Source organism: Pelecanus crispus, chromosome 2 (assembly GCF_030463565.1).
Source record: "Pelecanus crispus isolate bPelCri1 chromosome 2, bPelCri1.pri, whole genome shotgun sequence".
Classification (NCBI taxonomy): domain Eukaryota; kingdom Metazoa; phylum Chordata; class Aves; order Pelecaniformes; family Pelecanidae; genus Pelecanus; species Pelecanus crispus.
In genome coordinates, this window is record NC_134644.1 from 6,280,526 (window position 1) to 6,351,582 (window position 71,057).

The 71,057-nt window shown below is 47.8% G+C and overlaps 1 protein-coding gene across 2 annotated transcripts; it reads right to left on the reverse strand.

Moving 5' to 3' along the window:
- Positions 1 to 694: 694 nt before the first annotated feature.
- On the reverse strand, positions 695 to 34,740 carry XIRP1 (xin actin binding repeat containing 1). Of its 2 annotated transcripts, XM_075706159.1 has the most exons (8): positions 34,689 to 34,740; positions 33,783 to 33,915; positions 32,460 to 32,514; positions 30,614 to 31,024; positions 29,180 to 29,261; positions 11,366 to 11,526; positions 9,992 to 10,045; positions 695 to 8,338 (listed from the first exon to the last, which is right to left on the reverse strand). In XM_075706159.1, exons 1-8 carry the CDS (start codon positions 34,729 to 34,731, stop codon positions 695 to 697), a joined length of 8,583 nt encoding a protein of 2,860 aa, XP_075562274.1. In that variant the 5' UTR covers positions 34,732 to 34,740. The 2 variants fall into 2 exon arrangements, with proteins under 2 accessions (XP_075562274.1, XP_075562273.1); XM_075706158.1 differs by lacking the exon at positions 34,689 to 34,740 and having other exon boundaries at positions 33,783 to 33,910.
- Between the last annotated feature and the right edge of the window lie 36,317 nt (positions 34,741 to 71,057).

Here is a 71,057-nt window from a genome sequence, read left to right on the forward strand (position 1 = left end):
GATAATAGCTGTAGATCTTGGCTTGACAATTTTCAGTAGCATTGAGTACTTTCCAGGAACTGAAAAATAAACTGACAAACACCTCCCCCAACCCCAATAGTGACAGCAAGTTGAGATTTTTTTTTTTCCTTTTCTTTTGTTAATGGCTAAGAGAAAACCTATCCAACCCACCCATCAATATGAGCATGTGTATATATGTGTGTTTAGGATGCCCTTCTTGGAAAGTCTGTATTGAAATTAGAAAAAGAAGATAGTGTAAAGGTGTTTGTTTGCCAATGACCAGATTGGTTCATTCTTTCACTGATCCTACCTACCCTTTCTTCTGCATTAGTTCAGAGAAGGCTGATACAAATGCCTGCCCCCCCACCCCCCAGCACTCTAGGGGGAAGAAGCTACTCTAAGGTGCCCATGGATGGATTTTTCCCTTGTGCTTCTAACAGTGTCAGGGCTCTGGGTTGTGGTGCAGCACCAAGTCTGTTGAGTTGGCCAGGTGAGGGCTGTTCTCCTCCAGTGTCAAGGCAGACTGCATTTGTCCTGTCTGTATGCAAACACCAAGACGATGACCCTGAGAAGTCCTTAGTTGTAGATGAATCCCTGTGTGTAACGTGGATAAACCAGGAGGGTTTTTTTTTTTTTTTTAATTGTGGACTTTCTTTTTTGTCTTACACAGTTCTCTCTTGCTCTCCAGAATGTCCTATTTCTTTGGCTTGGAGTTGCCAAAGGTGACAAAGACCACTCCTGGCTCCTGAAAACTGCCGTTGGTGTGGAAGTCTTCGCCTGGGCTCTTCGAGTACCTCCGAAACACGGGTGAGGCAGATACCTCATACTGGGGATGAGAGACCACATCACATGTGGAAGAGGTTTGTGTCTCAGATTGCTTGGTGACTGTGGTGGACGAAGTGATGATTTTGTTTCCAAACTGGTCCATTTCCTCGTACTGTTCCATGACAGTCCGGGTGGCTCCATAGAGCTTGGACCCATCAGGCCCTGTCTGCAGCTCCAAGATGCTTTTCTGCCTCCGTGGATTTTGTGGGCTGGGGACATTCAGGGAACCATAGTCCAAAAAGCCTCCTTTCATCCTACAGTGGCAGCTGCCTTTGGAGGTGTCCAGAGGGCACCTCTCTTTCTCACTGACTGGATGGTTGGCATTGCCAAGGGTGTGCTGTTTCATCGAGCTCAGCTCAACTTTTGTTTGGACGGGCTCTGGTCTCTTCTCAAAGGGGGTCACGTCATGCCCAGCAGACCCTGCTGATGGATGGTTAAAGGAGCTAAAGCTGTTCTGAGCAAAAGCATCCCTCTTTCCTTGAGTGTCAAGACAGTCTGGTGAAGGGACGTCCCAGGGGGAATGTGCTGTCCTGGGTGATTCTGCTGGTTTCCTGGCAGCAGACTCGATGGAGATGTAGGAAGGTGAGGAGGGAGAGCTGACACGAGACTGAACAAGGCGGGGGACCTCTAGCTCTGCCTTGGTTACCTCGGTCTTTTCTGCCACCTTTACACCTTCCACAGATGCGGCTTCCCCTGTCTCCAGTGTGATTCCCTCCTGCTTGGCTTTGCTTGAGACGATACTGATTTTACGGATATTGCTGCTGCTTACAGAGCTTTGGGTGTTCCCCAGAGACTCCTTGAACAGCCCTGAGAGTCCAGCAATGTCTGACTCAGACTTGAGACTAGAGACGGAATAAAGAGCTTTCTTGATGGCCTCCTCGATGTCCAGGAGCCGGGCAAGTGTCTGCTCCTTCAGGTGGATAATCTCGGCACTTGCTCGTTCCAGGTCCCCGAAAACCAGCTCCACTGAGACACTGTCAGTGTCATCCTTTGCCAGTGTCTCAGCCCTGTCCTGTTGCTTGGCCTGCTGGGCCTTCTGATGAACAACCCAGTCAGGGACCTTCTCAAAGAAGCTCTTCAGAGCTTTCACATCCACTTTGTTTGTCTCCTCCTCAAACTCCCTCACCCGAGTCAAGATCTCTTGCAGCTCCTCCTGTCTCCTGAGGTTCTCAAAGATCTCCATAGCCTCCTTGACATTGCCTTTCATGATCTCCTCTTTGTGTACTGACAGCCTCTTCCGACGCTCATCTTCTGTTTCTTTCTTGTTTTTTTCTCTCATAACAACTGCTGGCTTCTCCTGGGCAGGTGTCTCTGCCTCCCCATCAGCACATTTAAATTGCCCACTATTCCCCTGCTGTTGCTCCCCAAAGGAGCTCATTGGCTCCTGATGGAAGGACATTGAATGACACATTTGCCTACTCTCATTCACTTGCTGCACGACTCTCTGACTATCCCATGTTCCATAAGAATTAGACACATTTTCCCTTTCCACCTTGGATGAGGCATTTTGTGCAGTGTCATCTCCTCTCTTTAGAGGAGTGGTGTGGCCCACAGGGGAGGTGTTTGGCTCAGTCTGTCCTTGCACGTTAAGCGTCTGTGGTCTACCAGGACAGGTCTGGTATAGGACCTCACCTGGGCATCTCCTTGGTGCTGTTGCTTCCCTGCTCATCATTCCCTGCTCGACTTCAGAACTAACCACTCCATTTTTTATTGGCTTTGAAGTCTTAGCACTGTCTGATTCCACCTTTCCTTGTCCTCCTTTGCTGGCCTTGTACCTTTCCTCTGCCATCTGAAGAGGGGTTTTGGCAACGTTTTTTGGCAGCTTTCTCTCAGGGCTCATGCCCTGAACTGTGACAGGCTTGTTCACAGATGTCTCCAAAGTGCAGCACTTCTTTGCCTGAACCTCCCCATGGCCTGACTGTTCACGTACTTCCATGCAGCTTAATCCCAGCTCTGTGGGGAGAGGCTTTGGACTGCTGATCTCCCTCAAACCTGGAGGTTTTGGAGGCAGGGGTGGAGGGGTGGGTTTTGTTGATCTGCTTGTGCTGTTATTTGCAGAGGCAGAATGTGCCTCGTGTAAGAGGTGCTCAGGTTTTGGAGGGGGAACAGGTTTCTTCCTGGGTGGGGCAGTGATTTCTGCTTTTGGAGGAGTCCTGGGCTTCTCTGCAGGACTCTGATCACTGGGTTTGTAGGACAGAGAAGGGAGAGCAAAAAGAGGGTTCTGGAGTGGTGCAGAACATCCTGGGGCTTCATCTTTCCTGGCTGGTAGTGGAAGGGCACCTTCTCTTGTTGCTTTAGTTGAGGGTGGGCAATGCTCTGCTTTCGTCACAGCAACTGAGGGAGGAGGAGGAAAGTCATTATCAGCCTGCGACCCTGAAGCCACTACAGCAGTCTGGTTACTAATGACTTGAGTCTCATTTTTCTTTTTACACACAGAATAGGACTGCCCTGCATTTCTGTATATCATAGCGGCTTTAAAATCCCCTTTGGAGACATTAACGTTAGACTTTTCCAGCGACTGAAGTGTGGCTTCTAAATTACCTCGGACAACATCCTCCTTTTCTACCAGGCGCTGTTCTGTGGCGGCACTTTGCAGTGCTCTGATAGCTGTCTGTACATCCCCTCTGATAATAACATCTCTTTCTTCTTGCACTGATTGCTCTTTGTAATCAGACTCAACAAAAGGGTTTATATAGGTTTTCACGGGTGTGGCAGTATAAAGGCCATCCTTAATGCTAAAATCTCTACTAGGCACAACTTGGCATTCCTGGCTCAATAGTTGTCGTCCCTGTACTTCCTCTGAAGCACTGACCTTTTTGTGTGATGCTATGCTCTTCTGAGACATGCTTGTGTGGGTCTTGGATGCCTCCTGGACTCTAGTGGTGGTGGTCCTGGTGGCAGTGCTGGTGTTCTCCTGCGTGGTGGATGCAGAGTCTTGTTGGCGTACGGTTGATTGAAGGGTCACTGTCCCCTGTGTGCTGGCTGCCTGCTGCCTGCAGGCCATGTGGACCTCCTCCCTGTTCCTCTGTAGCTTGCTCTGGACATGGTGTTGAATGTTTTTTGCTTCTGCTGTTGCTAGCCTCAGGCTTTGCATTGCAGCCTGAAGATCACTCCCAAGGGCCTTCTCTTCTGGCTGCATCTGGATGGCTACTCCAGTCACCAAACTCTGCTGTTTCCCAGCCATTTCTCCGCTCTGAGCCATCACTTGGGTTGGAAATTTGCCTTGCGTCATAGCTTTGGGTTCCTTCAAACTAGCAGTGGTGGCTTCTTCTTTCTCTGCCTTCTTGCTGACATCTGCAACCCTTTGGATTGACTTTGTAGTCACTTTAAGCCCTCCTGACAGAATTTCTTCCTTTCCCATCCCTGTGGGAAGGGGCTTCCCAAGACATTGCACAGTGGTGCCTGTCACACCTGCTGCATGCATGACCTCTTTCTCTAATGTACCCTCTTTGCCCATGCTTTCACATGCGAACACCTTTTTTGCTCCCTCCATAGCCCTTGGCTCACTGTCTGCAATTACTTTCTCTAATTGTTCTTTATTTGGTAAGATATGTATTTTAGCCCTTGGCACAACCCATGGGGCACTCTCATCTGCCCCCTGCTCTGCTTGGGAAGAGATGAGGGATTGTATCTCCGACTCCTGCTGGAGGTTCTTCAGATAGTCTAGATCTCCCTTCTCAATGCAGCTGGCAAAAAGCTGGACATTTCCCTTCTCATTGTCTTCACGCTTAACGGTTGCTGTTGCTTTCTGCTCCTGAGAAAAAGCCAGCAGATTCCCTATTGTTGACTTGACATCCCCCTTGACAACTTTCTGCTGGACAGAGTGGAATAGGAGGGAGTAGAGAGTCATCTTCACTGATCCTGACCTTGTCTCTTGTAAGACCATCCCCTTTTTCACAGAAGCATCTTGACTGAGGAGACCCTGTAAAGCCTTAGCTACATTTCCACTCAAGTCCTCTTTGCCTTTAACAGCTTCACTCTGGTCCAGTAGCTGCAATGGGCTTACTTTGATCTTGCCCTCTCTGTCCTCCTCCACCAGCACACTCTGTGCTTCCACATTGGTTCTGTGCAGGAGCTGCAACATAATCCTTTGCAAATGGCCTCCCACAATCTCCTCTTTCACGATCTCTGGATCACCTGGGCTGCTGAGCTGGTACTTCACCATCTTCACACTCTCCGTATCATTGGCTTCAATGAGGATCCCATCATGCTGAATAGCCTGGCAAGTGCAGAGCGTCTCTAAAGTCTCCTTCATAGTCCTTTCTTTCAGTTCTGTTTCTATACTACCTTCAGAAGCACTAAATTTATCCAAGGGTGTGCTCTCGAAGAGCCACGTTGTACTTTTCACATCTGCACGAGGGATCGTTTCTTGGGCTCCAACACTGGTCGTCACCTCGGGGTCCTTAAGGGTGTCCATTGGCTGGGTTTCAAACAACCAAGTGCAGCGTTTTACATCGCCTTTCTGGCTGTCCTCTCTCTGCACTGTACTGATAGATGAGCCTCTCTCCGCATCCCCGTACAGGGAGTCCACAGGCTGGTTTTCAAAAAGCCAAGTGGATGTCCTCACATCACCCCGCTGAACATCACTGACACTGACCATCCTCACGTACTTCTTCTGGCCCACTTGCTGGGACTCAAAGAGCTGCTTGTTGGACTGAACATCTCCCTTCTGCACATCATCTACTGTTCTGGGCACAGACATCTTTCCCCCTGAGAAGGAGTCAAGAGGCTCTGTCTCAAACCTCCACCGGGCAGTCTGGACATCTCCTTTCTTGATGTCCTCTTGGGTGACAGCCCTAATCACAAACACCTCTTCTTCCTTCTTGATCTGATCCAGTGGCTTAGTTTCAAACAACCACCGGGCGCCTTTCACATCACCTTTCATGATTTCTTCTTTCTGCACTGAGGTGACCTCATGGTATCCCCCCTCTTTGTCCTGGATAGCATATAAGGGTTGACTTTCAAAAAGCATTGTGCAGGACTTGATATTAGCTTTGCTCATGGTGTCTTTCTGGATCTTCTGGAGCTCTGTCTCGTCCACTTTGTCATGGATTTGGTCAAGGGAATAGGTCTCAAAAATGAACCTTTTGCCTCCAACATCTCCCCCCTTGATACCCTTCTCTGGAGGGATTTCCTGGATGCCCTCAGAGCTGTCCTTCAGGGAGTCCATGGGGTAGTTCTCAAAGAGCCAGGTGAACTTGTGCACAGATCCGGCTTCAATTGTCCCATCATCCTTCTGGGATGTTGCTTTGGGGACTGTATCCAAGGGCTTAGCTTCAAAGAACTCCTTCACTCTGGACACTTCCCCAGACTGTATCTCCACACGACTGGAGTACCGCATGGTTTTCTTTCGGTCAGCTTCACCAACAGCACTGCTGCCCAAGGGTTCAGTCTCAAATAGGTGCCGGACAGTTTTGACATCAACTCCCTGTAATTCCTCCTGGCTGTATGCCTTACTGACTTGTAAATACTGCTCCTCCTGACCTTTCAGGGAGTCCAGGGGCTGAGTCTCAAACATCCATGTGTATGACTTCACATCAGCTTGGGGCACACTGTCATCCTCCTCCTGCTTCTTTTCAGCCTTCTCGTACAGGGTGTGGATGGGCTGGGTCTCAAAAAGCCACCTGCAGGTCTTCACATCCCCCCGCTGGGAGATCTCCCGCTTCACTGAGGGACGCTCCTCACCTTGCATAGCTTGGTGCTGAATGACATCCATGGGCTGAGTTTCAAAGAGCCACTTGGCTGTTCTGACATCACCAGCCACCACCTCTTGTTTTGTGATCCCCCGTATTATATCCACTTTCTTGGTGCTTTCATCAAACTGGTCCAGAGGCCTTGTTTCAAACATCCATTTGTAGTTCTTGACATCACCACTGATGATTTGCTCTCTGCTTACAGAGGTGACTTCATGGAAGTTACCAAAGCTATCCTTGATGGCATACAGAGGTGTTGTCTCAAACAGGATTTGGTTGGCTTTGACATTGCCAGCTGGAATCTTCTCCTCTTCTTTGGTGACAGGCTCAGCATCAGCCTGCTTAATGCTATCTAAGGGGAGAGTCTCAAACAGGGTCTTGAAAGACTTCACATCCCCTTTCACTACCTCTTCCATGCTGGTGGCTGGAATTTCTTCCTCAAATGCCTTGGAGATGCTTCCAAGGGGGCAGGTCTCAAAGACATGTTTTCTTTGTTTCACATCTCCCTTCTCCTCTGCTGAAAGCTCTACTTTCTTTAAACGTCCCACCTCAAAATTGTCTTTCAGGGTTTCCATTGGCTGGGTTTCGAATAGCCAGAGTGTAGATTTCACATCACCTCCAATGACTTGTTCTTTGGCTACAACGCTTTCTGAAGCTTCTCCTTTCAGAGAATCAAGAGTCTGGGTTTCAAAGAGCATTCGCTGCTTACTGACATCTGCCCCTGTGACAAAATCCGTTGAAGCCTTGAAGTCCTGTTCTTCAACTGTGATTTCTCTGATGGCATCCAGAGGCTGAGTTTCAAATATCCACCTTGCTCCACTGACATCTGGTCTTCCAATTTCTTCCAATGAAATCCCACGGATTATTTTCACTTTGGAAGTGTCCTTGTTGATAGTATCCAGGGGCTGAGTCTCAAACAGCCAGCGAGCTGTTCTGACTGCATTGCTCTGAATTTCTTCTCGGCAGACGGACTTGATTTCATGGATGTTCCCAGTTTTGTCTCTGATGGCACAGAGGGGCTCTGTTTGGAAGAGCCTGACAGTCTTCTTAACATCGCCTTTTAGCTCCTGGATTTCTGACTTGAGTTGGAGGATGCTCTTCTCCTCCACTGAGCAGCAGCGACCTATAGCATCCAAGGACTGTGCTTCAAAGAGCTGTCTGGCACCTTTCACATCACCTCCCTGGACAGGCTCCTTGAGAACCGCCTCCTGCACTTCAGTTTCATCTGAATACAGTTTGTTTAGTGAGTCTAGTGGTTGGGTTTCAAACAGCCACCGGGCAGTATGCACATCCCCTCTAGCAAGCTCTGTTTCTGATACCTTTGCTGATGTTGCCATACTGTCCCCATTGATTGACTGGCTTTCAAACTTCAGAGAAGTATTTTTCACATCTCCACTGGGAATGACCTCTTCTTCTGCCAGCTTCTTGGTGGCTTGATGGTCCCCAATGGAGTCAAGTGCCCAGTTCTCAAAAATCCAACGCATGGACTGAACCTCTCCTGGAAGAACTTTGTCCAGGTTCACAGATGCCTGTGCATTGGGATCTTCAGTATTAAGCATTTCTGCTAGGTCCTCAGTCACAGCTTCTTCCAAGTTCTTCCTGAGCTCAGGATGCATGTGTCTGTAGAGCCTCTTTAGCTCGTTCACTTGACGCTGCTGATAGAACTTGGAGAAGGCTTGCTTTGGAGGAGGCACAGGGAGTGGGTTAAGGTCCTGGCTCCCTGGAGCGATGACCTGGACTGAGCCAAGGGCCGGAGGGGGAGGTAAGTCATCTTCCATTTTCTTGATGGCAACTTTAGATGATTTCTGAGCTTCTGACATCTTTAGGGAAACAGTTTTAAATGTCAGCATCATCTCTTACCCCCCCAACCCCATGGCCGTTAATAGTGAGAATGGCAAAGGAAAAAGCCAGCCAACAAGGGAAATCCATGCACCTACTAAGCTCCATACCTTTGGTTCAGTAGCACACAGCACTCCAAAGCATCACACCACTGCACACGCTCCAGGCTTGGTGTTAGCTCTGGTTCCACAGCAACATGCTCTAAAGCAAGGTCTCTAATCCAGTCACGTGCAGTGGTTAGTCTACAGGTGCCAGGATTCAGTCCAGCTACAGCATAACAGAGATTCCCAGTTTGGACTGTGTCAGCAAGAGAGAGTGACCACAAGAATAACATGAAGAAGGTTGCCTTAAAGTAGCGAGCTAAACGTTAACTTCTCCTTCCTGCTCCCAAGTGTCCAGGACAGTGTAAGGACCTAGACAGAGTCTGGAAATATATAGGATATGGGTGCAGGAGAAAGCCAAGGAGCTATTTATGAAGAGGTCTCAAGAAGAAAAATGGGGAGAGGGAACCAAACAAAAGTGTTAGTCTGAGCTGATGAGGACAGCCTATTTTTGGGTAGTGAGCTAGCATGATGGTAGCACCATGGGCTGCCCTCTGCACAGGAATGAGAGCTTGGGGAAGGATGTTTGTATGATTTATGATTTCTTCTGTGGGACTCACGAGTGTACCCCACGTCATCATTTGCATAAGAATAGATGCACAGTTGTACAGTTGGAGACTTAACTAAAGCTGTCTTGACTTGCAGACCTGTACAGCATGAGGCTAACTAAGGTTTACAAACCACTGGAATTAGCAGGCCAAATTCTGTGCTCTATTAGGAGGAAAAAGCAAGGCTGAGGGACCAGAGGCTGGGGTAACAGATAACACCCACAGCTGGGGGCCAGCAAAAGTTAAACCTGTTTAGGCTCAGTCAGCTGAGCCCAGGCTCAGCTCGAATTCACAGCAGCGTCGGTACAGAAGTGAACAGAGGGTGCAGTCGTGACGGGGTGGACTATGGTTGTTCAGCCTACCTTTGAGCCTCACTTTCTGCATTTTTTTTCTCCTTAGCTTGGGAAGCCTGGGTGCCAAACGCTGAACTGAGTACCTGCAACCTGCACTAGTTTGGCATTTATCCAGAGGGAAGGTAGCCAAGGCCTATAATCATTATCTAAAAGGGACAGTAATCCTGGTGGCTTTCCTTTCAGTAAACAGATCTGCTGACCCTTGGCATGCCTGTGGAGTTACGTCTGTAGAGTTATGCCTGGAATATTATTAGTTGTTGCTCAAAGCAATGGCGCGCAGTGTTATTTCACTCTGTTACACGCAGATTGTTCCAGCTAAAAATAAGTATTGAACATTAGTAAAAAAAAAAAACAAACACAAACCCAGAATACCAAAATCAGCATATTTTGTAGCAAATGTAAAATGCAAATCTTTCACATGAGCCAACATACTTTAAAAGCATTTTTTAAAATAAGGTTTTTTTGGGGATCCGTGAAGAACTTCTGAACGTGGGGAAGGGCGACCAAGCAGCTGATAGCTATATTCAGTATGAAAGTGCTCCTCGCTGCCTTGTGTGGGTATTTAAATCACACTCCACCACAGTCCACAAGTATTTGGTTAGATAACGGTGCTTATCTTTAACATTTCTTACCTTGCTTTTTTTCTGTCTGTGGGGAGAGTGAATGGAGTTGTCCTTCACAGTACTCTGGAAAAGATATGAGAAGAAATGACATCAAACTGTATAGGAAGACACATTATCTGTGTATGTGTGTGTGTGTGTGTGTGTGTGTGTATATCAACTACAGAGACCTGAAAACCATTAGAGGTGAAGGGTCTTTTTGCTTCATTGGCAGTTCTGTACAGCTGGGAAAAACAATCTTATTCCAGGTTGATCAGAAATATTTTTTTCCAAAAGTCTCAGTCAACACACAAAACCCCAGATATATTTGTTTAGAGTTGGGGGAAAAAACAAAACAAGCACTGATTTCTCCAAAGTTTGATTTAGCCTATATTTTTGTTTATACTTCAATATTTTAAAAACAAAACTGATCTACATTTGTAATTGCATTATGAATTGTGCAATTCCTTGTTTTGAAATTGCTATTCTTTTTCTTTTTCTTAGACTTCTAACCAGTTGTAATTTTCTAATTACAGTCTCCACTCATTTATTTTCAACTGGGACTGCTTCCGTCCGGACTCCTCCAGTACAGAGCCCTGATACATGCTCGAGAGATTGCATCTCTGGATGGGGACCCTGCAAAAGATTGAGAGTGGGAGGGAGCATGAACGCGTCTGGAAAGGTCCAGATGTGAAATCACATCCCACGCTACTCCTGGATCACCACTGGAGCTGGGGAAACGGGAAAAACGTAGCTCAGTGGCTCCTAACCCTTATAACCTGAATTATCCTATGACCCAATGATCAGCCTGGAGTGGGTGATTAAATCCTTGGATCCCAGACCAAGCACTATAAGCAGAGGAACACAGGGAGGCTGCACTGTAAAGTTATGCCTGAGTGTGACATATATGGACATACATATGTGCGTGTGTTGGAATGCGTATAGCACGAAGATGTATGTGTTGCTGCATGCTGAATATTTCCTCCATGGATGTGAGAGTGTAAATATATACATGCAAGTAAAATGGAAAACTTATGTATGAATAAACTGTTTGTATGGGCTAGTGGATGGAGATTCTATGATTCTATGATTCTATGTGTGTGTGTTTGGTATACATGTGCATGTGTGAATATAATATGTATATGTGTGTGTGTGTATGTATACACAACTTATACATCTTATACATGCATATCAGCACCTCTGATAACTTTGATACAATATTTGCAAATGCCAAGGGAAAGCTGGTCATTTCTGGAAAACCAAATGCTGTGTTTCTCCAGATTTATGAAACCAGACATGTTCTCTCTCACCCTCTTACAACCACTTGCTGGGTCGGGACATTGTTGGGATGCCGCTGGTGATTTGTGAGGGGGAGGAGGGGGGAGGACGGCGGCGCGCTGTGCTTACCGGCTGTGGGGGGCTGCCAGCGTGAGCAGCAGCAGCAGCTGTCTGGGAGAGATAGAGAGCCAACAGCTCCTTCACGGAGGCTGCAGAGGACCTCCCTCGTCCTTGGTGAAGTATGTGGCTAGTGTTGTCTGATATGTCTAAAAATGACCGCGTCCTCTCATCTGAAACAGGGACAGACGTGCACGGTGAGCTATGTGCCAAAGACTCGAGGGCACGGCCAGCCTGGAGCGTGAGCATCGCTTAGGGCTCTGCCGGGCACCTCCGCTGTCTGCACACTGATTCCCCCCACAGCCCACACCCTGGTCCCCCAAAACTTAACATCATGCCTTGATGGTTTAGGGACAAAATGTGGACATTTCCACCTCTTTCATGGCTGAAAGGGACTTTGAGCCTGGATGAGAGTAACACATCGGGCAGTGACCTGATGCCACCATCCTGCCGGTGGGGCACAGAGCCCGCACCCATTCCTGCATCCCTGGACAAGGCCATCACCAAACATGAGCGAGATAGAGGATGTGAAGGAACTACGCATGTTCAACTTGAACCAATTCCCACTTTTTTTCTTTGTGGCCGCACCGCTCTCCTATCAGCATGCTTCACAAGCAGTTATGTCCATTTATCTTTACCTCTCCCCTGGAGCCCATTTCCAGGAACGGAGAGATGAAGAGGCTACGAGACTTGCCCAAGGATGTAGCAAGGAGTCTTTGGCAGAGCCAGAGGACCAAACCCTGCTCTTAGTTTAGACATCAGATATTTTGAGCCTCACCAACTCCCATGGGGCCCCCACTGGGGCCCAGCATGGCATTGCTGAGATATTCAAGATATTCAGCGTTCCTCCTACCTTTGTTCAGATGCCTTTCATGGAGATGACTACAGTTGAGTATGTCCCTATCTGGTTCATGGAGAAACGGCTGCTCTGGGAGGAGGTGATCTATTAGCCAGACCTCCTGAGGTGTACACAGAGGGACTGGAAGGTTGGAGAGGTCACACACTTTTGGATGACGCTCAGACCATGCTCCCTCATTCCTATCTGTTGTACTCTGCCCACCTTGGTCCTCAACCCCCTAAACAGCAGGGGCTTCCCCTCCCTCTGAGGATGAAAGTTGTGTTCATCCCCAGAGAGAGGTTTGTGTTGACATTAATGGCTCTAATGCAGATGGGTTCACTTTTCAAAGAAAGAGGCAATGCCAAATTCTAGCTAAGAAATTACTTTTTGCATTACTCTGCTAGGTGTGAGCAGGATGGCCATGTCCACCTCCCACCACAGATGTATATAGAGCTTTACAGCTATATGATGCATCTTAGTCCTCCAGGTTAGTCAGGGTTGTAATTTCTCTGTTACCGCCATAAAAACATGAGAAGGTTCTCCTTTCATCTGCAGGCTTACACTGCTGCGTTTGGATTTAGTGCGGTATTTGCAATGTTTTCTGTTTGAACAATGGGCTCTCTCTCCACAAATCCAACTATTGCACAGCCAGGAAAGGGCTGATGTACTTTCTAATATGTGCACATTAGAAGCACTGCAGCAATTCTAGCATTCGTTGCCCTCAAATCTCAGTCCCCAAATCATGACATTTTGTAAATAACAAACTTAACTCTTTTTCTTTGTTTTCTGCATTTTGAGTTCAGATTTTCAAGTTTTTCTCTAAAATACTGAAGGAGGTTTACTCTGTTTTTATTTTAAAGTGACAACAGCTAGCATTATACACTAACAGGATTCCAGGAGCTGGTGCTTCAAATGAAATACCAGTTCCTACGGGGACAAACTTGAACCAAAAAGCCATGAAAATAAGAGTAGAAGGACCCCAGTGAGCCTGTCAGACACAGGCCAGTGTGCTGCTGAAAGGTGCCAAACCCCAAAGTTTCTTTTGTCCTTGGTTCCAGCTGCTCCTGCAGATGCACAAGCATTTGGATGCAGAACCAAGGCTGGTTACATGAGGAAGCAGTGGGATGCACTACAGGTTTAGCTGCCCAGTTCTGCCGGAGGTCACTAGGACACCAGGGGAGGAAACAGAAGAAGATATTTCCTTAATGCTTTTTTTGCTAAGTCACCATGTAAATATGGAACCTCTCTCCCTGATTTCTGCTCTCCACAGCTTAAACGCTGAGTCAAAAGGAATTATCCATCTACAGCCAGTGGAGACAGTGACACTGGTGGGGCAGATTTGGTGCATCTTAAGATAGGCTGTGAAGTTGCAACCACCCTCTGATTGCATCAGTTTTTCCCCCACTCTGCTCAAGAGGCCCCAAACTTTGACTAGGTCCCTGTTTTTTTGAGATGAACAGCACCCTGGAAATGGGGAGGAGAGGGTCAAGGCATCACTAAGACACTGCTTTTACAGGAGCTGGTGCCAATGTCTGCTAACACAAGCCCTTTTGTCTGCTGCAGTGGGCTTCTCCCTTCATTTGGAGGCTTGAGGCACGCATTTGATGTGGTCTACTCTGTAAAAATGGGAAATGAAGTAATTGCCAGTGAAGGTACCTTGGATTTCACGGTCTTTCCTTATTATGGCTGTACCCTGTGAGAAGAGCATTGAAGCATGTGCTGAATTAGCTGCAGAAAGCTTTGAAGAGGGCTTTGAAAAATCTTTTCTGGGAATCTCTTTCTTTTCTCCTACATTGCTGAATTACCCATTGGAAAGGCAAACGGAGTTCAATCAGTCTGGAAAACAGAAGCCTTCTTCCTTGCAAGGTAATGAGGTTTGGCTAAGCCTCCCAGTAAGAGCAATGGGGAGAGCTGGGGAGAGTCAGCCTTGCTAGTTTTAAAGCAGAAAGAAAACCAAGCACAGATTTGCAGCCTTTGGGAAAATGAACACAAGTCCTTGGCAAGACCATGGCCACGCTGGAAAACACTCTCTTAAAAACTACCTCTGGGAGATGAGAGCACTTCACGGCAAGGTAGGGACCCTGCCTAGGCTGACATGAGCATTACTGTGCTTAATCATTTTGGTGCTAAGTGCTTAGCAAAAGCATCCCCATGTCCTAGAGCTGGGCTGGTAACGTTTAATGGTCTCCTCCCCCGCCAGGCTATGGGTATTACCGCTGAGCTGATATAATTTGTATAGGCCCACGGGCCCGTGGGTCAAGATGCTGCACAAAGAAAAGCAATGTGCCCCTCCAGCCAAGAATGAATAATGCAGCTGAAGGAAGATTTCCAGTCTATGCAGTGGAAAGCAGCACAGCCTCAGTGTTGCCTGGTCCTTCATCCATTAGCTTGGATGGATGAAAGGCCACAGGGCTTCTGTTTTAATGATGGATATAATTAGATACAAAGCTTTTGTTGAAGCCTTCCCCTTATCGTTGCCTTTGTTTTCTTTTCTTCTCCTTTTTGACATTTTTGCAGTGCACAGGCTGTGCGCAGCCCTCTGTTTGCTTATCACTTCTCACAAAACTGCCTGCCTTAGATAGGGGCTGCTCAAACCCGCCGGGCAGGCGGCTGGCTCTGCACTTGTGGAAAGTCTGTTTTCTCCATGCAGCTCTGCCTGACGAAACAGGCTGCTGCCACCCTCTAAATTGCTAATTATAGATAAGAGCGAAAGAACAACAGTTCATTCCACTAACGAGAAAGCAGAGCTGTCACGTGTGTGCAGCTAACGGAGTCTAAGAGGTACCTAGGACAACTCAAGAGCTGTGAGCACAGTGCCGCTGCAAAGCATCCCTTGGGAAGGAGGGGGGAACTTCCCAGCTGGGGATGCTAAAGCAAAGCCAAAGGACGTTATGCAGACTGGGCTTAGGGAGTTATTTGTTGTATATGAGATGGAGAGCATGGAAGCCCATTTTAAGACCTGTGCCGGGCTCCACGTTTCTGCCTTGCTGAGCAAAACGGCTCCACTGGCACGTTCGGCATCCATTCTAGTGCCGAGTGATGCATCCCGCGTGGCGCTGATTGATTACCACTGACAGTGGCCCCAGGGATTTTAAACCTGATACTTCAAGCATTAAAGCATCCCCTGTGAGCTAAAATAGAGGAAAAGAGCTCCTGAGGACCCCCTCCTCCTGTCCCACCCAGGGGCTGGCACTGCGACCGACAGCGCTGCTGTCTAAGTGAAGAATACGGGGAATGCTCCTCCCCGCTGGGGTTTGTCGGCAAAATGTCCTTCGTGCCAGTGTCTGGCGCCGGATGAATCTGCGCATTTCATGTAAGGGGCTGCCATGTTAGCACTGTCCATAGGGAGCAGCTGTCGGGGTTTCTTTAGCTCTTCCCTTGCCCCACGTATGTGCCACTGGGTCTCAGTTTACAGCCTCGCTGCCCCATCAGCCGTGCCCCTGGCAAGCAGGGAGGGCTGTGGGACCTGGAAACTTGCAAGGGGGGAAAATTATTCCTCATATTCATTTGTACTCACTGATCTTCCTAGACACAGGGGGGGAAGAAGGGGAAAGGCAAGGCAACAGGGGAAAAAAGACTCTTAAATATTAATCTAAAAATTCACTCACTTCCTCTTCAGTTACTGCCCATAAATCACTCAATGCTCTGTCTCCTGCTGAAGATAATATTACAGGTCTCTTGAACCATAATTGTGTTACATCTGACAGCCAACTCCCAACAAGTGGAAAACAAATCCCTAACAAAAACATTATCCCCCTCCTTCCCCTAAGAAACCCCATCTCGCCAGTAATACGGCAGCTCTGGCTTGCTCTGCCCTCTATTTAAACCACTTTATCCTACAGAGAAACAACGCTACCCACCTGTTGGTGTCCACCACCTCTGCCGCTGGCACTCCTTCGCAGCCCGGCTCCCACCACCAACCCCAGTGAGCTACCGAGAGCCTGAGTCACCTATTAAAAAAGGAAGCTGCAAGCTCAGCACCAGTCTCCCGGGTGGCCTGGCCAACCACATGTCATCGGCTTTGCTCCCAAAATCAGCCACCCTGAGCAAACACAGCTGCTAAACAAAGCCCTTTGTGTCGCCATGTGTGCCCCACGGCAGTCCGTGAAGCGGGGGTTGTGTAACGGGGCCTGAGATCAGCCGGGGGCTTGCACGGGACTTGCACGAGCCGGAGGGAAAGAGATAGCCCGGTGGTGCAAGTCTTGCCAGGGTCCTGTCCCCCTCCATCGCTCACTGAAGGCAGCAGTGATCCGGAGAGCATGCCACCCCGGCCAGCCGAATCCGGCATCCTCGGCCACCTGCTCAGCATCTGCCCAGCGTCGCTCCTCTGCAGACCAACAGTGGGTTAGCCATGATGGCTGCTGGATCTGGCATGTCCTACCACGGAGCACAGACATGGTACAGTCTCACCCCTTGGCTGTGCCATGGCTCGGGTGCCAAGAGACATTCGGCACATCCCCCAGTGCAGGACCCAAACCCCAACACTCAAAGGCTGGTGGGAGCAAAGGGATCCATGTCCTGGAGCTTTTTAGCACTGGGGAAATCAGGGCAAAAAACCAGTGATTTCTTCACACTGTGAAAGGGACTCTGTTTTCCAAAGGGATGGAGGTGAACCAACATGGAAATGCTCCTGGATTTGTGGTGCTCTGGGGTGTCTGTTTCCTGGGAATTTGGGGCCATTTCTGCTATTGCTCCCTGCCTGGGATGGGTCGTGGGTTACTCCCAATTGGACAGTCATTACCAGCTGGGACCCCTGACTCAGGATGTGTGGCTGGATGAGTGCCCCCATTCCCACCTGCTTGTCCCCGGCGTGCATGTCAGTGAAACCTCAGCAACTCACTGTGCCGCTCCTGAAGCTGGAAGCCCGTCACTGCAGGTGGGGACCCCATTTCTCAGTGCCTCAATCCCTAGATGTGGGAGCTCCATGTACCGAATCACACCTACCCCATCCTCCTCCCAGCTTTGCCCCCTGGAAAATCAGTCCCCTGACAAAAGGAGCTCCTAAATACCGGCACTGCTCCACGGCTTGGGCTGGGGGAATTTGTGCGGATGGATAAGCACCCATAAAAGCTGGCTGGGAAACCAGTGCTGCCGCTTAATCCGGGAGCCTGGCAGCCCATTGGCAGTGCTTGGTCAGCGGGGAAAGGTTTAAATCTCTGGCCCCAGCCCCTGCGCCAACGGCCCTGGTCCATGGGGAAGCTCTACCGGAGGAGACGCACGCTGAAGGTGGCGTGGGAAGAGGCGTAGGCTGCCTTGCTGCCCCAGTTCGGAGGCTGCCAAAAGGGTGAGTGTTCCTGGGATGCTGCAGCAAAGGGTGTGCAGGGAAGGGTGGTCCTGGGAGGGTGAGGGTTTGGGGAGGGGAGAGCATCTCTAGCTATTTCTCATTGGCCTCATGACCTGCTCTTGAGGCTTTAGCACAGGTTAAAATGTTATGTGCTTCTTTTTCCAAAGGAAGGGTGAAAAAAGATGGGGCAAGGGTGCAGCAGGGAGCATTGAAGGGATTTTAGGCAGTCCGCAGTAAAGAGTGAGGACCAGTGGTGCTCTGAAGTATCCTGTTTATCCTCATGGGTACTCCCTCCTGACTCTCGGATCACACTTTGCTCTGTTTGCAAACTGCAGTGTTTCCTCTCATTTTCAGTTCTACAAAGGACAGTGAGGATTTGAAACTCAAGCTTTTTCTTTTTGCCATGAATTGGCCAATTATGTGAGAAAGTGACAATTGTAAACATGTTTTTTTTTTTTTTAAAGAAGTCATCTGTTTTTTGACTGTTTTGGTCCAAGTTACCTTTTTGTTATAACTACATGGGCTAGGAATTGACCTTTAAAAGTGAGAACTGAGATTTTCATACGCTCACCTAACCAACTCAGCTGTAAGAACACCACTGATTACAGTTAGGTAACTAACAAAAATCAGACAAATTCACAACACTTTTTGTCTGATTCCATACTTTCATGAGTAGACTTTCTCCTTTCAAGTAAGTTTGTATAGCATCGAGTACAATAGATCCCTGATTTGGAGGTGGGGGGCATCTCTGGCATAGATCGTAAATGTAATGACTAACACACATCAAAAAATATAAATCATTCTCTTTTGCAAGGGTTTAAGAAAGATTTTGCGCTGTCTGCAAGCTGTATGTTGCAATCACTTGAGGAGCTCTGGTGCATAGAGCTAATACATGAATTCTGCGGGGGGAAATGGGCTGAAAAGTGCCAGAATGAGAGGAAGGTGCTAAACAAATAAGTAAAATAAAATATTGTAACTAAAGAGCAGCTGTGTTGAAGAGGAAATAAGATTTAAACTATCATTTCCTGCTTTAGGAATTGATTACTAAATTATAGTAAAACAATTAACATTTTTCACATGTATAAAGTTTTATTTGCAAATCTGAGGAGGTGGGAGGGGGTGAAGAAAAAAAACAGCTACTGAAAAGTGCCTTGTTTCCAGCACTTGAATTTCAAAGTCAGATCTCTTTACAATTTCCAGCACCTCTAAACTGAAGATTCATGAGCTTTAGTCATTTCTGCAAGTGTTTTTGGCTCCTCAGTGTCAGCTGGACTATGCAGGAGCAACATCACAACCACCAGGTAATTTAAACAGCTCCCGAGAGAAGTCAGGAAAATTTAGCCTGAGGCGGAGCTGAGTATCTGCCCCAAGGCAGCTCGGGGCTATTTCTGGGCTTTGCAAAAATCCAGGAATGTGGAGGACACTATTCCTGGTACCAAAAAAATGCCAAGAAGCTCTGCTGAGAGACAGCTGCCAGTGGCATTGCTGGTTGGGGATGTGGCCTTCCCAAGAGGGCCAACTGCTGTGGGGTTGTCTTTCCTTAGAGAGGGACTGAAACATCACCCAGGTCGGCTCCCCTGCTTTTGGGATACGAGGTGCCTAGCCAAGGCGGATGCAGCCCCGACTATCCGCTCAGCACTGCCTTGTTCTCCATGTTCCTCTATTATTTGCAAGGGGTTAATAAAAGCCGAGCGGACGATTAATATATTGCTCCCCGGGGCTGTGTATCGCTGGGATCTCGGTATCCAGCCCTGCCCTCTGACATTCCGAGGATCGCGTATCGCACACCGTTCTTGTACCCTCCAGTAACTCTTTACCTGTTGTTTATAGCGGGGGCGGGGGGGTTCACTGAAACGATGATAAACACCCCTGCTGCCAATACAACAAGAGCTGTTTTTATTTTCCTCTTTCTCTATTTCACCTACCCCTGAATGCTGGCCAGCAGCAGGACTATTTTTATCCCTGCCCACCCTGCCAGGCTCCGTGCCCTCTGTGTGCGCTACCTGCTCCCGTAGAGCAGCGTCTCAGCCCCTGCAGGTTACAATGCAGGGTGGCCATTCCTGATAGCGGCTTCCCTCCCCCTAAAATCCCCTTCCCCAGGGAAAGCAACACCGAGCTGTCCACTGGAATAACCTCTGCCTGGGGAGAGGTCTTCTCGGCATGCCGCAAATACCAGACCTTTTAAGGGAAGCCCTCTCTAACCGCTGCAAAGAGATACCTTGGGAATGTCTGCGCAGGCATGAGCCCTGCGAGCATCACCGGCTGCACATCCCTCCTGGGATGCAGACCACAGCCGGGATCAGGGCTGCAGCGTGCATCTTAAAGCATTTCTTTGCCATGCCATGGTGTTTATGTGGGGGCATTGCATGAATACCACGTAGCTCTGACGAGCTGCTGAGACCCTGTCTTTGCTTTCTATTCTTATCATGGTGTTTCCATGCTGCTGGCAGCTTTTTATCACTGACAGCCAAGAAAACTTAATACTGTTTTGGAAGAAACAGCCATAGCCAAAAAAAAAAAATTAGCAGTATCCTTTAAAGAGAAAACCCAACCCACTTGTAGCTATTGAGTTTCCCTGGCATTTCCATTTATTTCTGAATGAGGCAAGTTGCCAGTGAGAATATGGGGAAGGAGAGAAATGGGTGGCTTTAAAAGAGTAAAATACCAGGTTGTACAGTACTTAATGCAAAGATTCCTGCTACCAGGTTCAGACCCAGACTTGGGGTTTTTGCTGGTGCCGAAGAAGGATTTCCATCCTCTCAGCATCCTCGCCTGGTTTCCCCCCAGAAAGGAGGCTTTTGTATCCTGCAAAATACTGCATCTATTCAAGGGCTGAAAACTGCCTTTGTAGGACATTCCTATGAATTTCCACCCATGCTGGATCCCTTAATTGCCACTAGTGGATTATCTATCACTTTGCCTGGACAAGAACACAAGTTTTCATATTTTGCCTCTTCTCGACAAGTGATATTTGTACCTGAGGCACCAACTCCACTTCTCTTTTCCCAAATCCCTGTTTTCTAATAAAAACATAAGGCTACTTCAGATATTTTCCGGCAAAGATTTGGGTGAAAACTGCAGACCTGGAAGGATCTGGGGGAAGTTAAAGAATTTCTGTTATTCTCACAGCAATCAGCAGGATGTCTATCCCAGAAGGAAACGTTAATCACTGCCAAATGCATGAGCAGAAAAATACTACTTTCAGCTCAGGCTGTTGGGGTCATGCCCTCAGTGACTGAAGGGCAGCACTGAGACCTGGATCTGAGGTCCTGGCTCTCTCCTGTTGGCCATGACACAGACCTTAGAGCTAAAAGGCTTCAGCAGATGGATAATCAGGTATGAGACACACACACGCATGCACAGGGGTGGGTTTCTGCTCCGTCTTACAGAGTTGCCCAGGTTTTTGGAGTTACTTTCTATACATGAGCACAAATAGGGAGTGGTATGGCCATATTAATGCTGCTAACACAACAGGCTCCTGAAGCCCTTTATTTGGCTCAGGGTCACAAACACATTTCTCAGCCCTCTCTGGAGACTGAGAGAAAAAGGGAGGGAAAGAAATTCCCTCCTTAACTAATCCTACACTGCCTCCTGTTCTCTAGGGATGCAAGACGAAGCAAAGCTCATTTCCCTCTGAACAGTTCACATTTTGCTGCCTGCTGCCTACTGCCTACCAGTCCTGAACACAGTTTTGATCTGGAAGATGTCCTCTCTACCCCCAGCATCCATCCAGCTCACCCAAATCCCATACAGATTCTTTCCCCTGCTGCTGGTCACGGTGACCAGAGTCATGGTAAATAACAGTGGTTTTGGGGAGAGAGTAGACATTGAGGTCTGGCCCCATGAATTTAAGCCTCAAAGCTAGGAACTTCAATATTTCAGGACAGGGGAAAAGCAAACATGTCCAATGCTCTGTTTCTGCCTTGAACATGCCCAAGCACCCTAGACAACAGTGCTGAACGAGTCCGAAGCCACCATCCATGGAACACAGAGAAAGCACCTTCTGCAGCAGAAGGTGGGATTTATCAAGCTCTGGGCCAAGAAAACAAAAAACATGGCTTTCCATGAGCTGCAACCACCTCTTTCACAGTACGAGGCGCTGAGCATCCTCATTTGCCCTGTTTTTTAGCATTGGTCTGAGGTTCATATTCAGGCAACATTTCACCCCTCTCTACCCCCAAATTACTTACAGGGAGGTCTCAGTAGTCCCAATAGCTGTGTCACGCCGTAGACAGCCCCAGTAGAAAATCTGCGTGAAACTCACGGCTGGGCAGCCCTTAGTGTATCCTACTAGGAGCCCTGCTCCGCTCCCCACACCCTCGGTCCTGTTCACTGCCTCCCAGTGGTCTCTGGCAGCTGGTTTTATCACCGAGCACTGGGCTATGTTGAGAGGATGAACCACTTGGTCTATTTTTAGGGAAGAGAGAAATTGCTCTTCCACCAGGCTGAGTCAATCATGAGTTTTAGCAGTCCTACATGGAGGCTGGGAAAGTCTGGGGGCCTGGCGTATTTTCAGAACTTATTCATTCAAAATACCCCTGGTGTAACCTGGTACGGGACAGGGGATGCTTCCAGGCAGTGGTGCAAGGGGAAGAGGCATTTCCCTGACTCACTGTCGTGTCCTCGGGCTGTGATCTGCATGGCCTGGCCCCCTTTGCCTCTGGCCACAGCCAAAGCTTTAAGGGAGAAGCTGGGAAGGTGACTATTTTCTCATATTAGGTATATTTTCCGGTTCCCTATTTCCTCATCAGTTCCAATATTTTAGAACCAAGAAAGAAAAAAAGAAAAAAAAAAAATTAGGAAAGTGAGAGGAAGCGTGTATGCCAAGAAGGATGATCAAGCTATCTGCTTTATGGTCAGCTGGGAATCATCCCCATCCTTGCAGTCCATCCGTTAGCAACGCGGTGCTGCAGGGAGGTGCTCTGGGCAGTGTTTGGAGAGGGATAACAATAAAGCACTCAGCCCCAGGGGGCTCTTGATGCCCTCAAAGCTCAGCAGGGTAATGGGTACTATTTTCAGCATATTGATGGTGGGCACAACTGCGTGCCAGAGCTGGGCGCCCCGACCTGGCCATGCTGATTTACAAATACAAACATAACCAATGGCTCTGGGGCTTATTTTAACAGTCCACCTTTACCAGGCTGGGATAGTGATAGCACTGAGGAACCCAGTAATGTTTGAATCATGTCCAGCTGCTCTCTCTTTGGTTTACTTTCCTGACATCTTTAGAGAGCATAGGCTTGAGTAAATCACCACGTGGCGATGAAAGGAGATGTGGGTTGGCTATGCCAGTACCAGGAGTCACCATCACCTGATATAAAACACTCACTCAAAGGTGCTTAGGATCACAAAACACAGGGTGAGAGCCACAAGAGACCCATGATCGGTCCCACCCTGCTTGTACCCACCCAGGCCATGCCCGTGGCCCACAGCACCCAATGCCAGACAACATGGGACTGCAGCAATGGGGGAGGGAGATCCATGGATGTGAGCTGTGCTGGACTAGATGGTCTTGGGGCAAAAATCATATCTGTTTTATCTGCCAGCACAGAGCTGTCTTAGCCTTTCTCTGTGGTGTGTTTTTGGACTTGATGATCCTAAAGGTCTTTTCCAACCTAAACGATTCTACAGCATGTAGCACAGGAAAACCTCAATTTCTGCCGGACTTGTTGGTCACATAAAGATCTCAGCAGCATTGTGCTGAGTAGGTGACCCTCGTCCTTAAAGGGGATCCGTGTTTTTTTTTAGAACTGTAGAGTAGAATCATAGAATCATTTAGGTTGCAAAAGGCCTTTAAGATCATCCAGTCCAACCAGTAACCTAACACTACCAAGTCCACCACTAAACCAATTAAGGGTAGAGTAATAATTGCATGTTTCCTGGCTTGGTGCCTGGATTATTTTTTAATGAAAGTAAAAACTAGGAATCATTAAGGTTGGAAAGGATCTCTAAGATCATCATTCCAACCATCAACCCAACACCACCATGCCCACTAAACCATGTCCCAGAGTGGGTCTACCTGTTTTTTGAACACTTCCAAGGATGGTGACTCCACCTCTCTGGGCAGCCTGTTCCAATGCTTGACCACTCCTTCTGTGAAGAAATTTTTCCTAATTTCCAACCTAAACCTCCCCTGGCGCAGCTTGAGCCCATTTCCTCTCGTCCTATCGCTAACTACTTGGGAAAAGAGACCAACACCCACCTCACTACAGCCTCCTTTCAGGTAGTTGTAGAGAGCAATAAGGTCTCCCCTCAGCCTCCTCTTCTCCAGGCTAAACAACCCCAGTTCCCTCAGCCACTCCTCATAAGGCCTGTGCTCCAGACCCTTCACCAGCCTTGTTGCCCTTCTCTGGACACGCTCCAGCACCTCAATGTCCTTCTTGTACTGAGGGGCCCAAAACTGGACACAGTATTCCAGGTGCAGCCTCACCAGCGCCGAGTACAGGGGCACAATCACCTCCCTGCTCCTGCTGGCCACACTATTCCTGACACAAGCCAGGATGCTGTTGGCCTTCTTGGCCACCTGGGCACACTGCTGGCTCATGTTCAGCAGCTGCTGACCAACACCCCCAGGTCCTTTTCCGCCGGGCAGCTTTCCAGCCACTCTTCCCCAAGCCTGTAGCGTCGTATGGGGTTGTTGTGACCTTTTGCTTCAAAGGGCCAAACAGCTCACCACTGATGATTTTCTGGTTTGAGTTGCTGAATTTTTTTGGTTTCCTCTTTCTGAATACCTTTGCTGGAGTTTTACAGGGGTGTTTGGAGGGGCTGCTGCCCTTCTCTTTCCCCTATAGGTCTGCAGGTATCAGTCCCTGGAGAGGATGCTACACATCAACCAGGCTGCAGTTCAGCGTGTGAGGACGTTTCCCCACCAACATTGCATCGCATCGCATCGCATCACATCACATCCAGCTCCAGATGACCATCTGTTTTCAGATGGTGCTGGGAGGGCCTGGCTCCTCCTGACCATAGCCCAGTTTCTTTAAACACCCTGCAAGGCTACAAATTACCAGTCCCCTGCTGTCTGTGTTAAGCCTGGTGCCTAGGAAGACCATTACCTTTCCATCTGAAGTGGTGTCCATTTTCTTTGTTGCTTCCTTCACTAAATGAGCATCACGGAAAAGAGCTCTGTTAGAATGGGCTGAAATTTAACCATCTTGGGGATGGGGGGGAAAATACAGCCACCCTTTTTACTGCTGTCTGCTGAGGAGGAGACCGTACATTGTGAATGATGGCTGTGAGCGAGGTGCAGAATGAAGTGGCCCCTGCTGAGTGTACCCTGTGATGTGGAGCAGGAAAGCGAGGGATGTCATTAGGAGGGTGGTAGGCAGGTCTTTGGTCACCAGCCAGACTGTGAGTCAAAGGGCTGGGGATGGCAGGGGCGGCCAGCAAACACGTACCCACTCAGGTAGCATGAACTGGGTGGCAGGGGTGTCATCAAACACAGCAGCAGGCTGAGGACAGAGGTATCTTATTTATTCCATATGGGTGGAGGGACAAAGGCAGGAGGTGAAGGGCAGAGCATATCGGCTCAGTCAGCAGCTCAGGACGGGTGTGCCTGTGTGTCCTTGTGGTGTGCATGTGCCCAGCAGGAACACACAGGGTACATGTATATTTGCGTGGAGCTCTGTCTCCATCTGCAACACACATTTGCCTGTCTGTCTAGCTGCAACATACAACATACGTATGCAGGGGTGGTTGCCTGTGTGCATGCATGGCTGGCTGGTCATTCTCCTGCTGTCTCTCTGACCGTCCCTAGGTGGAGGAAGTGGTCTGCTATGGATTGTGACTTCCATGCCTGTTCTCCCATCAGTGCCCCTGCAAACTACCCCTGCGAGCACTCTCCTGCAAGATCTGAGCTACCTGACAGCTCTCTGCGCACAGCTCCTGGGGAAGGGTTTTTCTCCTCCTGTCCGGAAGATAGCAACTAATTAGAAAGCAGGAAATGAAAAAAAAACCATAATCGATGTGGCACTGGGCCTTTCTGAGAGACACTGAGAGTGTGACAGGGGGAGATCAGCAGCCCGGGGGCACAGGGGTCTGGAGTAGAGGGCAGCCCTGAGCCCTCGACTGGGGCAGGCTGGCTCCTGCTGGGAGCTGAGAGAAGAGGGCAGCAGGGGCTCAGCAGGGGAAAAGCTCTTTTGGTTACCTCAGGTGAGAGTATGGACTAGGGCTTGCAGGAAAAAACAACTAGATGGGACCAGCCTGTCTGTTTTGATGGCTGCTGCCAGCCCAGCTCGGCCAGGCGTGAGCGGAGGCTGCTCGCTCCCCTGCCCTCCGCGACTGCCTGGGCACTGCCGCGTGCTCCCACAGCAGCCCCCAAAAGGTGTCTGTGATCCCAGCATCCCTGTCCGGCTATCACAGGGGATGGGGGCGGTGAAAGGGGATGGATTGGCACCTGCTTCTGCCCCTTTTTTCTGCAGTGCTCTAGTCAGGGCGGGCAGGTGGATCCTATGCTTTAACACCCCAAGTTTTCCTCCTGGCTGAGTGGCTGAGGCACAAAGTGCTTCGGGCTGGACAGATTGGCCACTTACAGGAGTCCTGACATTCAACTCCTGCTTCTCATGCTCATGAAAAGCAACTGCTGAACAGGAAATGAGCTTTTGAAGGTTGTTTTGACTGCAGGAGCCTCTATCATTTCAAGTGCCAGAGCAACCTTGAATTCAGAGTCGTCTGTAGCACAAGCACAACCTTTTATCCTAAATCAGCATTTTTCCCCCACCTTTCTGATCCTTCCAGTTCACTAGTGATGTTCTCCCAAACCTGTCTGCTGAACACTGTGCTGCAAAAAGGGGGACGCTGCCTGCAAGTCCCCAGGCCATGGAAAGATGGAGGGCAACAGCCTTCTTCCACCGCCGGGGCTGAGACATGGGGTCCAGCAGCTGCTGTGCAGCAGCATCTTTGTGGAGACCAATTTTGGGACTGAAGTGGGACAGTTTCATTGTCGCTAGATGGCACCGCACCCCTTTGCAGGAGAAAGTGTGGGTGCTACAGCGAGGAGGGGAAAAGCCATCCCCTGCCAAGCAAGTGTTGCAACCAGATCTCGGTCTCCCTGCAAGCAGGATGGGGGAGCCCACCACTTTCTGCCCTCTCCTTCACCTCCTCTCCTTGCTCTGAAAATTCCCCTTGGATAGAGGTCAAAATGAATACAGAATAGAAAGGGGAAGGGGGAGGAGGGAATTAAATGCATTTTGGAAGCTGTCTGGATGCTCTGTAATTTGCAGTCACATCAAGCTCCCATTTCATCTTTGCTCTGCACTGAGGTAACATCCTCGTGTGCCCTTCAGCTGAAAGCACTGAATAATGGAGCTATATTAATACATACATGCACAAGCGTATGTATGTGTGTGAGCTGGGGGAATGGCATGCCTGTGTGCATGCCCCTCTTTTCTCTTTCTTGGTTATGATTTTCCTCTCTCTCATTGCCAAGATTCATCTAGAAGTTGTTAATTTTTAAACCCACCGTACTCAGGAGGCTCTACCTGCAGCAAATTAGCTGATGCCTTCTCCTCTTCAATATTAAAAGTCTCAAGCTTTCAGCCATTTCCCTTTGGGGAAAATGGTTCCTTGATTTACCACCTTCCTTCCTAGGAAGTCTTTTGTTCTTTCATGTAAGTCTTCCACAGCTCAGTTTAATCTCATTACTGCTATCTGTAGGCATTTAGACCTCTTTAATTAGTGATTTGGTGACGTTTTTTGGTGGCAGCTTCCTCCGGATCATCTGATAATGTCAGCGTGGCTGGGGATGTAGCCTGGCTGGTTTAGCTGCCTGGGAATGGGTTTTTCTAAGGTGTGTAGCAGCCTTCCCCTTGAAGCAATGCTCAGGACTCCAGCGGTGCCTGAGAGGTGACTATGCTGTGGAAGGAGGTACAGCAACTGGTGCTTTGACTCCATGTGTAGTTATTCAGCTCTGAACTGTTCCATGGATATGTATTCGCTGATAAGCCAAACGCCAGTCAGCAGAACTGTCTTGAACACTGCCAAGCTGTTGTCCTCCATATCACAGCGTCCCAGACCTGAGAGCCATGCTCTGTGCTTAACCTTACAATATTGTGTGTCTTCAAACCACTCGACACCCTGCCTTCCCCATCGCAGGTCACTGCATTGGCTGGGTGTCCCCTCCTCAGTCCTGGGGAAGGTCTGTGGGACAGTCCCTGCATGATGGTGAGGAGGCTCCTGTAGAAGACCTGCCCTGGTCACTGCTGGGGCAAGTGGAGCACTGATGTCTCTCTCGCACCATGGGAATGACCAAGCACAGCACAGGTATAGTCCTGGACATGTCTTGTCCCGAGGTATGGGACAGCTGGTTCCTGGACTTTTTTAGGAAGTGTTACAGCTCCTGTCTCTGAGCAAATCCAGCACCTACATCAGAGGTAGCTGTCATATTCCCAGCTCCCTGACTGCAACTGCCTCCCTAGAAGGACCCCACACCACATAAACCCTAGCCCTACCAAAAAAGCCGTGCTTGAGACAACATGAAGTTTTTGCTATTGCAAGGCCTTTGAGTCAGGGGCTGGAGAGTGGTGTAAGGCTTTAAGATAGACCGTGATTCATCATAGACCAGCTAGAGGAAAAGACATTTCTCGCGCTGTAAAAGGCACACTGCAGCTAATACTGTGATCATGTATAGCAAGATAGCATGGTGACTTCATGTGCTTTGATATTAAAAACAAATCCCAGCAATGCTGTGGAAACTTCAGCTCCTTCACTTGTCTGTGTGCTCATGTAAGAGACTTCTTTTCCCATGCAGTTAGGTAGTTAAATACAGTGTCTCAAATCCAGGCAGCATGTGATTTTTTTTTTTTTTTTTTTCCTCTTGTGTGAAAGAAAAGGAAGAAATAGAAAGGAAAGGGAACAAACTCTGGATAGATGGGATGGATTCCTGATCCAGGCCCAAAGCAGGCAGGATGGTTCCCCCGGTCTCAAACCCACTCATTATGGGATTGCTGGAGAGTTGTTTGTTTCTGCTCCCAATCTACAAAACCTTCCTGACAGTGAGTCTTAGTAAAATTCAACGCTTTCCCATGCAAAGCTTCAGCCTGGATCTCTTGCTGTTCACAGATACCTCTTGCCTTGAAATATCCCTGACCTGCTTTAGTCCCAATGACATCATAGCATTAGGGATCACTTACATGTCCTATCTTAAGCCAAGGATGACTGTGTCTGATACACCCCTGCTGCCAAATCCAAAAAGGAGCCCAGCCAAGACTCCTTAGTTAGGTGCAAAGGAACCTCTCCCTTTTCCTATCCTCAAGGCTGAGGTGCAGGGAGACATTACTCATCCCAAACTAAACATGGACGTACTTCTGCCTTGGTATTTAATATCAGCTATTTTTAAATGCTGAGATAACAGCACAGGGAGGGTCAGCGTGGCTCTGTGGACTCATCACTGGCCCAGATCCCAGCTGTGCTGGGATTTGCCAGCTCCAAATGGGAGCAATGGGACCAATCAGGGCTGGAAGGGGTACAGCTGCAGTCGTGGGGTCGTCTGCTCTCTGTACTCCTTATCCTTGAACACACTCCTGCATGGCCAGTCCTGGCACTACCCACACGATCCCCAGCCAGAATTGCCCGGTCAGTCTCTGCTATGGGATTACACAGGAAATATAACTTTGCACAAGGACCAAGCAGACCCTTCCCGGTTGCAACTATAGAGCTGGCAGTAGAATAGCAATGATGACTGGTAATGAAAATAAATCCAACTCACAGCTTCTGCCTGTGGCTGAGTCATCGGCTGTATCCGTCACCGAGGAGATGATCGCCTGCCCAGCGCGGGACAGCTTCCCTTCCTGTGTGGGAATGACAGCAGGGAAACAGGTAAATTCCCATAAATAGAGAAGAACTGCACCAAACCTTAGTGTAGGGAAGGCGACTGCACCAGAGGCTTTCCAGAGGCAAAGGTGGTCCTGACATTGCCTCCATATATTGCGTGTGGTTTGGACTTTTTTTCTGTAGACCTGACCCAGGCTTGGCTTTGCTCTCTTCTCTCCAAGGACAGTGCTTCGCAGCATTTTGGGCTCCTCTCTGTTTCCAGAGCTAAATGGTCTTTTCTCTACCCATCCTCATTTTTGAGGCAACCATTTCTGGGTTGGGTTTATCCATCCATTTTCTTTACCTGCTTCCACAATGATTTCCATGTCTCAAAGCCAGTAATGATTGCTGTTGCCCTATCCTGTACCCAGTGAAGGGACCAGTCCCTCTTGTGGAACAGTAATCATCGGGGTTCTAGCATACAGTGGTGAGATGTAAATGATCATTTTAGACAGAATCTCATCCATAATTAATATTCCAGGTGATAATGACTTCATGGGACTCTCTTGTTTCCTTGATGTAGGTCTCTCTCCAATCTAGGCTGACCATTCCTACCAACTCCTTTCTCTCCAGGAAAAGGATGATAGCAAGGAATAGTTTGTTGAACGTATGACCTGTGGCCCTGATAACATTAAATCACCCAGAGCTGGATAGGATTAAAGATAAACTGTGAGGGACCACAGACAAAAAGATGGGTGTCTGGACTGAGAGGAGAGTAACAGGGCTGGAAGCAAGTTTAAGCCACAGATGATATTATGAATTTGCCCTTTCTTGTAGATATTGTCTGACTCTAGGCATCATCAGCTGCTTACATGAACTGGCACTGACTTCCATTTCCAGCTCCTTTGGTGCTTTAGTATTTAATAGAGTCAGGCCTTTCTTCACTTGTCACAGCACATGGTACCCCTTTTCCACTGGATGCTGTGGCATTGCAGAACCTGGCCCAAAGGAAACCCAGCATGTGTTTGAGGATTTGGTGGTGTTTCTGCCAGCTTTTAATAATACAGAAAGAGAGGTGGCCTCCATGCTGCAGGGAGGTGATGTGCCAAGGGGTTTTCTGCAAGTAAGCTCTGTTGCTCACCCTCACCACACCTCAGAGCAAGCTCTATCCTGATGGGAGCTCTGATGTCACAACATGGCTCCCCTGTAAACCTGCTCCTCTTTCCCTGATCATGGAAGGTTAGGCTTCCACAGGGCAGCCTCCATGCCCAGGGTTTGGCATCAGTGGATGATGAAGCACCACCATGAAGCCCAACCACTTATAAGGATGACTCTGGACACCCAAAGAAAATAAATTTCCAGGAACTTTCAAAGAAGAGTACTTGCTAACCTTTGCAGGAGACTCCTTCCATTTGATGGCAGCAGGACTCCATTGTGCCTTCCTGTGGATGCTCTGAAGAGAGGAAGGGAAGGATGGGTCTTTATGGAGCTTGGACTCCATGCTCAGGGGTTGGATTGTTGTCATGATTCTGGCATCAGCCTCCCTCTTCATCAAAATGCCATTGGGAGATGGTGTCTTGAGTGGAGCAAAATGTGAACTCTTATGCCATGGAGTGGCTTTAGGAGTGTCAAAGCTGGTCAGGAGTCCTCTGAGATTCCTTGTTGGGGCACTGATATTAGGGATGGGAAGATCCTCCATGGACTTGCTTGAGCACTTATCACTGGGATGGCTTTGAGATAAGACATGTTTTTTCCCCATTGGACTGACATTAGTCTGTGGTAGATACCTTCTCTCCATGAGCTAAAAAAACCAAAACAAACATCAAAATAGTCTCATATCTAGCTTCAATAATAAATCTTCTGAAATTTTTATTTCTTGCTCTTTTACTCCAAGCATCACATCTGTTGACCTTCTAACTTTTTGGGATGAAAGAGTGTCCCATAACTGTCTGCTCTGTGTTCTCTGGAGTAAATGTCAGGGACATGATCTAAACACATTCTAGCCCTTTTTGAAGTGTGGGAGAAGTTTCTGTCTTGCTTATTTCCAGTGAAACCTCCTGATTTGTCCATAGTCACGCAAGGAGGCCTTGGAGTAGAAAAAATATGACCACTAGTTTTCTTCTCTCTTGGTTCATTGTCTTATCCCCATTTCCATCCTCTTCCTCTAGGAAACTGTGTTTCCAAACAGTCAGAAAATCCCCGGCTCTATCGTTTCATAGGAGACCTCCAGTTTCATCTTAAAAACCTGGACTAGAAATAAAAATTTTCAGATTCTGCCTTTTTTTAATGAGGTGCAATTCAGCTTTCTCTGGTCAGTGGGAAGCAGCCCTGTCTTCAGCAGGGAAATTGGATGAAGTCCAAGGTATCTGGCTTCCAGCGTGTGATTTTATCATTGTTATTCCAGGTTATAAGAGGCCCTTATAACAAAGCAGGAGGACACATCAAGCAAATACAGAACCGAGAACTGCACCTTATGCCAATAAGTTTGCAATCAAAATATGATATACAGGACTGTGGTAGGTGGGAGGTGCACCTTTGCCATGATGTGACAACAGTAGTCACAGCTTCTAGTTAGGGGGTAACTCAGTTTAAGATGCTGAAATGTAGACATCTGAATGTAGCTGTGAGCAAAATCTACTTGTGAACTTGATGTCTAAGTCCCATTACAGTCAAAAGCACCAAGAAAGTGATTTCTGCACCCTCGGGTAGAACAACAGAAATGACACTAAGCACCTACCAAAGAAAGTAGGTGCTTAATGTCATCTGAGACACACAGGGTAACTGCCAAAGCCTCCAGCTACTGGTGCAGAAGGGCAGAGATGTTTCAGTGTCATATCTGTCATCCCAGTGTGGCTGTCTGGGTGCCTTAATGACTTTCTGTGCCTTTGCCTCAGGCTAGATCCTTCCCTTGCTTCCTAACCAGTGCTAAATCCTCTGCCAGGTTCTACATCTCTTGATGGTCTTCCATTAGGCTCTACCCCTACTATTTATTCACTCCAGAGCAATCTGAATGTTATATATGAAGCTTTCATCCCATCCTGGAGCATCTTATATGTGTCAGTCCATCTGTACATACCAAAAGGGAATTGGATCTGACCTGCCCTGAGATGTTCTCAGAACAGCACCAGGTATTGCAAAAAATGTAAGGTTTTTGTTTGTCTCTAATTGCCAAGAACTGGAGCATTATGTTGTTAGGACATGCTCTGTTCCACCTAGTCTGAGCCTTTGGCTCTCACCTTGGGATGTTCTTGCTTTGACATGCTGCTTTCACAGTCCAGGATGCTCTGGTACCTGCAGGAAAGACAGGAGATGGCACCTTAATACCTTTTTAGCCTGGATTTTTCCATATAGTAGACAGGCTCTTTCTGCCTTCCCCTACCTTCTGGAAAATATCAAACCCAATAGGCTTGAAAAGCAATCTTGAGGAGTGAGAGAGACTTGAAAAATCCCCCAAAGAGGACTGGTTTTAGGTCTAATGGATTAGTTCAGTGTAGTGCCACTAGATCCAGCGCGAGCCCTCTCCTCCCAAGCCCTGTGCAGGTGTGTCCCTGGCGGACCCTGTCTCCCCGTTGGTGGATGATGTGCTGGGGGGTTATATTGGGTGAAAATGGAGTATTATTGCACTTTGCTGATATGTGGCTTGCAGCTGAACTCAGGCTTTCCAGAAAGTCAACATATTGTTTATTTATTCAGCTTTAATCTAATATAAAGGGATTTGTCAAGTCACCACCTGACCTAACATAACACTAGTGATGAGTGAGACCTTTGCAAAAGGAACCACTTCCCTTCTCTTCCTTGCTGTGGGGAGTGCACTTTCAGCTTTGTCCAAAGACCCTGTCGGATAGATGACTATTTACAATGCAAACTGACTAAGTTTGGGATATTTGGAACTAAACTGTCCCAAGGGGAAGTTCAAGAGACAGTCTTGACAGCTGCTCTGTCACTGTTATGTTGAGGGAGATGTACTTCGGGTTCTGTTGCTAATCTTATTTGTCTCACTCTTGGCAACGCTGTGGTCTGATCTCAGTTATGGGTTGTAACCAGAAAAGAAATTAGCCCTTAAAGGGCTTGGATTGAAATGCGACTCTCCCTGGAGCACTTTGGTTAGAAACAGTTGAGAGAAACTGGGAGGGGATGAGATGCCCATACCCCTCTTGTCTCCTCATCAGCTCATCTCTCGAGCATTTGCTCGTTTCCCTCATGGCACCTTAGAGACTATCAAGATTAAAAGCTTTAATTATCCACCTGGGAATGCTCCAGTCATTAGGGTCAAGGGCAAATTCCTGTGTGTCGTTGTATTTGGGGAAGTCTGTTGAGTGGATCTGGCTTTTAAATCAGGGCTTCTCTTCCAAGAGTAAATAATGCATCGGTAATATATAATGGCTAAGAACACTTATGGCAGAAAAGTACTTGCCTCTAGTTTGATACCTGGCATGCTGGGATGCTGTGTTTGGGAAAGACCTTATCTGAGTGAGATTTTGTTTATTATGGACGTGGGAGAGGGAGAGTCCACCCTGGAACCCCTGAGATCTAAGGTGAACTATAGATTAACCACCCACCTGGCAACCAGTTCAGAGACGGACACAGATTTTCTCAGAGGAACTGCTCTGTGATCTGGACTGCTCCTTGGAGAATGGCACAGAGAAGGAAAGGACTGAGCTGGCCTCAGTTTGTCAGCTTTTTCCATGTTCTCTGTCTGCTGGCATCGGAGCAAGAGAGCAAAGGTTACGGTGCTGGATGTGAAGATCCAGGGAAAACAGGCCAACAATAAGTGCATCCATGTCCACTCACGGGACTGGCGCATCAGTAAAGGGCTGTGGAACAAATGCTGATCCATCTGCAAACCTCATCACATAAATTCACTTTTGAGAAAATAAAATAGAGTTAAAGAAGACACAATTTAAATTGAACTACTCCTAATGCATGGAATGGGTCTTTTCCACCTCTGCCTATCACTTTTCTTATTCTCTTAGATCACCCAGTTCATCTCTGTGACAGGGAGAGAGAAAGAACCTGAAGAAGAATTAGCTTTAAATAATTTAAAAATTATGTGATGGAAATTTTATATATGCATCATTGGTTAAAATTTTTTCATATTTCCAATGTTGTATAGACCTGAACCAGCTCTGAATTCAGGCAGTAACTGGAGAATTAAGCTCCTCTTGGCCTCTTCTGCCAAAAATGCTCTTGTTCTCCAGGCTTCAGAAATGTGCAGTGGAAGTCTCAGGCACTGGGTTTGCAATGACTGATCTGACACTTGGAAGTACATTAGGTCATCTGGGGTTCATTTTCTGAATTTAGAAAGAGCTCTAGGGACCTACAAGTTATATGTAATTGCTCTTTAATTACTGACACAAACATTTGAACTATGGGATTATTAGATACTTATATTTAGATTTTGAAAATACTTGTTTGAAAAGCCATGTTGCTTGCAAAATATGTTTCATAAGCGATTTCTATTGCACTGGCCTGGGAGTTGGGTGGTGCCCAGATCCATTGTCCACCCATGTTTGGGTGTCCACTTCCAGGTGCACTCAAGAGGGGCAGATTTTCTGGGAGGTAGGGATGTCATTCAGCAGTTTATGAATTTCTTCCTCCCCTCTCATGCCTTTAAGACATCAGAAATCAAGGCCAGAGGGAGGGAGATATATTTCTTGCTAGTTTCTTTAGAAATTTCCTTTTTTTTTTTTGTTTTCCAGGTTATTTCCCATGATGTTAGAGAAGAGACAGATTTATTAGATCACAGGCTCCCACAGTCCAGGGATTGTTTCCCTTTTTTGCAGTGGTATCTAAGATTAAACAATTCCAGGTGAAGAGCCCTCAAGGGATTTACTCTGTGGCAAATGAGCCTGTTAGAAGGGAAGTGTTCCCCAATTTTCCATTTATATCCTCCCTTTTCCTTAAATACAGTACAGGCAGTTGATGGAAATACTCTTCTCAGCCCACCCTGAACAGTTCCCACAATCAGCACAGCATCCCTCAGTTGCTAAGGGTTTACAGGATTTTTCTGATATTAATTCATCCCATCTTCTGTGATCTGGGAGGGGTTTTGTGTAAAATCACTTACATGCTAGAGCGCTTCTCTCCACCCGAGAGCTGCCATTTGATAGTCTCCTCGGGGCTCTTCAGTACCACACTTCTGACTCCTTCCTCTCCCCCTTCTTTACAAGACAGGAGGCAAAGTCCCTTGGCAAAGCTGCAATTAAATATTAAAAGCTGATGTGGGAATGGGGATGGTGTGAGTTGGAGAGCTGGCACTGAAAAGCAGAAGAGATGAAGCCTTCTCCCTGCTCCTGTCAGCCTGTCACCAATTATTGAGGTCTCATTCTTCCCCATAAAAACACCGGGTAAATTCAGATCCCAGCTGGGGCACCAATAGCCATTTAGACCCAAAGCTAGAATCTGATTTAGGTGGAAATCTGCTGGAATCCGTCTCCCCACCTTGTCCCAGGTGTGGCAGAAATTCTCTCCTCTGCATGGGGATTTTTAAACAGATGTTTCTGGCACAGGTCATATATTCATCTTCCAAACCAGTGAGTTTTTTCAGCTCAGCTTGTGGTCCCCTGTGCCTGTGGCTTCACTGGGGAGGTTTTGCATGAGCTGCAGGAGAGAACATCTCCCCAGGGTGCTAACAGCTCTAGGGAATACACTGATTCTCCCAGCAAAAATGAAAGGTGGGCCAGGCTTTGTGGGAGGCAGGGTCCAGATAAATAAATTTAAATACTTCATTATTAAGGGTGAGAAAGGTCAGGACTGTCTAAGGGGATCCAATTTAGGCAATGTCTAAGTCTGATTAAAGTCAGAGTTTGGCAAAGGTAAACTCTTAGCCTTCTCAAAAAATATCATGGCCACAAACAGAGCTGCTTTTGCACCTAATAATAACTGGGTTTCTATGAAGTTCTTTCTGGGGATTTATTCTGTGCACGCTGGAAAGTTGACCAAGCAATAAAGCCAGTACACAAATAAGCACGGATAACAGTGCATTGGTTTATAATGAACAAGAAGGGCTGCATTTGACATCAAAAGCTGGAAAATCATTTACCCAGAAATGCCTAAGCTAAGCAAGAAACCTTTGACACAAGGAGCTAGTGAGTTAGGGCAAAGCAGAGATCCCAATAAACAAACTGGCTGTCCCTGTCATTACTTTACAAAATAATAACTTGCACTTCTTCGTATGTGCCGATTCAACTCTTACTGAATCAAAAATTCCTTACCAAGCTTTTATTCCAGCACCTAAAAACAACTGAGAGACATTAATGATTTTAATTCTCTCTCCTGTGGGTACAGTGAGTCTGATTTCATATGGTAGACCCTTCTCGCTATCAGTTGTGTGTTCATTGCAGCAGTGCCTAAGGACCAGCCTAGAGCACAGCCCCGGCTTCGTACATGCTCAGATTTGTGCCAGACTTGAACCCTTCACCCTTCTCCTGTGCTCTCAGGGTCTCCCTGACCTGTTGGATGCTTCCCAATGAACAAGATTCAGTTCTCGGTGGATTATGTAGGATGCCCTGCACCTTAATGGGAAAATACCAGTGACTTTAGTAGCTGGTGGGCTATCAAAAGACAAGTCTGATGGAGGCTAGAAGGAGTTTAGCTGCATGGGCAAAATAACGCTCTGAAGCTGGGATGCTTCGTTGTTAGTTATTTAATTTAGAGGAGAAGGATTTGGCTGACAGAATGAAGAAATGAACATTGCAGTTCATCCAATAGTGAGTAATGGAGGCTGCTAAAAGACCCATGAATTATTTTGGGGACTACTGCTATCTGTTCCTCTCTCCATAAAAGGGCTGCATGGACACAATTCTCTGCATATCTCTAAGGCGCACTCACTAGATAAAGTGCGTTTTGAAACTGTTTTTGCCAGCATCACAGTGCCTTTAGGCTGGTTCTTCAGCTACTGTCTCTGCTGGGGGCCTTGCTCAGCTCACAGTGATTTTGGTCTTTGCTATTAGCGGTGCACCGGGTTTGCTCTGTTGGCAAGCGCCAGTGGGAAGATGGGAATGAATTGTTCATGCCAAACAGTTTCTGTGAGCTGAGAAGAAGAGGTGGGGCCCAGTCCAGAGAGTGAGCAATGTCTGAGTTAGGGCTATACACACCTGCGCACTGCTGAGCTGCCCCTTTTGCCCCCACTTAGTCCCTGCTTTCCAGGAAAAAATCCCACAAGTCCTATTGCCTGTTTCTCCTCTTGCTGCTTTATTTTCATGCTGCTGTAAGTAGCTCCACTGGTTTGCATAGAAAAGTGCCTGAATCAGGTTGACTTGCCTCCAGGTACCAAGTCATGGAAGTAGGGGACTAGTTAGAGGATGGAGGGACAGTATGTACAAGTCCACAAAACACCTTTTCTTCCCACAACCAAGGAAGGCAAATCATTACTCTTGAAGACTCTTGGGGTTTTCCTCTTGCCTTGTGAGAAGTTGGAAGAGGTCTCTTGTAGAAACCAGGAGCTTTGATATGACATGATTTCTGAGCTTCAGCAGTTTCCCCAGGTGGAGGAGATGGGGTGAAGAGGTGCTGTGAGGACCCTTCTGTTCATGTTCTTCTGTGGCCCCCAAATGCTCCTTCCAGTCACTAGCCCAAGCAACCCTTGCCTTGTTTTGGGGACAGTTTTTCTTTTGGCTGCTCTGCTCCTGTTCTCCAAGGGGAGAAAACAGCTCAGCGCTGACTGTGCTCCTGGAAGGGCCTTTCCAGATGTTCTTCACCCTAAATAAAATGTGGTGGCCTAGTGTGCCAAGCTAGAAAGAGCAGTCAGCCACAAATACCTCCTCTGTTTCCTGCAGAAAGGTGGAAGCAACCATGTTACTTATGTGTGCCTCCATCCCAAGGACCCCGTATAGGGTCTGACCCAGGGAGAGAAGATAGCTGAGAATTTTTAAGAAGCCAGGCTGCACTTTCTCTCCTCATTGTGATAAACAGCCAAGTGACACCTTTTCCTTCAAGCAATGGGAATTTGCCTGCAGAAAATGAGAAGGGAGCTAGAAAGTCCTCCAGATGCTTCCACGATCCTGGGCATCAAAATGATGCCACTGGCACGTTCCTCTGTAGGGTCACAACTCTACCTGTTATAGACATCCACCCTTCCTTGTTCTGTGATTGCAACACGGGCCTTCTCCAGGGTAGGGGCTGGAGTTTTATTTCAGGCACTACGAAGCTTTATTGCTTGCCCAGGACATCTCCTGACCACCACACTAGGAACAATAAGCTCTGCTTTTTGTTTTTGTTGGCTATGGTCAGACACCCTGTGGGGACACTGAGGGTGCTTGGTTTGGCCCGCTGGGGCAGAGCAGGGCATCCAGGCTGGAAGCTGCACTTTGGTGTCTCATCCCCTGCCGAGACGCTGAGCTCTCTGGCACAGGCGTGGGCAGGGGTGGCCAACGCTGCCCGCACCTTGCTGGGGTAGTAGGCAGCAGGCAGGCAGCCATGTGAAGGAGGCAGAGGGAGTACAGGCAGGACACAGAGGAAGCTAGCGGGGAACTTTGATCTGAGAGCTACTAATGGTTAACATAGACAATTATTTCTAGCTGTGTCAAATGGACAGATCTAAGCCCACATGAGATTTGTGCTGACCAGACAGGGACAGCGGTTTACATAATCACCTCTATTATTTTTTCTTCTTTTTTTGCAGTTGTATAATGTTGTTTTGATAGCTGTATTCCCACCAAAAACATGTGTGCTCCTCTTTCTTTTCCCCCCATGCCCAGCCTGTGTTGCTTTGCTGCACGCACGTTTGTGCCCTGCTCGTCAGATGGCTGTGTGTGGGGATGGTGGGATGGTGCAGGGTGTGAGCAAGCACGAGAGGGAATAAATCAATTTGGGTGTGAATAGAGATCTGCTATTTGTTATAAACAGATTGATACATAAAAGAATTTTTGAAAAACACTGGTTGTGATGTGTGTCTCCTCCAGATTTGATCTCCTGTCAGGGAATTTACAGCAAACGGGCTACAAGCAGTAGAGAAGAGCCAGATTTTGCACTCTGCCCAGCATGTTCTCCCCATTTTTGGGGGGTAAGGGGAGCTGTTTGCCCCTGTGGCATTAGGGCTGTGCATGTGGCTGCATAGAGAGTATCTGATCCTGTAGCTGAAGGCACTGTGCAGCTCCAGGGAGCTGATGCTGGCAGAGCCAATTTGCTCTGCTGGGTAGGGCTCTGCACTAGCAGGTTACTAAGGATGGGTGCATTAGGGGAGGAAAAATCCCTGCAAAGTCTCTGGTATTGCTTTCTCTCCGCTCTCCATCTTTTTCTTGCAGAGAGTATCTGGATCCTTGCAGACATTTCCATAATTATTGGTTTCATGTTAAGTAACCAAAAAATTATCTATCAAATGCACATGTGGAACTAATGTGACTTATTTGAAAAGACCTGTCTTTGCGTTTACGGCTGGCGCATCACTCAGTCCTTTTTAATGAGCTTCCACGGCATCAGCACGTGCTGGCGAGGGAGCTCACGTGTGTGCTCACCCCGGGCTGCCCATGCCCCCTGGGACCGTGGGGCTCTGTTTTTGCCCCAGCTTGCTGAAACATGAATGCGTGGACTGCAGGGGCAGGCACGGGAAAACTGCTGCAAGAGCCTCTGTGGATGCACACTTTGAATGGTCCCTGCTGTAGATTGCCAAGTCTTTTTTCCAATTTTTTCTTTCGGAGTGAAAAACTTGGGAGACTGGCTTTTCTTGGGAGACCTCTGTAGTGGCTGGGTTTTGTGATGGCTGGAAATACCGTGGCAGGATTTTCAATAATTTCCACTTCAAGTAGTAGGATGGCTTCTGAGTTCCTTAAGGAAAGAAAAAGATCAAAAAATTGAAGTTTTTCAGACTCCACAGTCTCAATTTCAGGTAGAGGTTGAGATGCAGAGATGGCCAAGGTTGTAGGGTTCAGAGTGTGGGGACATCCAAGACCAACTCCAGCTCCTGCTTGGCCTCAGCTTTCTCAGAGACCTTGGCATGAAAAGCAGCAAATCTTGGACATCAGTGGAGTTAAGGTGTGGCCCTGAGGACATCAGAGTTGCCATAGGTAAACTCACCCACCACCACAGGGTGTGTGAACGTGAAGTTCACTCTGGCCTGTAAGAAAATGAAACACTGGGCCCAACATACTCGAAAGGAGAGAAGACTTCTGATGGCCTTCATTTAGAGTTTTAGGGTCTGATTTTGAGAATAGCACTGGCATGGCCTGTAGGACCTGATGGGGTTTTTGAGTAGAAAACACCCTGAACTGCTGCCTGGAGTTGACTGTCTTGTGACACACAGGGGACCAAGCTGAGGGGTAGCAGCAGGGCTGTGTTCTCTGGGGTTGCACTCAAACACAATCCACCATCTCCCCAAGGAGCAGAGCGGTCCTCAAGCAATATCCAGTGATGGCCTCCCCATGACACACCACAGCATGCCCCTCTGCATGAAACATCCTGAAGTCATCTCCACCATTACCAGGTGCTGCACCTCAATGGGCTCCTCTCAGTGCTCACAGCCTTTTGTGGTGCATCTTAACCACAGGGGTGTGAGCTCCCTGCTTTAGGACACGACTCATCTCCCCAGAATGCTGCTGCTTGAAACCTGGCTTGCCCTGTTCCAAGGTGGATTCTGTGCACATTCCCATGGCTGTCTCCATCTGTGGGAATCCTGAGCTCCCAGGATTTGCCCCTCCTGGACCCAGTGATGTGACTGGCCACACCGTGAGGCTCCCATGCTGACGTGGGGGAGGGATACATGGGTTTTCCCCTGCAAAGCAGGATACACTGCTGCAGCCATGCCTGTGGAGCAACATCCCAGGCTTTCCTGAGCTGCTCTTGAAGGCAAATCACCATCCCCAAAATCCTCCTGATTTCTCCCATGCCTTTTTATGGGTACAAGCCACATCCCCTAACTCTTCATGTCACTTATTTATTGCAGAAGAGAAACTGCCCATTTATGTGGCAGTGAAAAACGAACGCTGGGGTGGAAAGAAGGAAGGAAGAAAGGAAGGAAAGAAGGAAGGAAGAAAAAGAAGGAAAGAAAGAAAGAAAAGGGAGAACTAGAGCTACTAATTTTTGAATATGAATAAGGCCATGCAACTAAAAGCTGTGTGACTCTCCTCACCCTGAGCACTCTGCTTGTCCCATGCACTGCTTTTTCTCAAGGGAAAGACTTTGTCTTTTCAATCCTTAGTGTATAAACCATCTTATTCTGACCATGCGGGATTGCCGTGTCCCTTCAGGCTGATTGTGTTTTTTGTTTACAAGATTTTTGCTATGAAAGGGGGTGGTTGCCTGAGATGGTTTTATGAAAATGTTCGGAGGTGGATGTTTCTTCCACCCTTCCCAGCAAAATGCGAAACCACAGATTGTTCAGGCTTCAGTTTCTCATTGAAAAGTATCTTTTTTTTTCCCCCCTGGGAAGCTCTGAAAATTAAAACCAGCAAAAATACATTTCTTGTGAGAAGGAAATATTTCCTGGCTGTCTCTAAGACACCGTGGGGCTCTGTGTGTGTGTGTCTGCAAATACACAGTGTGCATACTCTGTGCTGTTGTACTCTGTGGGCATACATGAGAGCTTGGTGCAGCCATAATATGAGGCAAAAGCTTCTGCTTCCCACCTCTTCCCCGCCCCCCCCCCCCCTTTTTTTTTTATGAACTGGAGAATACACACTGCCATGATTGATGCTAAAGGAAGGGGATAGGCAACAGCAGACCCTCAGCATCTCTGCCCTCTCCTCCCTGCCAAATGCACCCTTGCACACAGTTTACAGTGTGCTTTTGGGTTCTTTGGAAGATGTGCAAAAATCTGGTGATCATTAGGGCGTCTTTTTTCTCCATACCTGCACTAAAGGCTCTTGGCACTGTGAACTCTTGTACCTGAAAGTGTTGACTCGGGGGAAAGGGACCACTGCAGAGCAGCTCAGGGGGAGCTGGCTGAGCGGCGCTGCTGCCTGCCAGCCCCGCCACGAGCCTTGCAGCAGATGTGTAGGAAATCTGTTAAGATTTGTCTTGGGAACGTGAGCAAGTGCAAATGTAGGTGAGGGGGAGATGCTCCCTGCTTCAGGCTCAGCAGTGTGGGCGAGGGGCCAAGAAGCAGCTCAAGTCCTGCACCAATGCACCTCTGCCGATAACCCACGCTGTACGCAAGCGGCAAGCCTGGCTCCACTCGTCTCCGATTCTCGGTGGAGGAAAATGCATGTCGCTCCAGCGCTTTCAGCTGGGGGTCTGGCCCTGAGCGTATCTGGAGCATAACGGCTGCATAAGGACCCAGCGGTGCCGGGGGGTGGTGGGGCATCTCCCCAGGGCCCAGCCCAGACAGCCCTGCTCCATCTTCAGCCTCTTTCCAGCTGGCTGGGGTGCTTGGCAGCTGTCATCGCCTCCTCTCGGTCCCTGGGCTGAGCTCCCTCCTGGTGTGTGGTTAGGAGCAGGGAAAGGGTTTTGGGCCAGGGGATTGGGAATGAGGCAGAATTGCATCAGTCTTGCATGTGTCAGGACTCCAAACTGCTCTTGCTAGCCTTAAAACCAGCTTTTTTTCCACCAGGTCTGGTTTGACCTTCAAGATCAGATACCAGAATGAACTGTATGTTCAAAGGTGCAGATATGTGCTGGTTTTTTTGCAGCGGGCTGCAAGGGCTTGTGGGTTAGAAATGAACTGGCTGGGTATCAGTTTTATTACACTTTAGTGCTTGCAAGTCCTCACTGAGGAGCTGTATTCCTGAGCCCTATGTATTTATCTTGAAGGTTTTCACATTGCCAGCTTGATGCAACTGCTAAGAAATAGATCTAGCTTCGTATCTGCCTGATCCTTTAGAAAGATGCAAATAAGGAAGAAAAGCAAAGTGGGATCCAAGTGAGATTTATTCAATATTATTATTGTTATTATTAACGGTGGTGTGCTTCTGTTTGTCTTTGAAAGGCAGGAAAGGTAGTCCCTGGAAAACAAGAGATCTCTTCCAGCCCTTCTTTTCCTGTAAAGAATGATTTGTGAGGCCTGAAACCTCCCAGCCCATGGTGCCACCACTTACTCAAAATACAGAAAGTGATCTCCAGCCATGAGAATTGGTGTATTAAAAGATTCAGAGTCTGCCTGTGAGCATCCCGCAGCACCGGGTGTCTGTGGCTCCGAATACGCTCCCAGGCAGCTGTCAAACGTGTGGAGCCCTGGGGACGTCCCCACCAGAAGAGAGGGCGTCTGTCTACAGCAACGTGGGGACATTTGGGAGTGTGTCGGCAGGCGTGCTACAGCAAGCGCCCTCAGGATCTTAACGTGCCTCTGACAAGACAAAACCCCATGGGAACAGTAGGCTTTTGCTGGAGAGGAGTCAGCAAGCACAGATCAGACGTGGTGGTGGTGGGGGAGGCAGGTTTGGCCATGCTGCTGTCTGCTCAGCCAGGTACTTTTGCTGTCTGTACAGCAAACTCAGGATTACCTGTGGACAGGTGCTGTGTGAATAAACCCTCAGCTGCAGAGGCTCAAAGCCCTGCTGTGTTCTCCCCTCTCCTTGCTTGTGACCTCTTTGCATTTCTGAGCTTCATTTCTTTGTTTACAACCCTGTTCTCTGTCTCACCTTCACGTCTTCAAAGGTAAATACTCTGAATATGGCATTTGTCAAGCAGTTTGCCTGTGTTTTCCATAATCAGTATTTTTCCTCCATATGGGTTGTTGTAATCCCTGTACCCCAAAGGACTGAGGTTCACTGCTCCCCTGACTTCAGAGGGTCTATTGTGAAATGGCCAAGGGTATGCCCAAAGTGCATTGGGGGAGTTTGTCCACCCAAAGAAGGCAGTCCATTGAGGATGGTGGGTTTGAGTGGCTCTTGAATTATTGTTTCCAAATAGTTGTATTCCAAGTAGATCTTTTTTCTGTGGGGGTTGTCCTGAATCATCTGCCCAGATCTGCCCGCTGCTGATGCATGCAGACCTGCATCTACCACCTGCTCTCTCTGGTGCATCTCACCCACATCTGGGTGAGCAAAGGGGACAGAGCCTGAGAGATATTTTTTCTGTTGAGGCTCAAGGGTCCCACTTGCAAAGGTGTGTGTGTCCAGGGACAAGGCACCTTGGTTGGGCTCTCTCTTCCATGGACGGGTGCCGTTGGTGCCATGCACTTCCCTGCTGTCCTCATCCTTGGAGGAGCACCATGCCAAGCAGAGGGAAAATGTCTGGGGAGCGGGAAGCACCAAAGCACCTTGGCTTGTTCAGGGAGTAAAAGCTCTCTTGGAAGATGCACTAAGCCAGTCTCTCAACCACAACCCATTCTGGAAAGGATCTAGAGGGCAAAAATATGCATTTTTTTTTTTTTAAACCTTCCAGTTCATTTTAACTTCCTGTGCAGTTTATTTTTCCAAATCCCCTCACTGCTGTCCTCCATCTGGCACTTTCCTCCCCACAACTCTCTGCCTGAGGACACATCAGGGAAGCATGGTGGGCTCTCTGCTGGGTTTCCTTACAGCATGGTAACACCAGTTTCCATGCTGCCTCTGCATGGTCTTTCCCACTGTGTTTACAGCAAGAGAGGGAGCTTCTCCCATGACCACGGTGTCAAACTGGGAGAACTCCCTGTTCCCCTATCTTCTGCCCTTTAGGTAGCAATGATGTTCCTGACTTGTGCAAAAAGGTCTGAAGAGGACTGTGCACCCACCTATTTTCGAATACAAACCCACTTGGCCTCCTCCGAGGACACAAGAGGGCGCTTCCACCTTACTTTTGGGGAGCATGTCCTCATTTGCAGGCATTTCTCTCCTCTTCACCCTGTCAACTGGAGAAGGTTGGGTGAAGGTCTTTAAAGCAGGGAACTTGTTTCCATATGTGTTTGCAAGGCACTTAGCTGAAGGGAGCTTCATCCTTGCAAGATTTCCAGAGCCTCCCACAAAGTAATAAAATCATATTTATTTATACAAAATAGGGGGTGTCTCCACTCCAGGATCTGATAGATTATCAGAGGCTATCTCAGAGGACCTTGGCTCTGAGACATGTCATTGGTTTTGATCATTCACTGCAAGAAACACAGACATGTCAAAATGGCATTGCTGGGATCCTCTCTGAATATTAACAGAAATGATGGATCCAGGGGAAGTTTCCTTTAAAAGCAGGAGGTGGGAGCCTGTGAAGGGAGAGGGGACAGATTCATACTCACTGCCCCAGTGGGTGTAGTGGCAGAGGGGGTGCAGCGAGCACATCAAATATCTGGTCTCCCTGCCACCAAGGAGCAGGCAGAGCAGGTAAGAAAGCTGCCAGAGGTTGGGAAACCACCCTGTCCATGTCTGTTTAATAAAGGCAATTTCCTCCCTAGTGTTCTTTTCACAAGAATGTTGTTAGCTGCTGTTGGCTGTACCTTAGCCATGCTCTGGAGATGGAGACCACAGGACCTCTGACCTCCAGGCTGACCTGCAGTGCACAGAAACATCGTGACACTGGCAGTTAAAGGCACTTTTTCTTCACTCCTATATCCAAATGCTCCATACCTGGTGTCTGAACAATATCCTGGATGTCCAAGCTGCACAACAGTGATGGTATACAGGCAGCCTTGATATTCCCTTCCCAGGTCAGCTCACTCTTGGGACCTGGACTCAGTCTCCTGCGGTGGAGTCTGCTTTCCTTCTTCCATCCCCCTTCAATGGATGCTGTAAGGCTGTTTTCAGACAGGCTGTCCCCAGAGGAGGACAGAGTTAAGGAACATCCGTGCAATGGGAACATGTTTTGTCTCTCATTGCAGCTATGAGAGCAGGGAGTACTGCAGCTGCACCTAATTACCTACTCATAAATAGAGCCTAATTAACCAGTGCCCAACTTTTCCTGTGTATCTTTGTCCCATCACCTCTGTTTCAACATGGGGAAAGCAGTTTTTTCCTCCGTGTGTTTGGACAGGAATGCTTCTGCTACAGAGCTGGCAGAAAGAGGCAAAAAGTTTATAGCAAGAGCAGGGCTGACCTGGAAAAGGGCACAGAGCATGCTGCCAGCAACGTCTCTTCATACAACCTTCAGGAGAAAATCAAAGCACTGGGGTATTTTTCATCATGACAGTAAGGCTTTAGGTTTTTCTAGGGCTGCACAGTCTCTAGGATGTAGAGATAGTGGTGGGTTTTTTTTTTTTGTGAGTGCTGGGTGACATTGAATGGGTTACTGCTTGGTATTAAAAAAAAAAAAAAAGACTATTGAATCAAGATGATTTTAAGATGCCTGTCTTGCAGAAACTGCTATATGGGAGGAAAGGTCTTTCCTGAAAAATCAGACTGTGTTCTGGTGTGTAAAGCTGTGTTCTAGAACAGGATGCTCCCCAAACACTAGTTACATGTTAAAAGATTTTTTGAAGTGTTCTAGTTTTAAAGGAGCAACAAAAGCCATTAGGGGAAAAACAAACTAAAGGTGCTTGGCACCTTTGAAAATCAGAGTGCTTCTGTTTAGGTCCTCAAATATGGAGCCTGACACAGAAAGGCACTGATTTCCAGAGCCTCCATAGCTTCTTGGGGCTGGAGTTGGTGAGGGGGTTTGTGAGCAGCACTGCCAGGCTCTGAAATTGTGTGCCTCCTTTTCAGCCAGCTACAAGTGACTTAAACAGATCATTCTTCTCCGCTGTCTCATCCCAGGTCAAATCCAAATTTTCATCAGAAGAAAGAAATTTGGGGCAATCAGGATGAGGTTGTGTCTGTCTCCTCCCCTCTGTGCCTCAGCCCCCTTCCTCAGCCCCAGCTCAACCTTGGCAACCTCTGGTCCCAGCCTGGTCCTTGGGCCTGGAGCCTCCTCTGATCGGGATGAAGACTGCAGGCAGGAAGGAAACCCAAGGTGTCTGAGCCAAGATTGCTGCCGTGGTGCCTAATGGCCTGCTCCCTGCACCATCACCTTGGGAGATTTTGGCCACAGAGCCAAGGCCAAAGTAGTAGGGGGACAGAGCAGGACATCTTGTGTTCTGGTAAGACCCGTTTTTAGGACGAGCAGGTCACAACCAAGCACATTTTCATCATCAGCATGAACCCTGGCACTGTTTTGACCTGGGATATTGAGATCCCAAGCAATGCTTGAGTCTGGTTTGGAAGTAGCCACACCGCTCTGGGTTTCACTATATGGATGCAATACATGCCATGTCTTCAGGACTACAGACTGACTTTTTATTAGCCCAGAGGCCTCTCAGACTTGGGGGTTACACTTAAAAACATGCTTAGTTCTCCTGAATGTGCATACAAGGGTCCTGCAAAAACTAAACCCAGACATTGAACATCTGATCCTTTCTGAAAGAAGGTAGAACATCTAGGTGGAAGAAACCAATGAGGTTAAGAACTTTATAATTAGACAAGCACTGCCGGGGCAACCTTTCAGATGGGTCATGCTCTTGTGCATGAGGTGGCACAGGTATTGGTATTTAAAACTCCAAAATGGCATTTATTTTTCCATCAGCAGAGAAATGTGGCAACATCTCCCTCTTTATAGCCTTAATGCTCTCTGTTGAAGGATCTTCCCAATGGTCTTGTCCCTTTGACCCTGAAGAGCCTGTCTGAACCTTCCTTCTTTCTTCCAAGCCTCCACAGTTTAAAACCTTGACCTTCATATCAGGCAAGATGATGTCAGAGAATTTCATTAGGGGAACCTGCACCTTAGTAAGCAGGACCATTTTTTTTCTGGGTCCTTTCGGGGTCTAGATGCCCCATTTTAGTTACTTCTCCAGGGCTTGGCCTTGCAGCATTTTCATATTGTTGTTTTCACATTTGCAAGTTGCCTTTTCCCACTGGGCTCCAGGCTTGCACGGGAAAACATCCCAGATCAGATACCATAAACCCATGAGTAGCGTTGCTTAATGCGATCCATTTTGCAATGTTTCCACCCATATCTGTTTATCCCCCTTGCCTGCCTTTTCACAGCAGGGTGGAGGCATTTGCTCCACAGCTCTTGGCAGTTACGACCTCTGCATTCACAGGGACATGCTGGCCAGGCTCGGCTGAGCACAGATGTGAGAATGTATTGCAGATATTCTCCACTTTTTCTTGACCATATAAGGGAACGTTGCCCTTCCTAAAGCTGGGGGACGGGGGTAGTACGAATAACTTGGAAGATTAAGAATGAAATCTGGAGCTGTTCCCCTCTCCTGCTTGCAGGCTCGTGGGCTGGGAAGGATTGTTACCATCTGAAGGCTGGTCAAATGGGTTGGCTCCTTGCTGTTCAGCTCCCCACGTTTGTTCCGGCAGTTTGTTGGCAGGTCTGAATGGGTCTGGGGATCCAGCCTGGATGTAGTCCTCCAAACCAGGGCTGGAATACTGAGACAGCCTGCACGCAAGAATCTGCAGTCACTCGCTGCGTCCCCACTCTGTGGCTAAATAGGGCACTCGAGTCTTCAGGGCTGAAGTCCATCTGGCCCTTCACAGTCACTTAAGCAATGTTTTCAAACAGCAGCTGCCAGGGCACCCTCTTCTGATGATTTGTACGCCAAGAAAGAGAAGACCACCCCTTGTCTGCAAGGGACATGAGTTCACTGTCTACTAACCATTCCCAGCTGCTGCTTTCAGCCAGGGAAGACTCATGGATGTAGGGGAAATGTGGAGAAGGTGGTCCTGTAGTCCCACCTCTGCCCCAGGAATTTGTGTAAGAAGGAGTGGTCATCTGTCCAAGGGGGAGAAGCTGGGAGATAATTTTAACAGCATCTTGGAAGTGGTGAGGTGCAGACAAGGCCTGTTCCCACTGAATGTGCAGAGATGTGGCATTGATGGGAGAGGAAGCAGAGCTCTTAGGCAGTGTGTTGGGATGACTCTGAAATGACCTCCAAGGAGACCTAAAGGAGCAGAGGTCTTAGGCAGTGTGTTGGGATGACTCTTTGAAAAGGCCTCCAAGGTGGCCCATGACAAGTGAGAAGCTCATCTATGAATTGTGCATGCTCCTGGGGCAAGGCTTTCAGCAAAGGTTAAGGGGCAGCCCGAGGCACCTGAATTCAAACTGCTATCACCCAGATTTACCTCCGAGATTGGCCATGTGGCTGCTGTGTCCCTGCTGCCTGGTGTTGGTAATATTGCCGTTTCCTGGTTGAAGCTGGGCCACCCTCCTCTGGTTGTATTTTCTGTCCTGCTTACTCCCCAGCCTTCTCTCCTTTGTCCTGTCAGCTCCCCCCTGCTGGGAGTTGAACCTCTTTCCAGATGCCTGGCTGGTCTCCCAGAAGGAGCGCAGCACCATTGTAATGTGTAATTAGGCTGGAATTCTCCTCCAACTCCCTCTTCTATTTAAATTACACCAATTGTTGAGTATGCAAGAGGTTATAAACCCATGCAGAACAGGGTCCTCACACTTTGTCCTTTCTTTCCCCAAGATGTAATGTTTTAGTGTTTTACCTGACAACACAGGAAAAATATCAACAGTAATAAAGCCTAGCACTGAAAGAGGACACATCTTGGAAAGACGGAGTAGAGCTATCTTCATCTTGTGAATGAGATGGGGCAGAAGAAGTGTTGGGCGAGTTTACCAAGGCTACCTGGCACAGTAATAGCAAAGAGAGATAAAAAAGCGGTGCTTCCAAGGCCAGTCCTAGTCCTCCTTCCACTGGCCAACACCAAAATAACTCCAACACATAAGCAGTGCCACATCTTTCACGGACAGTTATTAGAAACAGACTGTAGCCAGACATCACAATAATACTAAATGCAGTACAGTAGTGCCAACCTGGATCTTCTCTTTAGTGGCTAAAGTCCAAGGAAAACACTGAAGCATTTTTAGAAGCCCAGCTCAGACAAACCCCACTGAATGGGCACTTTAGACATGACCATCTCTGATAACCTTTTCTACCAGCTGGGAAGTGGCAGCTGTGTCTTCAAGGCTGGTTACTGCAGTCACCCCTTCTGAAGACAGCACCTGTTTGACTTCATTAGAGGGTTTGACTTAATGCAGGGTAGACAGATCTGATCCAAGAGCCCAGGACACTTTCAATGTCCAAAAGGAAAGACCACCCTCCCTCTTTGGTATCCAGTCTGCATAACTTTACTGTGACAGGCCAATCTCTGCCATTGCAAGTGCTCGGGGCTGCATCTGCACTGGGATATCTAAGTGTAGCTCCATGTACTTCAGTTGCTGATGTGACCCTGGGCAGGCAAAAATACCATGGAGACAGAGATTGCATTTGCAAGGTGTTAAAGGGTAAGAGACATTTTGGCTGCAGACTTTAAATGCATATAAATGCATGGGAAAAAATACAGATATAGGTAAAGATGCTTGGAAATCGCCAGGTCTCCCAAATTTGCTTTGGGTTGGCCCTGTCCTCTGCATTAAACCAAAACCAACCCAAAATTGGACTGGGTGGTTTAAACATCATCAGAGCAGCTCTCCAGCTGTCTGACATTGTTAGACTCCATCATGCTCCTTGTCAGCGTTGATCTAATCTATATTAGCAGGAAAGCAAGTTACTGTGAAGATAAAGCCAAAGTGCTAAAGGGTAACAGCCGCGTGACTTTTTCCTGTGTAGCAGTTTCTGTAGCAGTGACAGCTTTTGGATTACAGGTCCAACTCAATGTCTGTCAAAAGGATGTAATTCTCCAGTATTGCCTGCTATGAAGCACAGCTGAGATCCTCCTGAGTGCCTGAGCTGATCCCTGTTTTAGATGTTCATGCATCTCGGCTCCTTGGGCAGATCCTGGTGTTGACCGAGGCGGTGGCTGTCACACCTATTGGAGGACTTGAGGTGCTGTAACCCCTGCTTTGTGCTTGCTAACAATGTCACCTCTGTGTCCCCTCTGCCAAGGATGCGAGTCTGTTATGCTCCCAATTGTATAGCTCTTACTGTGGCTACAGCAGGAACTATTTTTGGCTCCAGAGGGTGTTAGTCCATCTGCTGAGGTATGTGTAAAAGTAGCAGCCTTCAGACAAGCTTAGAAAATAAGGAGCATTTGTGGGGAAGTCTCGAAACCACCTGCACTGTTTTAGGGTCATACACAAGAAAGCCCAGATCCTCATCCTGATGAGGTTTGTCATCTGTGTCAAATCTCAGAAAGTCTGAACGCTTAGGAAATGTCACCCTTCCCCTAGTTAAATTATGTGCTGTCACTGTTGATTGGTACCTTAAGCAGGCAAAGGCATAGTGAGAGCGGAAGACTAAAGGATGGAAGTACAAGGTCAGTTCAGTCCTCCACAAAGTTTGCCCTGATCTAGGAAAGGAGGAAAAGAAGAAAGCTGAGGAGGTTTGGTAACTTATTGTAGCTCCTACATACTGCGTAGCAGCTCATGGCACTCAAATAGTTACTTCCATGATCTTCAAAAGGTCCCTCATCTGGGTGTCTGCGCATCACACAATGCAGCCTAGATGTCTGCTCCAGCAAACAGAACCTAAAATAAGACCTCATTCAAAAGTCGTCAAAGGGAATCTCTTGGGGTGAATTGGCCAGGTGGCTTGCAGGGACACAGACACCCTGTGCAAGCTGTGTGCTTTGGCTGCTCTGACAATGAAACCCTCTATGTGGGCAGCTGAGACTTTCTTCAACACATCCCCACCCAGGTGGCTGCATGTTCAGAAAGACATGTGTCATGTTGGGCTATGCATCTATAGGTGAATCTAAATGCAGCCAAGAGCTCCTGCAAACAGAACCTTAAACAGGACCTCATCCAAATGTTGTCTTAGTCTGGGTATTTCTTCCTTCATCTCTGATTTTTTTTAACTTAACAGCCACCAAGCCAGGAGGCATGGGGTTGCTACTCTACCCTTAATTGGTTTAGTGGTGGACTTGGTAATGTTAGTTAATGGTTGGACTGGATGATCTTAAAGGTCTTTTCCAACCTAAACGATTCTATGATTCTATGATTCTAACTTTCTGTAAGAAAAGTCTCACTAAAATGAATGGTATTGTCTTGCAGTAGTGTTTATTAGAGTCTTTTGCTATGTGCAGGCTGTCTCTCGAGTATCACCATAGCATGTAAACTCTGAGTGGTGTACGGCTGTATTGCATAACACAGTGCTCTTCTCCTATTCTGTAGCTGGGCATTGCAGAAAGGGAGATGTGGGTGGAAAGCCCTCAATTGTAACGTACATTTTTCTCCCTTGGTGCAGACCAGACTGGTTTTCCAGCATGCTTGAGTTATACATCATCCATAGCCAGTCACAAAATGACACTAAGTCTTTTCCAAGCAGAAATGAGATTTAACCATACTTTTTTTAGTGAGAAGCAACTGTTTTTTGTATAAATTCCCATCTTTCATCAAACACATCTGCTAAGCACTAAAAGTCTTGAGCTGAAAAACGGGACTCACTCACCTCTCAGGAATCTTCCTCCCCAGTGTAGGAGACAATTCTGCATTGGGTCTGATAAGAGCAACATGGGCATGTTGGTGACATGACTAGGTCAGGGTTATGGTACTGTACCTGGGTGAGAACAGGCTGCTAGTGGGACCCCTCTGTCCAGGCTGTGCCAGGTACTGTCCCCCAGATGGAGGATTAAGGGTCAGGCCCTTGAGTTCTGTGTGGCACATGAAACTGGAGGGGGGAAAATGGACCAAAAGGCAGCATTGCAAACACAGGTCTACCTGTAAGCATCTGACAAGACTCACTTGTCCAAAGTCTCACATTCAGTGCACAGGTCTGGACAGGTCTGGAGCTGTGGTAGCTTCTGAAGCATTTTATTTTTTTCCTTCTTCCCTTCTGTGGGCTGAGATACCCAACCAGACTACGTGCCGTATTGTTTCTTTTTGCCACTGACAACCACCAGTGAGTCTTACTCAGTGCAGAGCTGACACAAATCTCAAAAGCAGGAACCTTTGCCAAAATCCCAATTCCCCTAGAAATCTTTGACTAAAACTACAATTTTTCTTTTATTTAAGAAATTTTAAGGTAAGAAACAAGCAAACAAAATAAAACCAACACTATGTCTACTCCAGTTGAGTGGATTTAGGCACCTGTATTTTATTTTTGAGATACTATAAGTGGTTTTGGACATGAGATGCAGTTCTTCAGTTCTGGGAAGCTACCTATGACAACCTCAGTTCTTAAGGCCCAAATAATTCTTAGGGATGATGGTCAGCATGCAGAGTACCAGGATATGCTGCAGATGTACCTCATCTCTTGAAATTCCTGGTATCTTTAGGAAACCAAAGAGAAATGGAAATCCCTGCCCTGATTATTTTTTTTTTCCAAGCCATATCTGGTACTATTTTCTCTGTTATAGCTCCTGCTGCAACATTTATGATCATGTCATAAATGAGGACAAGTATTTATTACAGGGTGGCTGTACATACTGATTTGGCTGGAGATTGTCCCAGGAGATGGAGAACATTCCCACCATCCTGAAAATAACCCTTGGGGTGCTTGGCTTTAAGACATGAGCTTTCTCCTGTATGTCTTGAGCTTGCCCCTGGGAACCAGCCCATCCTGAGGGATAGGGAAGCGACAGCGGCATTGGTGTTGGTGCCAGTTCTAGGCCACATAATCTGATAAGGTGAGTGCCCCATGTCCTGGCATCTGGTGTAGACGTCATGGTCCCTGCATCTCCACTTTGTTAACACTCTACTGTAATTTGTTATATACCCATCTAGAGAGATGAAACCATTTTGAGGCCCATTGCAATCAGCACTGTTTGTAGGGTCTACCTTGGAGAAATCACCCTAGACAGATGAGGCAATTACCTAGCTCTTTTTTACCTATGTGCACTGGGAGGTGGAGAAGAGCAAAGTGCCCAAGGTGGGACTAAAACCGGTGCCTCTGTGCTTGACGGCTTCATGACAAAGTCAGCTCTCCTTAGCTGGAGGCAACTGAAAGAGAAAGCTATCTGTGCTGTTCCTGCTGAGACTGGTGTAGGGTTTGGGCTGGATACGTCCTCACACAATACCTGGCGAAGTGGCAGATGTCCTAAAGCCCTGACAGCCACAACAGAGTCCAGCCTGCTCACAGCCATGGAGAATCCGTTGCCTGGCATTGGGGATTTTGCTGCCATTCATCAAGTGATATCTCAGCTGTGACTACTTGTCAGAGAAATTTTACTGTGGATGCTTTATCCCCTTATGACTGCCACTGGACACCTTGATTTACAGCTTCCAGCTCTGGGCCCAGATGGAGCAGTGCAGCGACATTACCGGGTGACGCAGCCTGTGCAAGCTGGGGAAATGCTGCTGTGTCACCCAGTAATGGGAAGGCAACAAGAACCGTCTGCTTTCCTTTTTCCCTGTGACCACGGTGACACAGAAGTGTGGTCTGTAACAGGAGGAAAGAGGAATAGCTCTGGGGACCAGCTCTCTGCCTGTGCATCACCCAGCACGCACCCTACTGCCTATTGATGTCCAGTGCATAGGTACAGCAAATTGCCCTTGTGGGCCGTGGAAAAAGGCTCTGGCTCTCTTTGCTGACCCACGTTTTCCATTTCGCTGTCTTTTTCTTGCTCTGCCCTTTGGCAGAGAGGGGGAGGCAGGGAGTGCGTGACCCCGGCTCTGCTTCCTATGAGGGCTGTTTGGTAGGGCTTGAGCTGCGAGCGCAGGGGAAGGCACATCTCATCTTTGAAGTGGCTTTCCCCTCAGGAGGCAGAGGCTGCGTTGATGTGGGCTCTGGCATGCCCACACGTCCGTGTGCTGGAGCGATGGGTTGGGGAGTGCAGCCCCACCGCAGGCAACAGAAACCTCTCTCCGTGGCTTTGCACATCCACGACGCTGATCCAGCTCCCTCCCCTCCGGCTCTGGCACAGCCAGTCCCACACTTGCCTCCCCTGTCACGTTTCCTGGTGGACGTCGGCTCAGGCAGAGGCTGGAGCGGGCTGCGTGGATGTGGCTGGCCAGGGCAGGGAGGGAGGGTGACACCCCCCCAAATCCACGGTCCTCTGGAGCAGGTGAGAGAAGAAGCTGATGTTCAGCAAAAGGGTAGTAAGTATTAACCTCTCATCTGCCGGCACTCGAGGCACTAGGCGCTAGCTATTCAATATGCATCTCTAAAACCACGAGGCAGATTCCCTGCTCCTGCTGGAGGCATGGGTCAAGCCCTTGTTAGCCTTGTGCCTTTGGGCACAGCCTGGCTCCGCAAGTATGCCTGCATGGCTTGCTGCAAGCCAAAACAAGTCAAATGCTACATTAACCCTGTAGAGAGGCAGGATGGACTAATTCAGCCTTTGGGATATTGCTTGGGTAACGGCATTGTGCTGACTGCATTTGCACAGACCTGCTCAGCCCGGAGCACAGCCTGCGCTTGCTGTGAGCTACTTACGAAACACCGTGGACCTCTGCCTGCAGGAGCTGGGTCCAGCTGTACTCATATCACTCCTGAAGGAGCTCCTGAAGACCTGTTAAGATAGCGGCTAAGTCAGAGAGCAGTTGTGTGGGAACTAACATGAAAGATCAGATTGTATTGGTAAAAAGTAAACACTACATCAGATATTCAGGATATGGAGAGCAGGGGATTGATTGATATTAAAATCCCTGTTCCTTTATTTCTTTACCCAGGGTAGCATTCACACATCTCGGTGCAGGGCGTGAGGAGGTTTTCACTGGCATGTGTTTGGGCAATCTCATTATTCATGAATGACAGAGCGAGGCGAAGGCAGTGAGTTATGTTGGCCTTTGCAGACAAGTGGCAATAAAATAAGTTTATGGTACCGCCTCCTGCACCATCACATATTTATGTCCCATATTTATCTTGCTTTGTTAGCTGTTTGTGCTTGCTTGTCTTGCAAGGCCATCCCATCTCCATTCCCACAGAGTAGCGAAGGGCTGGATTCTGATATTGCAGCTCATGCTGGGCAGCAGTGACTCCACTCCAGCTGCCTGGAGACATCCAGGCTGAAGTCCTTTTTGGCATCAGTGAAGGCCAACCCTACCTACATATTGGCTGCCTCCAGGTTCAAGCCAAGCGTCTCTGCAGGCCCTTGGTGGGGTTAAGCCCAACCTCTGTCAGCAGTCTGGGACACAACCTGCTCAGCAGACTGCTGAGATCTTGAACCATAACTCATGCAGCCTGTAGGTACCTGGTCTGGTGAGCAAGGGACTAGCTCCTTGATTTGAGCTTGCATGTCTGAGAGGTTCCAATTTTCCCCCCATCACAGTTGTAAAGTTACAATTTGACTTTTCATGTATGACAAGAAGGTAAATATTGACAAGTAGCAGTTTTATGAGCACCATTGTCTCCAGTTTCCCTGTGGATTAATATCTCCTGATTGATTTTTTTTTAATTGCCTGTATTAAGAGCTCCCATTTTCCTTGAATAAACCCATCACCTCTTCTCACACTCCTTAGGCTTACCAGCAACCATGTTTGACTGTAGAAATCAACCCCTTTGGGTTGCAAAATTATTAAGGACAAATTGATTCCAGGAAATTAATTTTTCCTCTGCCTTTGTTCATGTACTGTAGCTGTCTATGAGGTATCCTCCCCTGCATCTGGCTAACAGGTTCAAAAGTTACTCAGTACAAGAACATATGTAGGCACATTTGCATGTGTGACAATCACTTGTTGGGACTGGAGGAGGACATTTTGATATTTGGAATAAGAAGGTGTTTTCTTTCCCTTCTTTCAAGATGTCCTCTTGAGATCTGTGCTGCCATCTCTCTCTTTCGCTCCCTCTCTGTCAAAAAAAGGGGTAGGAGCATTTTAGAGATGGGACTCTTCCTGTGAATGCTAATCTCAATTTAGGCTGTATAACCCCTGCAGAAAGCAAGAGGAGGAGTGGGAATTTGTTCTGGCCTGGAAAAGAAAGGAGAAGGTTTGGGGTGAGGAGGAAAGGTGCTCATCCAGGAGGTCCAGAAGCCTTTTCACTTTGGAAACAAGTCTGGAAAGAAGTGTGAATAAAGCAAGTTGTGTTGCAACTTGCAGACTGGACAACTGCATGTTTACATATCATCATTTCCCGTGGCCAAGGACAGTATGGTTCCTTGGTATCTGACAACACCAGAGTTCTGCATCCCATGGAAGGTCCATCCCATGTCAAAGCTGGTCAGAGCAAAGGGGATTAAGCCCTGAGCAGAAAGGACCTGATTCTGTCATTTTTAAAGCTAACAATGAGATTTAGACTACATCCCCAGCCAGAGAGGTCAAATGCATGGTTTTCATTATAGATCCCAACTCTGCTTTTTCCCCATTTTTTTGTTCTCTGGCTGGCCCATGATGTGCAGCCACAATACAAAGACATGAAAGCATAGCCCTTTGTAACATCTGACAGCAGCACACAGTCCCCCATCTGTCCCCGGGGGCTGCTCTGTAGCGTGATCCTTCCATTGTGCTCCAGCCCTGTCTGGAGGGCAATGATTTGGCTTTGCACATATGAATTACCTGTGGAAGGACAGACATCTGTAAGATACAAAGTAAAGGACACTAAATTATGATAAACAGAGCTTTCTATTTCACTTCATGAGGGTGTAGCGATAACTGTTCTCCAAGTCGTCTCTGCTTCCCTTTTCTGAGTTATTGACGTATATTCTCTTTTGCTGCCAGCTTCAACGTCTGCTGCTAACTCAGCCAGCGCCCATCTTTCAGCCCTGAATAATCAAGTGACTGGGACAGCTAACAGAAGGAGAGTCTCCCTCTAGGACATGATGGTCCTGATGTACAAACACATTCAAACACAATGAGGTTGAAACGAGAGGGCCAGGTGGGCAAAATGCCCGTGCTGGTACGCTGTGATTTTAAACACACAACAGCAAAGGATAACAGAATTTCTACCACAATATTAATCCTATGTGACTGCCTGTTTCAACCTTGCGTGCTCAGTGTGGCTCTGCTCTGCCTGATCCATCTGCCTCCCCTCCCCAGCTCTCTACTCCAACAACCAGGAGCGGGAGAGGCTGCAAAAGAGCCAGATTTGTCCTTTTGTTACTCTACGTGGTGGTGCTAAGGTGATAAGCTCAACAAAATAGTGGAGTCCCAGTTCCTCAGCCTCCTATCAAGAGGGAAATCCCATCCCACCAGCAAGGACAAGCCCCTGGAGAGCAGGGGTTTAGTAGCATTTAAGGCAAAGACTTCCTCCCTCCATCACAACAACCCATCCTAAGCCCTAAGTCCTGCTAATGTCTTCCAGAAAGTTGAATGATATCTAGATAATTGGAAATATCATAGTATTTCCTTGGTGTTGGTACTGTGGAAGATTTAAAGGGTGTCACTAGATGCTTTGATACAATCCTGATGTTCCCTTGATGGCATCTCTCAGACTTTGCACTCACACAAGCCAGATTCAGCAAATTCACCCCTGAAAGATGTCATGGATGTGCTCAGCAGGACTTACCTACATGCAGCAAGTGTTTATGTATTTGCAGGATCCGAGGTAATGCCTTTCTTACCGAGCATTCAGAGCATGAAATGCAGTAGTCACTTCTAGGCAGCCTACCTGGAGCGCTGGAAATTTTTAGTGTAAAAATGAAATGCACTGATTTGGGGAGGGAGAAAGAAACACGAAAGGTCTTAAGATTTCGCTGATTTCTCCTGACACCCTTTTCTGTACACAAAGTGTTTCCTGCTCTGTTCTTGGAAGCATTAGCCTTGGCTGGGTCTGGCCTTTAAAACATTACCAGCTGTATGCAAAATAGAGTGCAAAGTGCCAAAAAGCCCTGCAGGCTATTTACATTTGGCTGGAGCTTGCTGTGTTGGCCAAGGTACAGAGATACTTTGTTCATCGGCCTTGCAAGGAAAGCAGCTACTTCAAGCTGTTTGGTCCTGTTTATACACAGAGTTACCATGGAAGTCCCCATGCCTTGCAGCTTTACACACTCATATGTCCAGGGTATATTTTTCTGGGACCTGGTTTCTCTCCCCTCTCCCCTTTCATTTTTCAGGGGATTGGTAGGAAATTCTGGGATGAGGCTCTTGGGTAGATGTTGGGTGCAAACTGATTTATGTTTACGATGAAGGGCTGTTTGGTGCTGCGTTGATCCTCTCTCGATGCAAGCAAAAGCAGGTGGAGCAATGGGATACCTGCTGGGTTGGTAAGAACATTTTTCCCAGGGTGAATTTGGGGAAAGTAATATGAAGAGCAAATGGCAAATCCTGCAATGACAGGAATAAGAGTAACTTTTTTTAGGAGACTTTAGGGAAAAGGTAACAACTTTTGCAACATTTCTGGTTAAAAAATGGTTTGAATCCTCAAGCTACCAGTCCAGCTAATAAGGATGTGGATTTCTTTCCTTTTCTTTCTTCTGTTGTTTGTTACTTTACCTGTTGTATTGAAAAGACTGCTCATAGCCAAAGACTTGTCATTAATCACCTCTTGCAAACACATCATAGGCAGACTGATTCATGGGCATGGCATAGCTGGATGCAAGGGTATAGCTGGACGCCCTCTTCTCCTGGCTGGCTCTAGGTCTCCAGCTTAGGGCATTTTACATCTCTGCCCTGGCAACCAGTGCTGGGGCAGACTAATACATTGCTTCCTCGGCCTTGTACCAAGGCCCAGGATTATCTCATGTGCTTGATGGGGTGGTTTGAATATGGCCTTCTGTACTGCAAGAAATTGTGTCCTTAGCAAGTGTTCAGAGGGACCACTCTGCTGAAGGGAGTGGAGATGCATGAACTTCTCCAGCTGATGATGGAACAATCCTCCCTGTGTCTGAGATCTGACCTCAGAGCGTGAGTGAGATCGATGGGGGCTTTTCCCACTCATTTTAGCAGAGCAAGGGCTTGACACTCAGAGGTGCTGCAGTTATAAGCAGGTGGAGGGGAAGCAAAGCTAAGCCCTGCAGGCTGGCCAAAGGTCTCCAAGCCCAGTTGGCTGGGGTGGAGCCTGGACAATGTACCTACACCTGTGAAAGAAGGTTATGCTGCTTTGGCTATCGAACATCCTCACTCAGGAATAGAAATGCTTGGGAAGCAAAACAGCAATGTGTCTGCTGCCTGTGCACTTGCTTTCTACCAAAGAGGGAGTCAGCCAAGCCTGGAGTTCATTCTGTCTTGGCCAATAGTTAATAATAACCCTGCAACAGCTTCTTTTTTTCATTGAAAATTAAGGGTGGATGAATGGCCTGGATAAAATTAGAAATCTCTTCCTGAAAGGCTGAGCTGAGTTTACAAAGTTATAGCTCCACAGATGTCCTGTCGCAGCTGGGGAATCCCGGCTGCTCTCTGAAGGGTGAATAGATGGTAACAAAATGCACACGTGTTGCACGCTCTGGGTTAGAGGGTCCTCTCCATCGTGCTGGCTTCACATCACAGCAACTTTGAGGAGGTTGGTGGGGTGATTCCTGATCTCACCTTCCTTTACTGCCAAGACAGACAGCTCAACTTTTCCCTGCTGTAGTGGGCAAGTCCCCCATGGGGTGCTGAGGAGTAAGGGCTAATGAGAGTTTGTCTGGGGTTATATGATGGATGTGCATAGAGTGGGTCAGATCACAGGAGAGGAAAGGAGCACAAGCTCAGGAAGGACTTCTAGTGGGCTGCTTTGAGAATAATGCCTAGGTACCGGCTGGATAGGGCACTTTCTAGATGTGGATAGCCAGGCAGGAATTTGTTAGGGAGGCTGCTCATCCCCTCTAGTACTATACCTCTTCCCACGGCCTTCTGCATGACTCTCTGCTCCACCCTGGCCATCCATCCTTGAGGTGATATGATGAGTTGTGCCCATCTTTTGAGGGAGCCTGGCCCTGATGCTGGTTTGTAAATGGAAACTGATTTTTTCTTGACTGTGAGACCAAGAGTCCTCAAGAAACTCACCCATGAGAGAGTCTAGCAGCAAGGGTCAGTGCTGGGTGAGGCTTATTGTGGTAAACCCCACCTTTATTTCTATGTCTTTTGTGGGTAGAGAGGGTAAAGGCACAACTGGATATGACTGAGCTGCTGTGACAGACCAGATGTCCCCTTCAGCAGACCCCATTGCTGTGTGCTCCTACATCATTCCGACCAGTGAGGTGGAACATGTGGGCTCAAACCAGCACGACACAAGATGGACAACAGTTGGCAGTAGCTGCTTAAACCATGGTAATTCCCATTTGATTGTGTCCCCGCAGTCTTAGTTTACATGGACTCTGAGCCATTGACTTATGTGTGTTATGTGGATTTTGCTGGCATCTAAAATGATCCACTGACGTCAGTAGAGATGATGTACACCAACTCAGTACTAAGCCCAGCACTTTCTGCATAGTATCAACGTTTATATCTCCTCTAGAAAGGCTGGAGAAAGCACAGGTTACCTTCATAATGAGGTATTAAAAAAAATCCCCAAACAAAACAATATGTGTTTGATAGCCTAGAAGATCTGTCTGTTGGTTTTAAAAGTCATTCTGGGCCCTTATATAACAGTGTAATTAGTTGATACTATAAACTTATTATGTACCTGCTGGAACACAACAGCTCCTTTGAAGCAATTCGGATCTATTGTGTAATTATATAATTAGGCCACATGCCATACTTAGGAGATTGTGCAAAGGGGGAAAGCTTTCCATTTCAAAGTAACCGAGAGCCTTGATGGTTATGGACATTTTGTTTTTCTGCTGCCCTGCAATTTAGAAAATGCAGAACTCTTAAATATATCACTCTTTGGCTGAGTTAAGCACCCCAGGAATCTCCAAGGGGGTCTGGAATATATACACAATAAAGAGATTTCCTTGGACAGTGCAGACCTGCTCTGCATGCTGTCAAATGTGATGGGATCTGGCACCTCCAGCTGCAGTGGAAGGGAAGCAGAAGTCAAGTAACTGGTTAAGAGTGTCTTAAATAATATGGTTGCATCTTTTTGCAGGTGCTCCAGAATTATTACAGCTGGATTTTTCCTTCCATCTTATAAGAGCTTTTATGTGTCTTCCTCTTTGGGTGGATGGAACAGGCCTATGTAGGACATGAGACAGGGGCTAGTTATAGCATCTCAGCATCTAGAGTGTCAGTGGCAGTTCATCGCTGTTTGATGTGCTGGTTGCTTGCTGGCGCTGTGCAGTATGCAGGCTTGTGAAGAAGAATTGCTGGGATGACAGCAAGTTTGGTGGCCCTAGCTGTGGTGAAACACAAGAAGAGAATCAACTGGTTCTTGGTTTTGGTGGGGAATCTTGACAGGCCTCCGAAATAGGACAAGGACCTCTGGAGCTCAGAACCTGAGACTGCACAGCCTGGGCCTGGGGTGGGATGTCCAGACGTAGTCACCTATAAGGTAGGTACAAGCTCCGCACTGGAGTTGGTCTCCTCAGCTCTCTTTATGCGGATGTCTGGCCCAGGGTGTGACTTGTCTAAAATAGACACTAAAGCAGAAGAAAGTGAGATGCTCTTTGTAGGTACTTGGTTCCCCCATTGTCTCTAGTGGGAGTCCCATGTGAGGTGTTCAGAAAGACAACATCATCACAGATGTCTTTAGGTGAAAGCTATCCCACCCTGGTTTCCTACTCATCAGTTGTAGGAGACCCAGCTCTGCCATTGAAGGGAAACATTAACACAACAGTGCTTCAACTTTTTCCTTTGTGAAGGATAAACTTATCCTCATCTCGCAAGCAATCTGGGCTTGGGGAATGATTGTGTTTCCTAGCTGGGATCTATATCAAACCTCTGCCCTTCTGGATACACCAGGCCTAGTGTGAGGCACATACAGATTTTGAGCAGGAGGCCCTGACCTGCAACGCCCACCTTCAAGAAGAGTCTTTGCTCAGGTGCAAAGGGACAGTGTTTGTAGTTCTCCGACTTTTAATTTGATGCTGCTAGATTTGTAGGACTTGTGATTGACTGGAACATACCTGCTCCTGAACCAGGGGACCCAAAGGAGTTAAGCCACGATATACCTTTGTGGAGGGATTGTGAGGACATACCGTGACAGAGCCTAGGACTCCCTGGAAACCCAACACTTGCCTTTGGTCCCCGCATTTGAGGCCTGGTCCAAACTCTAAATCAAAGGGATTGTTCCCCTTAACATCAGTGTTCTGGTGGGATGAGTCCTCTGTCTTGATGAGAGCTGCCAGCTCAATTGTCATTCATCACATGGCACAGAAATGTTGTATTTTAATGATTGGGCTTCCCTTTGGAGGCTGTGCTAGAGTGGCTCCTTGACTGAATGTCTCCGAAGATGTGCTCCACGGGGGGGTCTCTGGTGGCATAAGTCCTTATTTCTTCATTATCTGGGCATTAGGGGAAGCAGGTCACTTTTTGCACAGTATTTTTAAGAGTGTATTTGCATATAGCTGCTGTGGGTTAGGTTCCGGTGCCAGTATAAATCCTGAACAAATTCATTAAAGATTGTGCATTAAACCATGCTATCTGTGAAGCCTAACCCTTCTGAACACAGAGCAAAAAAGGACCATTAGTAGGGTCTTGTGAAACAACAAGCAAATATAAGAATTCATCTGGGAGCATTAAGGAATATTTCATCAAATTTTCCGCATCCAAGATTACTTTTTCCCTATAAAAAGCTACATTTTTTTTTTTCCTTGTGCTTAAGCACAATTTTTTCTGTTAAGAAAAGCTGTGCAAATTACTCATGTGAAGAAATCTGACCTGCTTAACAGACTGGAACATGACATGATATATATCTACATGTTCATACACACCTACATATGTACACATAGAGAGTCCACAAAAGAGATGATACAGCTGGGTTTTTTCCCAACTCAGTTTTGCCCAGCCAGATTTACCAAAGGATTTTCCTCATTATCTCCTGCTGAACTGCTGTGGCAAGATGACCTTGAAGATGAAGTCAAGCATGATGTTTAACTATACCTATTTTGGCAGCCCTATAGAGGCCTTTTTAGTGTTTTTCTTGAAGCTGTTACTAGGTTTTATTCTGCCTTGGCAAGGATAGTCCTGCAAAGGAGTAAGGGAATTTGCAAACCTGGGGTACACAGAGGAAATGGAAAGCACAAATTTCCCAATGTACCTGACTCTCTGCCTGGTGCAGAACATCTGGCCCAGCCCTAAGTAGTGCCTGCAACATGCAGAGCATCTCCAAGCCACCTGAGGTCCATGCTGTAGGACCTCCCTATAAAGAGACATAGGCTGAAGCTGCCACAGGTCTACAAGTGCTGAAATCTAACTCTGACCCCACACAGGAAGGGAAAGTAAATGTCAAAAAGGGTTTAAAAAAGTGAACACTGACAGTAGCAAACAATTACAAGTTAGGGTTTCCCCTCCGCTTTTTTACATCCCAAAACGATGGCGCGGCCATGCATTTCTACAGAGGACAGATCACCCTGTGTGTGTGTGTGTGTGTGTGTGTGTTTTCAGGGGTTGGTGCAATCTATTTCACAAAGCACCGTGCGCTTTGACATTGCCATACCAATGGTGTTTCCTGCGAGTGCAAGAACAAGGCAAGACTCGCTCCCCGCTGCCTGCAGCTCACAGCAGGCACCGAGGAGTGTTTTACCTGTGGCATGGGTCTCTCCCTGTGTGCATCCCCTGAGCTTTGAGATTCAACTGCAGCTTTTCCCTTTGTGGAAAACATGTAAGAGGCACAGACAGGTTTTTTCCTCCATCCAGCTGCCTGCTTTCATGAAAAACACGGGGCTGTCACTGTGCTGGAGAGCTTTTTTAGCTCACGTGGGCAAAGGGGACATGAAGGCACTGGAGTAAGGGTGTCTTCATGTGGGTATCACTACAAGCATCCCATTTCAATGGGAAGCTGCCTAAAAGGGTAGTGTTTTGTTGTTTTTTTTTTTTTTAAAGAAAAACTTCCTGCTCTTACCCCAGAGCCTGGACCTCTGCAAACCAAGAGCCAGAGTCCCTTTGTGATGTGAGTGATGCCTTTGTGCTTGCCAGTGCCACCTGGGTGTTTGGACATGGTCCTCAGGAAGGGATTTTTCCCCTCGGTGATGGGGATCCTCAGTTTCCCACTGCTTTTCTTCTTGCTCCGTTGCCTTGATCAGCTGAGCTGGTGTTAAGATGAAGCTTGGCCGGGGTGCCCTGCTCAGCTGTGCTCCCCGCATGGCAGGGGCAGCCGTTGGCTCTGCAGGGTCTGGCTGGGACCCAGCTGGAGGATCAGAGAGCAGCCGTGGGCTCCCTCGGGACCCACTGTGCCAAGCAAATCTCAGCTCAGCCGAGAAACTGGGCAACGCAGGCTTCGCAGTGCTCGTGCCAGCTGAAATACAGCCATTAAGCTGCTTGCTTCTTGTTTACCCAACAGCCCCTGCAAAGCTGGAGGATGTCATTAGAAAAGCTGAAAAATTGCAACGCTTCTTCTTCTACCCACTTCTGCTGTCAGCATCTAACTTGAGGCCTTAGTATCCAAGGAAAGAGACAAGTGCATGGTTTCTATGGGGCCGGGCAGCAGACACAGGCTCCTTTGTGCTTAAACAGCATGGAGATCACAGGATGGAGACTTCGTCTCTGGGCTGCTGAGGACTGTGGATCCTGCTGGTGGTGATGCAGCCAGCTCACCGTTGTGCAGGGCAGTGGGGCTGGTGGGTTGCAGAATCATATAGAATGATAGAATCATTCAGGTTGGAAAGAAGCGTATGGATAACATTCTACTGCTCACCCAGGGCAGAGACCCAGATGGGTGTCCCAGCACCATGTTCCCAGGACGCAGGAGGATGCACATACTTGGATGTGGCTCCAGTAATAATAATAATAATTATTATTATTATCATAAATTGTTATCTTAGTCTTACCGTTTTACTCTTAATTACTATTACTATTACGGTTGGGATCATGAGATCACCTCTGAACCCCCTACCAGTACAGGCTGAAAGCAGTTGTTCCCCAAGAAGTAATTGCTCTATACTCAGACTGTAAGCCAAGAGGTGGGAAAACACAGGGTTACAGTAGCTGCAGAGATAGCTGTGGGATAGGCTTCCACCCAGAGATGGGAGGCTTTTCACCATCTACAGTCTAGTGTCCTCAGAAGGACTTTCCCTGCAGGGCTGTGGTTTAAAGCTGTGTTGAGACAGCACGTTATTGCATCTATTCCATATTTCTCCAAACTCCCAAACACCAGGCCTGGTTTTTTCCAGCAACATTTCTCTGCTGAATAGGTTCTTGGCTCCTCTGAACTTCTTTTGGGTGACAGTGGCTTGGTTTTGTAGTCTGTGTTTCACTGGGATTGGCTCAGCAGTCCCTGCGCTGTTACACTGGCTGCGATCTCTCCATCTGTTCGAACCTGTTCTTTCCTGATGAGGGTTTAGTTTTCCTTGCCTTAAAAGGAGACAGCCTTCACCACTGATATATCTTCTTCCCTTGCTCCTTGCTGTAGTTTTCATCAACTGATGGTACATCTGTATTCCTAGGAAACTAAGCTGTCCTTAACATCTAATTTCTCTCTGTCTCCTGCTCTGCAGGCAGTGATGTATCTTTGCCAATTTATTGAAGAATTAGCTAGGGATAAGGATCTGTGTATGCTTTGTACTTTACTTCCCAACACCCATCATTAATAATGAGCATGTCCTTTATGACCTAAGTCTTGTTTTAAGTGAATGCAAAGTATTGGCTCTTTTCTTGATGATCCATAACCCTTGCTGCCGTGCATTGCTACCTGGAATGTTTCCAAGTGTTTTGGAGCAATGCGCTGGAATACATCACAAATGAACCAGTTTTGCTTGTCTAGGTTTTGTCTCTGGGGATCGGGGAGGGACAGCAGGGGAGGAGAGGGATGAATATTTATTAGCTTTTAATCAAAGAAAGTGCTCTCTGTAACCAGACAGGCTACTGTCTGCATCTGATCGAAGAGAGACATCAAGGTCCCTGGTCCTTTGCTATGCTGCAGCGCATGCCCCTCTGAGTTGTGCAAATGGGTTGCAAAACACTCCAAGAAAGGTCTGTCTCTGTTTGGATTTCCCTCCGTCCAGATTTTCCTGGCCACATCCACCCAGGGTTCATCTGGAGAAAACGGTTGCTGCTGAATGAATGAAGATCAACAGCAAAGTGCATGTGCAATGACCCTGAGAGACAAGGTGTGTTTTGGATAAGTTTGTGTGCATTCAGGCGATTTGTACAGGGACTGTGTATCTGGGGTATCCTGGATAACCCCTCCAAACCCTGTGCTGGATATCCTGAGTGGGGAAAAGGAACCTCTCTCAAGCAGAAAGGAGAGCAGACAAGACATAAAGCAGCAGAGACCTGAAGCTGTGGTGGAGAACTCTGTACCCTGAGCCAGGAGGCAGGAAAGCTGCTGAGTGGTTTATGGAAGTGGTTGCCAGCCTTGGTCCAGCTCCTCGCTGAGCGTGATAGCCTCTGGTACCGTAGGCTTGGCACGGTGGGAGATGCCTGCTGGGAGCAGGATGCGCAGCCGGTGGGGATACACCATCCCTTTGCATTGCAGTCTGTCAGGGTAAAAGGTTTGCATTCTGCTGCTTCATGACACGGGGACTCCACAAAGACCTGCAAAGTCCTGGGCATCAGGTGGGACTGCAGTGCTTGGTTCTGGCTCGGGCGTGCCCACTTCAAGACCTCTATGTCATGAGAGGACAGGCACCAACAGGGAGCCCAAAATCTCTAAGGCAACATTCATAATACTGCACTAACCCAGGCACCAGCCGTGCACTGATTCACAATGGTCCATACTGTTAAATTGTCATCACGCTCCTTGGCACGGCTTCGTCCTCTCTCAGATAGCGCCTGGGGGCTCTTCAAGGGCTGGTGTGGGGCAGGGACTGGTCCCAGCTGTCAGCATGGCTGAGGCCACCCTGTTCAGGGTTTGGAGGGGAGGAGAAGAGAATTTGGGTCACAGGCCTGTGTCGTGCCATCCGGCCACACAACTGCTCTTGGTCTCTTTTATTTACTGGTATAGACATAGCCTCCTTGTTCAGCAAAATCCTGCTCATTCCCCTCCTGACTGTAAAACCAAAGGAGTCGCATATCCCACCCTCTTAGACATACAGCTCCCCAGCTACAGGGATATCTGGTAGGAGCCCTGCTTTCGGGTTAGTGAGAGGCCAAAGAGAAAATGAGAACAAACCATGCTGCAGGGATCAAACTATCTCAACCCAAGGCTAGATCACCTGGGGGCTGTTTGAGGCTGAATTTTGCCCTACAAGCCCATTGCAGGACCAGGCTCTTGGACATGTGCTGTCTCTTTATGCCAAACTGCTCAGAGTGCCTGTTTGGCTCCCATGGTGCTGCTGCCTGAGCATCTCAGAGCTCTCCAGGGAGAGAGGGGATGGCACACCAATACCCTTGTGCTGCAGACCAGGACCTGAGGGTTTAAGTGACTGGAAACCTTTGGCACAGTAGAGAACAAAGCCAAGCATTCCCAAATCCCAGGGCAGGCGTTATAGCCAGAGATTTCTCTTACTTCTCAGCTGGGATGTCTGTACTGCCAATGTACCTGCACATGAACCGATGCAGGACCATAGCTTCAGCTTTGCAGGCTGCCACAGATGTGGGCTGAGGGTTGTCTCTGCAGCAGGAGATCCTGGGGGTGGGAAGGGGTCACGTGTCCCCTGAATACAAGAGATGAATATTTTCCTTATTTCCCAAAGCACACTTCTGTTAGCACTCCCTTTTCCCCCTAGGAAGTGTCCATGCTGGAGTTAGGTCTTCACTTGTCCAGAACAGACTGGGGATACTGATATGGCAAAGCATCGTTCAGCTTGTACCCAAATTGTGAACATCTGATATAAACAAAGCCATGCTTCTGTTTAAAAAACAGCCAGACAAAACAGAGCAGGCACTTCAGTGATGATTAATGTAGCACAGTAACACTGTCCTGAACACTAACACTTTTGGACTTGCATCAGGACACACATAGGACTGCAGATGTCCTGCAAAAACCAGGAGTGTGACAAGAACATTATTGCAGAGCTGAGAATGGCAGGGTCAGATGTTTTGAGAGTGAACACAGGGCAGCAATTAAGCAATCTTCAGATCTGTGCTTTACATCAGAACACGTTGCAGGATTGTACCCAAATCCATTCTCTGTGGTAGGGCAGAGGGAAATCGCATCGTTGTCATTATGAGGGCAGGGAATGTCAAAGCAAATCCATAATTAATGTTACACAGTAAAAATTAAAGCAAAACTTTCAGCATCCTTATCTTGTTGGGATGGAGCATGGTGATGCTGGTGTTTGGGATAAAGGTCTGTCAGCAGGCAGCGTGTGGGGTTGTGCTGGGAGATGTTGGAGGAGACATCTGGGTTCTCTTCAGACAGCCCAAACAAATGACAGGACTGCAACCAAGGGCCCTTCAACGCCTTGCAGGAGACAGAATGAAGCTCCTAAGGCATCAAGGGCAGGCCCAGTGAGCCTCACAACTTTCTCTGTCAGCCCAGCCTAGAGATACCACAGACCCTTGCTGTCTTGATGGCTATTTGAGGAGCCTCTGCATGTATCTTCTGTATATAGCTACGTCAGACAGTCCCCTTCCTCGCAGCCTGGTGCTCACTGGCATTTTGGTCCTGCCTCAGTCTTCTCCTGCTGCCTTTTCCCACCATTCCGGCTCCTTAAAACAGCCTGTCTCCATGATGCCTTCTGCAGAGCCGCGCCACGGCTCATCCATCTCCTGCCAGCACCACTGTCTGACAGCTCTGACTAAACAGCAGCTTCCAGCCTCCTAACAAGGTCATGGGGAATAAGAGAGTTTTCTGGATCATGGAAAAATATCAGACCCTCCAGCCCTACTGCCGTCCTTTTCTCTCCTCTCATCTCCTCTCTCTTCTTTTGCTTTTCCAGGGGGATTCAGGGGCTCTTTGCTATGCTGCCAAGACAATGATGCAGCAGGGAAATGGAAAAAGTCTGGGTGTTCACGTGAACCGATGCCACTTTTTGCAGTTTCAGAAACAAAACAGGACCCAAAGTTTCCCAGGGAAGAGCTTCAGCCTTTTAAGTTTTGGGATGGCTCTCTGTGAGCAAGCTGCAAGGCCAGGGGGGTATTTACCGTGGCTGGAGCATGGATTGCTCCTGCAATCAGCACAGCTCACGTTGCATCCAGCTCCAACAGGCTCCTTCAGACAGACGTTGCACCTTCCCATATGGGTTTGCTTCAAGCTACGGGATTCCTGCTGTTGTGTTGGGATTTCTGGATCTCACGGTTCAGGAGCAAGCAGCATGTGCACAGCAGTACTGGCGACACAGGATGTGTCACCTGCAAGGTGCCCTGTGGTGAAGAGATGGCTCTTTTGGGAACCTGTCCCCTGGGAGGCTGGGGCTTTTGCAGAGGTCTTGATCAAAGCACTCTGGGCCCAGTGCCAGCTCCTGTCTCAGCAGAGCCCTTTGATACCTGCTCGAGATAATCAGCATTTCAGGAGCTGTAATCCCACGGCAAGGCTTTTACCTCCCTTTTGACTGGAGGGCTGAAGCTCAGGTGTGAAATGTCAGACATGGGCGCTAAGCAATTTAAGGTGGTGTAAAACAGGCTCTTTTTTTTGCTGTTACATTTCCTTTGTGTGTGTCCTGACTTAACGGTGTGGCTCAGGGGGCATTTGTGGCCTCCCAGGCTCTGCCTTATTTCCTAAACACTTAACTGCATTCTCTGGACCTTCTTGATAAGGTTGTTTTGATTTCCAAATGTTTCAGCCAAAAACTTTTCTTGAGTAAATATAGGCTTTCCTTGGCAGTCCCTTGAGAAAAAAAAAAAAATGTATATTTTAATGCAGTGTTTTGACTTACTGGGTTTTCTAAGAGGAAAATTTGGACTGGGGTGCATTGGTGATACAAAATGCCTGAGAATAAGCCCACACAAATGCTGCAAAACACTTTGTGCCTCAGAGTACGACGACCTCTCCAAGGGACCCACAGACAACAGTGCATCCTCTGTCTGTGTAGGGCAGAATGACATTAGAAATGCAAGGCATGTATAGATAGCAGGGCATTAATCTTGCACAGGGGATTTGCAAACACATCCCCATGGCGAGGAAGAGTCATTGGGTCAACCAGGGAAGGAGGGAGGCAGGACAGAGCCAGAGCAGAATAACACCTCCCTCTTCCATCTGAGACTCCTCTGCAGACAGGCTGACATTAGTCCAACACAAGCATGCACAGGACAGTGCTGGGCAGCCCAAACCAAGCTTTTATATGGCCTGACCACCAACATTTCATCACTTGTCGTCTACCCCTCTGCAAGCGCTCATGCTGCGTCACTGGCACAGCAGCCGCAGTGGTAGCCACAGCAGAAAAATGTTAATGAAAATAATCTATCATAGGCAGGGCAGG

What these genes read in the sequence shown, in the direction of transcription:
- XIRP1 (XM_075706159.1), bottom strand. Translation starts at nt 34,731, where the DNA reads ATGGGTGGACAATGGATCTGGGCACCACCCAACTCCCAGGCCA. An exon ending in ACCACCCAACTCCCAGGCCA is followed by an intron (nt 33,916 to 34,688) that starts GTGCAATAGAAA and finishes GCCAGCAGACAG; the next exon opens with AGAACATGGAAAAAGCTGAC. An exon ending in CTCAGCCACAGGCAGAAGCT is followed by an intron (nt 11,527 to 29,179) that starts GTGAGTTGGATT and finishes TCCCTGTTTCAG; the next exon opens with ATGAGAGGACGCGGTCATTT.